Here is a 72,089-nt window from a genome sequence, read left to right on the forward strand (position 1 = left end):
TCTATGTTAGTGGTGTAGTTCTGGAGTTTAGATTATTTACCCAACTCGATGCTTAATACTACTTTCAAAATATACAATAATACTCAAAAATAGAATTACTTTCGCAATGCCCTAATAATTCAACATATTGATTAGTCAATACCTAAAATTTTCAAAAGATGATAGGAAGAGAAGTGCAATGGACAAAGTTTGGATGTTCCATTATGATGGACAAATGAATGACACGAAATGGTAAAATGATCAATATTTTGGTGAATTCTATAATCGATTGTGTATTTCTTGATTCTGTTGATGCTAGCAATGAATCTACCAATTCTATCAAAATGTACAACTTATTCGATAACACTATTAAAAGAATCAGATCAAAAAAAATTGGACAAGTTGTCACCGATAACTCTAGTGAGAATATTAAAGCAGGAAGCATGATGATAGGTCCCACACATTTATTTGACTCTATGTGCTGCTCATTGCATCAATTTGATGTTTGGTGACATATTCAAGATTAACACATATGTTTCAGGTAATGTCACTCTCTTATCCTCTAACTTTATTTATAGTTAATATTTAATACTTATTAGATACTAATTACTATAATATTGCTTTAACAGTTTTTAAGAAGGTCATCAAGATCCATTCTTATAGTAGTTAAATATTGTTGTTGTTAAACTTGATGAGAAAAATCACCAATGAAACAATTTTGGTGAAACCGGCCAAAACAAGATTTGTAATGTCCTACTTGACTTTCAAATCTCTGTATAATCAAAAAAAAACTTGGGAATTCTAATCCTATCAACCAATTGGACTTCAAGTAAATTTGCAAAGGAAACTTTAGGAAAAGAAGTTGCCAACCTTCTTATTTCTTTCCACTTTTGGAATGATGTTGTTCGGCACTTAAAGTTTGTGATCCTTTGATAACAGTGCTTTGTTTGGTGGATGGGGAGAAAACAATCACCAATGGACTATATTTATGAAGCAATAGATAGAGCTAAGGAAACTATTGAACAGACTTTTGGTGGAGTTAAGAAGCAATATGAGAAAATGTTTAAAATTATTGATATAAGGTGCATGACCTACTCCATTGGTCTTTGCATGTTTTAGGCCACATTTTGAACCCAGGATTGTTTTATAAAGCTCAGCAAGATGGTGATTATTTTATAAATCTCAACAAGATGGTACTATACATGTTCATATGTGGATAGATTATCATGCATGTGTTAAGAAGATGAACCCCGATATAACAACAAAAAATTTACTAGTCACAGAGCTTTCTAGGTACAAAAATGTTGATGGACTATTTGGTTGTGATTAGAGTCAAAGACACAAGGTCACCAAGTAAGTGAGTTGATTTAGTTCTTTATACTATAGTTTTACTTAAGTTATTTGACTTATTTATACTTATTATTAACCTTTAAATTTATTTTTTTATATAGTTGAATGGTGATCACTATTTGGTAATCAAACTTCAACCTTGCAAAAGTTTGTCATGAAAGTGGTAAGACTAAATTGTAGTTCATCCGAATGTGAGAAAAAATGGAGTGTGTTTGAACACTTAAGAAGAATATGTTATATCCGAATATCCAAATTATATTATTATTAGTATCGATTAGTTAATATCTATAACTTATGTACAGATTCATTCTAAAAGAAGAAATAGGCTTGTACTATTATGTCTCAATGATCTAGTGTACATTAAATACAATGGAACATTAAAACGTCATTATGATGCTTGTGATACCATCAACGCAATTGTCTTGAATTATATTGATGAGTCAAATGAATGGTTGGTTGGATGCCCCGAAGATCAAGAAGTATATGAGGAACGTGATCTTACTTGGGATTCTGTTGCTATGGCAATTGGAGCTGACGAGAGTATCTATTGTCTTAGGGGAATTCCTTCAAGATCAAGGGCATTTGACAAGGGCAAAGGAGTAAAAACTACATCTACAAGTTCAAGTAGGACTCGAACACTAATTGACGAAGAATTTGAGGAGGAAGAAGATGAGGAGCAATATAATCATAATGAAATGGATGTTGATCTTCAAGATTTTGATAATCATGAAGAAGAACAGATTTTTAGAGTTCTAGTATTGCTTGTCAATTGTCTTATGAATTATTGAGTTATTCAAGTTCTTACTAACTGAAATTATAGATGTAAGGTGTGAAAAGAACTTAATTCCTCATTAGGAATGCCTTATATATCTAGAAGAACAAGAGTTCCGAAAAAGATCTTGATTAGGAAGCTTAAAATCCTAGTTCATGCTCTTTTGAGTTTGCTTTAAGTTTGGGGAAATTAAAAGTGGTAGAATGAGAGAAAATTTGAAGAACTATTGATATATTCCACAAATAAAAGCGAAAACATCAAGGTTTTGACTTAGGAATTAAGAAAAAGATATAAATAGCATCAAAAAACTTCTATTGAATTGAGATCAGAAAGACTAGAGAGATCCATGACCCATGAACTTCCTCCGTGGAACTCTAACAGACTTGTCAACTCACTGTTTCCCATTCATGACCCCATTCCACGGACTGTGGATTGATCTACGAGTGATAGAGTGCTTTTATGAAAATTTGACGGTTTTATCGACTCTTTCTTCTCATCCACGAGCCCATTTCATGAGTTGTGAATTGATCCACGAGTCGTGGAGTGCTTTATGGAAATCTGTCAGAGAAATTTCAGGCTAGAGCTTCTTTGATAAATTGATTATAACTTTTTATTCTGAACTCAAATTTACAAATAATTGGTGGCGTTGCAAAGAAGATTTAATGACCGTTAATTTATATGTAATAGGACACATAACTTTTCATATTCTAAGAGATATGGTTGTTTGAAGTTGACTATTGCATGATCTCATACAAAAAAACTTAATCGGTAGGAAAGCTTTTAACTCGACTTAGTGTTAGAGGTTTTTTATGACCCTAATTCACATTCAATACCCTTCCCACACTTAGGAATTAACCTTAAAACTCATGCATAATTAGGACATCACCTAGTCTGAGCTTATACACATATGAAGAAAGGTTCATATCTTTAGCGTAGAATTTGTGAAGTGTTACACATATAAATTAGTATACAATAATCATAAGTACACTTGCAACACAAAAAATTTAATGATTTCATCAATCGATAACTTATACATTCTTAAGCATCCACAACCACGTCATTAATTACAAACATGTCTGAAGACCAATCAATAAACATTCAACTTAAGAGCATAAATGAATTTAAATCAAGTCTAAACTTTAATTAAATCATAACCTACCTCGATCAAAGAACTCAACTGCAAGCTATTTCATGATAGCCTTGGCTTTTCTCGAAGCTTTAGATCTTCACAATATAAAAGAACAATACAATATTCAATCACTTATTCAATAATAATAGGCCTTAGGGACTAAAATTCACTGCTTTTATTTTTGTTGTTAGCCTAAACCATGAAGGTAGGATTTTTCACCTAACAATTTTCCCCAACTCCCCATAATTCACGTTCAAGGATAGAATTTCTACACTAGGAAGTAAAATCTAATAACCTAGAATCATTATAATATCAATTTAGAACTACCCAAAGGTATTCCTTAGCAATGTATGAACTTAGGGCCTAAACCCAAGAATTCCACCATAAACCTTCATTCTAATGATTCTATGAATTAATCGATGTTAGAAAGGAGTAATGATCTTACCTCAACAATGGAAAAATCTCTAATCAATAGAAAATCATCTCTCTCTAATCTAAGGAAGAACTTTTGGATGTTAGGGGAGAAAGTAAGGTCAAAAATAAATAAATGAGGCATTAAACACTGTCGATGACCATTGTAACAGTCAACTAGCCGCTACCGCCATAGCGATCGGTTGTTCCGCTACAGCGATAAAGGGCTTGCTGTAGCGATCCTAGGCAGTAACTCGGGGGAAGTTTTCAAATTTCCCCATTCACAATACACACTTGAATTTTCGACAACAAAAACATATCTCATCGCGACAATCACTATAACCGGAGTTCTACAAATCTATTTCTCATTCTAGAAGTTTCTATGGATCACCAAGTTCCTCGACAAACTTAATCTAAACTCAAAATCATTAAACGTTACACCACGGAACACAGTCGATATCTAAACCCCACAACACCAGGTTTTCGTCTGAAACATACCTATTATGACTTTATTCAGGTGCTTACATCGCAACAAAAGCTATAACGAAGAGATGGATCATTACAGTATTGTGTAATTTTTAGAAATTAAGATATCAAATTACTTCTCTTTTTTCTTGATTGATTGATGATTGGAAACATCAACTTGTTCCATAACATCTTAGTTTTGCTTGGAAAAGCATATTAAGATTTGGTAGAAGTAGTTTGTATGAATTCAAGGTGTTAACCCTTGTTTAACATATTCTCTTAGGAATAAGTTGAATTTACATGGCATATAATTAGCCGTTCTTATCTAAATAACTTTTACACATTTGAAAAAATCATATTCAAATAAATCATTTAACTCTTGAGAAAGATTAAGGGATGGTTTAGAGACTGGGTGCATTTCTAGAAATCCACTTATCTGTAATTGCATGAAAATCTAGAATGATGCATTTCATTATGGGGATACAACCTTAGTTCTTATATCGTATATTTCAAACTCAAAGTTAGTACCTTAATTTTAGTCTTTAGTTAAAAATAAATCTTTTCTACTTTTACGGAATAGAAACTAGACTGTCAATGTAGTATTTGTCCAATTTATTGTATTTTTCCCTATTTTCTATAGGACTCGACCCTAATCTTGTTTATGTTATTATATTTGCATATGATAGTGTTAAATCATCTTAAAACATAATTTTGAGTGTATCAACAAGGTGGTGGTTTAATATAAAAGGATAATATTCAAGGTTATACTAGTTTTTCCTTAAAAGGGATTAATTTTCTTGCTTTTAAACTAAAATTAAGATTATATGTGAAGCCGCCAAAAGGAGCTTTCGCGGAAGGGAGGAAGAAGCATTGGCAGTAGAATGTAAGTAATGTTCAGACAATTCCCTTCAAACCAAGAAATTAGAAAGTATTTAGCATAAATAATTAATTATTTGGGATGTTTGACACAGGTTACTTTACTCCAGAATAAATAATTAGTATATAGGATTAAGGATCCATAAGGAATTTAATAAGTGATGGAAGAATTTGTTATTCCTTGAATCATCAATATGATGACATGCCACCTCTTAAGTAGTAGAGTTCCATTTCCATCCCACCACATAAGTAGTAATTAATTATTGTGATGATCATGATTAGTTATTTAGGTAACCCTACAAATCAAGGTCTTCTTTATTGGTCTAAAAATTTCCTCTTGGTCAACTACTAGCCAAGTATATTATCTTCTATATATAAATGGTGCTCCAAGGCATATTAATTATGGAGTTAGGTTCAATTACATGAATACTAATTTATTCTCTCTCCTCCCCAAAATTAATCAAAGCATAATATTGTAAAATGATTTGTTAATGTATATTTCCCTACTCATTTCACAAACAGAAATTCCAGAATTATTCAACCAACCTAGAATATATACTAATGTCAATTATATAGGTTTGGCCATTTCAATCATTGAATTGAAAATGAAGGTTTGTTTCATTTTTACAGGAAATGAAGAATATAGTACTTGTGTATACTACTTTTGAGGGAAAATACAAAATTGCCCTTTTAATTTCTTTGGTCTAACATAGCTTGAACGAACTTTGGTGATTAAAATCTCCATTCAACCATGTATTTATTTTATTCGGCTGTCATGTTTACTAAAAATAATTATTATTTTATAATGTTTATTCTTTTAAAAAATCAAAAAAGAATAATCTTTTAAAAAAAGAATAATAAAATAATCCTTAGTGGTGCCGATCTATGGTAAAAAAAAAAATAAGAGGCACATAAGAGTTCACTTAATTTATTGAAAATAGATGAATTGGTAAAAAATAAATAAAGAATTAATAAAATAAATTAGTTAAATTAATGTTCTTGTTAGTAGTATTTTTTAAAGGGCGTGTATGTAAAACCTTACATCTACAAATAAATAGGAACAAGGGGAATAAATTGAAATAAACGTAATTGAATAATTATATATAATTAATCCGTGATTAAGTAGTATAGTTGAAACTTAATGTAGAGATTAGTGAGGTGAGAGGGAATATTAAGATTCACTTTCTCCATCTAAAATCCTGTGATTGGTTCCATTGAAAAAGGTGGATCACATGGCACCATGAGAATTGAGAAATTTATTAGAAGAATAATTAGAGAAATAATGAAAATAGAAAATGTAGAAGAAATCTTAGCAAATCTATATAGGAAAAATTAAAAGTTAAGAAAGATTTAGAGAATCCTCTTTATGGAAACGTTTTCTTCTTCATATATATATTGTTACTCACTAAATCCTTCATTTGTCGACTTGCTCTTAATTATCTTCATGGAATATTTGCTTCCATATTGTCTTTTGTTTTTTTATTCTCTCGATATACATATCACAATAACAATTATTAGCACCATAATCTGTCGAATTTGTCTTTCGTCAAAGTGTAATCCATCTACTAGGTACCAATATATTTCTCCACTACCTCTTTTTGAAGTAGTTAAAATGGACACACATAACTTCTAGGTTGTGTTTGGTACGAACGAAAGTATTCTTCACGAAATTTTATAAAATAATTTTTTAAAATATAAGTGATTTTCTTTACTTATTTTATGTTGTTTGATTAGTAAGAAGAAAATATTGTCCCAAAATCATTTAGATATAATTTGAGCAAATACTATGACACCAAACTTAGGTCCAAACCTTTAATATATAGGGACCCAATCCTGATCTGAGACTTGATCTAACCCCAAAATCGATTCGAGACACGATGCTGACCTCGATTTGGGACCCGGCCCAACCTTTACCCCTTTTCAGAATTTGATCCTTGACTCAATCTTGCTCTAACCCTAACCTAAGTCCCGACAATCGATCCCAACCACGACCTTGGACCAATGTTGACTTGATATCTAACGCAGAACATGATCTTGAATCGAGATCAGAGATATGACTCTGAGGCAGGACTTGAGCTTGATTCCGAGTTAAGGTTGGGATCGGGTCAGGTTGAGTTGGGTTGAGTTTTAAGTCATGATTGGAGTTGCGTTGGTGTGAGCTTTTAGTCGTGATTGGGGTCTCGATTGGGTTAGGTCGAGTTGAGCTCTGAATCGTGATTGGGGTCGGGTCAGGGTCACATCTTAGGTTGGGAGTCAGGCCATCAAGGTTAATTAAGAGTTAGTCTCGATCTCGAGAGGTGAGTCTTGGGAGTCGAGTCTCGAGTCCCATGTTAGGGCCGGGGTCTCGTGAATCGTATTTCAGATGGGGGTTGGAATTCGGGTACCATGTTAGGATTGGGGTTGAGAGTCGGATCGCAAGATCAAGATTGGGGTCAGGAGTCGAATCGTGAATTTTTAAAAAAAAAATTCCTTCCTACCAAGTACACTCTTAGTATTCATTTATTCTTCCTCTTTTGCCTTTTTTAATTTAAAACCAATGAAGATAACACTCTTTTTATTTAATTTCACGAAAACACTATTATTCCAACAAACTAAAATCGCAAGGAAAAAATCGGGTTGAGGGGGCTAATGAAACACTATGAGTCGATTGTTATATGCTCAAGTCAATAATTTAATATTTAATTTAGGGTTAATTATATGAAAACCCTTGTAATATGATTTAATTTCGAATACACTCCTTGTATTTTAAAACAAATACTAAAAAGAAGAAAAAGAAATTAAAGTAGGAGCAGAAGTTTATTGTAAACTTGGTGGAGATATTAATGTAATTTTGAAGATCTCATTTTTAGGTTTATCACATGGAAGAGAACGTGAACAAATACTCTACTAACAAGGAATAAGAATAGCTAGCTATTATGAAGGATCAATAATATATGCTTCCTCTGTTCTCTTTTACTTTTCAAAAAAATTCTAATTTAATTTTTTTTACTTATTAAATTTCAAAATATAATTATTTTTTTTATCTATTATACTCTTAATTTATTAGAAAGTTAATAATTTTGAAATATGTAGAATTTCTTGAAATCTTAAATGATCAATCTATCTATAGACTTAGAGTACCAAAATGTTTTGAAATTTAGATTATAGCTTTAGTGATTAATAAAGATAAAATGATAAATTCACTATATCAATTATTTCTTAATAGATGTATCAAGTAAAAATTTGACAATTAAAAAAAAACTAAAATATTAGTCATATCAATCATTATTTCTTTTAATAAATGTGTCAAAGTCCAAATATCAAAATAAAAATGACCTGAGGAATATATGATTTCCAGTTGAACTAGCATAATTATTTATTAAAGCTCTAAAACCGAGGTGCCGCCCCCCTTTATTCATTTCACGGTTTTAGCAGTTAAAGCGTTGCAATAATTTTAGTTTCCCAATTAGTATTAGTAGTACTATGCTTTTTGGATGGAGAGAAACAGTTGAACAATTTTAAAACTTTCAAAACTAACAAGTGCATCCCCTAACAACACTCTCACCATTTCTATTTAGTTGTCAAATTTTTTTTAATTTTTTTTATTTATCAATTTTGAACAGATTAAAAATGGATAATTTTTTCTTTCTATTATACCTTTAATCTATTAATATTGAGTTAATATTTTTTTAAAATATAGTAAGTAAATATATTTAAAAATCTAGCAATTAATAGAGATAAAATGATATACTCACCATATCAATTATTATTTTCTTAATACGTATTTTAAATCAAAATTTGACAAATAAAAAGAATGAAGAGAGCATAACTTGCAAAAACAACAAGCCATTAATGTCAAATCAAAAGGCATATTTATGTATTACACAAAAAATTAAAAACGAATAATAAAATTGAAAAGACAAATAATATGGATAGATGTAGCACTATTTAAACCATCAATGTCACGCTATATATGAATAACAATTATAACAATCTTAGTGGATATTGTATTACTCCCTCCATTTCATATTAGTTATTATATCTATTAAAAATATTTGTCCCAAAATACTTCCTGCATCTTATATTAAGTGAATTTGCGAGGTAATGCGCACATATTAAAAAAACATTCAAGGACATAATTTGAATCATATTTTTCACTATTGTCCTTTGTAAAATCATAAATATAACTTTGCAAGTAATGTGATTTATCTACTAGAAAATATAAAACTTCAATAAATGAAAGGTCAAATATAGAAAAAGATTCAAACATCTATCTTGAACTTTGAACAATGAAAAATTCCTCAAAAATTCACTTAATATGAAATGAAGGGAGTAGTTGTTAATTTAAACAATCAAGAGAAAATTAATTATATTTTTTTCAACTTTATCCTTAATATTAATTATTCTAGAATTAAGAGGCACGTAAATAAATAAAGATTAAAGATTCAATAAGAGATATATTAATCAAATAATACTCATAATTAATGTTTTTTTAAGAATTGTGCAAAATCTTATCATGACAACTAAAAATAGATGGAGGAAGCATTAATTAATTAAGTGTAAGCATCGTCATTATTAAGTTCAAAAGGGCAGAAAGAAAATGAATATGTTAATAAGAGAAGGGTGATAAGAACAAAAGGGGTCGTTATCCTTAACATTAGTATATATATTGTTGCCAAGTTGCACAACATTTTACGTGGAATCTGAAAGGATACATGCATGCTCTTCAATTTTATCCCATCAAGATGGTATAACATTAAATGCAACCATAACTTATACTCTTTAAAAATATTGTTTTAGTTATACAACGCAGAAATCGAAAATGTTAGGTTCATTGTTAACTCTACTTACAAGAAAATTATAACTAATTAATAATGTACTTATAGGGAGTTGGTTTAAGAGCAAAGTGAGCACATGCAATATATATATATATATATAATGAATTAATCGTCTCGTTTAATTATATATGCGTGGTTAGCTTTAATGTGGCCGATCATAGCGTTGCTTAAATAATTATAATTCAAATACGACTTTTAATTTTGTGCTTAATATATGGTTCCGACCGTCCATAAGTTTTAATTTCCAGTGGTTGATTTCAATTTTTCCTTTCATAACAAGTAAATTAGGGTTTGTTTATCCATGTGATGTGAACCCTTACAAATGGGATCCATCACATCCTAAATTTAGAAAGTCAAAATCCTTGTTTAATTACTCTTTTCATTTATGACACCTCCTGAAAATTATGAAATCAACGTGAAATGAATAAAAATGATATTCGTTAATAGTTTAGTTTAAAATTATCTTTGTCATTAATATTTTAGTTTTAAAATATCTTTATTGTTACTTAATGGGTCAAAATATCTTTTTTTTCAAATAAATATATTATTTATTTTCTTTTTAAAAGCATTTTTTTCGAAAAACTATTTTTTTATTAGCAAATATTTATTCTACTTTAATTCAAAAAAAAAATCTCATTTCATACTCCCTCTATTCCATAGTATTTGAATTTCTAAGATAATGCACACATATAAGAAAATTATTTAAGGATAAAATTTGATCAATATTTTCCTCTTTTACCCTTTTGTTTATTCCTAAGCCATTACTCAAAAAGATTTGCATTTTACCTATAATAATTACTACTACTAACAGAAGTTAAGAAGTTCATTTGATTTCCAATGTCAGATTTTCATGAGGAGTATCTTGCTTCACTTTTCAATTTGTTTTAAAAGAGTAGATATGAAGATGGACGAGTTAAAAAATGAATTTTATCAAGTAGAGTACTAGTAATACAAGTAGTTTTTTATTGGAAATTTCAGCATCATAAAAATGATTAAATGTGAAATCATAAATATTCTTTAAGTAGTGTAAACATTAACTCCTAGAAAAACAAAACTTCATTAAAGCAAAGGGTAAACATGGAAAAAATTTCAAACATTTCTCTAAAACTTTGAACAATTAACTATTTTGAATAGTGAAAAAAGTTTTAGAAATTCAGATAATATGGAATAGAGGGAGTAATAATGATTTTTTATCGCTATCTAAATAAAAACCAATAATGTGTTTACTATGATCATATATATATATATATATATATATATATATATATATATATATATATATGACATATATTATTTGTTAAAAGGATACATGAAATTATTTTATTTTAATTGATAAAATGAGATTAAGAAGAAAAAACTTATTTCATACATTTTTATTAGTTAAAGTGGCTTTAAAGAAAGAAAATAAGAATAGAGTTCTTTAAAAGTAATATTTTTATTCGGAATAAGATGTGTTTAAAAAGAAAAGAAATAATACATTTATTTGAAAAGGGCATTATTGACCCATTTAGTAACAAGGGCATTTGTGAACCAAAGTATTGACGGTAAGGATATTTTTGAATCAAAGTATTGACTGCAAGCACATTTTTGAACTAAATTATAATCAAAGGATATTTTTATTCATTTCACACCGTTTAAGACATTTTTACCCTTTTTGGTAAGTAAAAATTAAAAATGGTCAAATAGTTCCTCTTAATCTGTTAATTTGTTACTCCCTCTCATGTGATCAGTGGGCACGAAAAATGTTTTTCATGGAAATATTTTTTTTAAAAAAAAATAAATTTCTTACTTATTTTTTTATATTTGGTATGTAAGTAAAAAAATATTATTCTAAAAATATTTATACATAACCTAAACAAATATTATACATATGAGAATTGAAGATGGGGATGGAGTAGGGGTGTGGGGTAGTGGAGATGCGGCAATGGGGTGGGGTGAAGATGAGTCGTATTGGAGGATGAGAAAGACAATCAATGTGAAATGTCATTTGTGGAGTTTGTTATTCTTGCTTTCATTAGGAAAGTCATTTTTCTCAATTTTAAGGAACTTATTTTCTTGTAGAAAATATTGACCAACCGAACATGAGAATTGAAAAATATTTTTCAGAATATATTTTCCTCCATATCGAACACACTCTTTGTCTCAAATCATTTATCATTTTTTTAAAATAGCTATCCCAAATCATTTGTCATTTTAGAAGTTAAAAGATAAAATTAATTACTTTTTCTTATTTTAATTGAAGACTACAAATCTCTCAATTATAGAATACGTAAATATTTAATGAAAAGAGATTATATCTTAAGATAAAATAAATAAGGGTAAAATAGTCAAGAAAATAATCTCTCCAAATTAATGTTTTATTAAGAGGCGTGTAAAAGAGAAGCAAGACTAAAATTTGAGACGGATGAAACATATATATATACACACACACTCGAGAAGAAAAAAGAAGACTATATAAAGGGCTAGCTGACTACATTATTTTGAAGATTCCGAAGCTAAAAGGACTATTTTTTTCTATAAAAATGCGTAAAAGGACACTCCTTTTTGGAAAAAACCAAAAGGGATAAATCGCTCCACTAGGAGCGATTTCGTAAAAAAATTAATGCCGTCAATTTTTTTTAATATATCGCTGCTAGTGCAGCGATTTTACAACATTGTTTTTTAAGTGCATCACTGCACTTACAGTAATTTTGGATTAATTTTTTTTTCAAAAATATAATCATTGCTACAGCAGCGATTTTTGACCAAATTTTTTTTTTAACTACACCGCTGCTACAACAGCGTTTTAAAATATATTGTTTATATACAAAGGCACGATAAAGCCTAAAAGTATATTCTTTTTTTATAATCTGACATAAAAAAATTAAAATAAAAACTCAAAGATAAAGCCTAAAAGTATAATGAGATCAAATAGAGTACAGAAGCAACAAAAGATTAAGAAGAACATGAAAAAACTAAAGAAACAATTAAAATGTGATGGAGGGAGTAGCAGTGGACTACAAAAAAAATAACAGAAATAGCTATACATTGCTTCGTTAATCCATCTCTTAATTGCTCATATATTGAACAATTTAGCGATGAATTTTCTCGTTTTGCTGCAAAATTTAATCGTCGTTCATTCTTCATTTTTTTTATAACGATCCCTATATATTTTGGAGATGGAACTTGGAAGTAGTGTTAACTTTTGAGTATGGAAGTTGGTAAATATTGTGAACAACGTCCATTTAGAGTTAAATATTTTTCAACAACTTAAGGAAATAAATCAGTAGAAAAATGATTTCATCAAACAAATATTTTATATTACTTTGTTGCATCTGCTTTTTGTTTTTAATTTTTAGATCCGTGGCAACATTATATATCTAGTTAAAATCAAAAACTTTAAATTAAACATGTAATATATACTCTTTAAGTTTTTTTTTTAATTAGTTTGAATGTATGGATCCGCATTTGGGTTTCAAAATCATCAATTGATTTGACCAAAAGTTAACTATTTTCTTTTCTTTTATTTAATTCGAATCTCTAGATCCTCATTAATTTGGGTTAATCAAAATTAGAAGAACTGATTAATCCTAATCTTGTTACCTAATATGGGTCTATGAGATTCCAAATCATTTAATGCAGTCAAAGATAATTTGTTTCTCACATGAGAGGACTGCCATTCTAAACCAACAAAAAAGAAGGATAAAAAAAGAACATAACTAACAATAACTGTAATAACCGTAAGCACATAAATAATATAATGCCAAAATGCTTACTTATTTTAGAACATGAAGAGAAGTTGACTAAAATTAACATGAAGATTAAGGGAATTAAAAAAAAAAAAACGAAACAACACATGAGACCACATGGAAATTACATTAAGACTTCATAACGACTATTAGCAAGAAAATAGTCAAACTAATTATATGGTTTATGATAACATGTGCTACTTCACATAATCATCTTACCTTCTTTAATTAATTACTAATTCTACTTGTAATTCAAACTAATTATAGATGTTCTCTTCACCAAACCTCTTTCATTTCTTTAATTCTCCACCAAGACTCATCATGTAATGATAAAAATAATTAATAACAATTGGGTATTATTATTATTTTTCCTCTAATTGATTTAGTGGGGAGGAAAAATTTAAGTTGTTTACCTGATATTTGACCAAGAAATGCTTTTGGACTGTTGCGCAGATACTGACAAAATAAATCCAATTTTAATATAATGACTATATGAGCTGTGACTGGACTTAATTTTGAAATCAATTGACAAAAGTCTATACCAACTACAAATAACTATGACTTGGAACCGGGTATGGAGAAATTAATCCTTTTTGACAGAGTTACCCTCGAATCTACATTTAGTCGAGTTTCGATATGGATATCAAACATTAGGTGGGAACAAAAAAAACTATGACTCGGAATCATTGGTGGATTTAGGGGCTTATATGGAAATTACATTGCATATTATAGGGAACTCATGCTCCCTTTAATTCCTAGAGTCTATATAGTAGTGTTACATATATTTAGTGTGTGATGATTGATGATTGGGGTATATTTTTTTAGGTGGAGTTAGAGATTTAAATATTACATTATTTTGTTTTAAAATTGGATAATATCTTTCTAAGTGATTATTAATAGCACTTTAGTACTGTAATTAAACTAAATATGTATATTAAAACTAGTAGTAGTGAATGATATAACTTAGCATGAATTGAGTAAGAAATCAACAATATGTAAGAGAGGAAATAAATTGGGATTTCTAACGTTGACAGTAGAAGGCCATTCAAAGTGACAACTGTTGATAATTCACTCATCATCTCTTTCTAACTAAGTCAAGATTTAAGCCTAATGCAAATTAATGAGGTACGGATCTAATATCAATGGGCTCACATACACACTGACTGTATGGACATTTTTCAAGTGTGACTAGAAAATGAGATGGATAATTCACACTTTTGGTTATCATTTGTTTCATTGTGTGGTCCACATCAATCTTTTGAGGAAAATACCTACTTAACCCATAATTTCGATTAATTACTAAACATAACTACAGTTTGATTAATGTATATATTTATCCTGTTTGTATATTGGAATGAAATTCTAAAAAATTCTTAAATGTAGATATACAAAATTTGAATACACTACCCTGTTTGTATATTGGTAAGTGAAGTATACAAACAGAAATACCCATAGAAAATGAAAATATTGCTATGGAGCGTAATTAAGCAAATTATAAATAAGGAGCATAATTAAAACACTTATAATAGCTATTATACGATGAGTACGAATGTATGTATGATAAATATAGGTGAGTTATGTGCAACAACCACTCTTGCCATTAATTGGAGAGTGACAAACTTTTCATTGGGATTTGTATCATTTTTCAACGCTCAAAAGCCATCAACGATTATGTTAAAACTTGAGAAAGAAGCACCATCAAATGTCAATACAAGGGGAAGAGATCTAATTATATATAGCGGTCCATAGATGTGAGATGTATATATGAAGAATATCAGTGAGCTAAAAGAACAAGTAAATAAGCAAGTAGCGGGTATGAATAGCATCAAATTCGATTTCTTTTTCCTTTTTTTTATTTTTTTTTGTGGTCCAAATAAAGGAATAAATATTAAGGTCCCAAAACCCCTTAATAAGTGAGGTGAAGGCATGGAGGGTTTGTGGTTAATTCTTTGTAGGTATTTAAGAAAAGCATGTGAAACATCTTGATGGGGTCCCAAAAAACACCAATTCTGCAAAATGTAATGTCTACTTTCTTGATTTTCAGATATATGTCTATTGGAAGTTCAACTACAAACTTGTCCTATCCACCCAATGATTATGTATCTTCTTTTTGGCTAGACCCATAACATCTTAATCATTTCTCCCCTGACTTGCATGTGTTAAAAGCATGTTGTCTTCGTTATCCTTTCAAAAATACACTATCCAACACAATACTTGGCACATTAGCAATTTTTTACTTTGTAAACCGTATTTATATACCCCTAAACATTATTATATGAACAATGTATCTATCTAGTACAAAAATTTGAATTGCAAATTCTTGTTCAAAAAACCTATCTAAATTTCCACAACTGACTTGAAATTTTGTAAAAAAGCTCCATAGATTTTTTTCAAATTTCTCACAAAGATCATATTTGATGTTCACACTCACTTATTCAACCTTGTTCAATAATTTACTTATAATTTTTCAGTGCAATCTTCCGTACTCTTCAAAGACAATAGAAAACTTCTAGCAGGAAACATTTTCCCCTTCAATGAATTTTACATTCAGAACGACAATTTGAGTCATAATGGCTAGAGAATAACACTTGAACAAATCAATGTACAAAATCAACCTTGTTATGTTTCTGTTTCATTACATAATGAAATGTGGACAGAATACAAAAACTTTTACACCCATCACTATTACCAACTCTATTTTCCTGATAAAAAGAATGTTGTTGTTGCTGCTCTTTGCACCAAAACAAATACAAAATTTGACTACTTGCTGACTTGAACCTTAGGCTATTGGAATTACAATTATAAACACAAAAGAAAAAAAAATATTATTTTACATCAATCTATATTGGGTATTAAAAAAATTGAAAAGGAATAAGAAGAATGAATATACAACAAATTGAATATATCCACCTAGGACATTTTTCAACAAATCTGTAACTATAATGCAAGAAAACCTCGAGGTTCCTAGGCCTCACTCGTGTAAAAATGGGAAGGCTGGATTCTCGATAAGTTCTGTTGCAGGTTTGACATCTGCAAAATCCTTCACTTGAAGTGATTCTGAGACTTCATCAATAGAGAACGGGATGCTGCATTAAAAAGATAGTTGTATCAGTTATACCTAAGGTTTTCACCTAGTTCAAAAGATTGCACTTGAGGATGTATAGTTGTATCAGTTCAAAATCTAACCTTCAGGTTTAAGTGTTGAGATTTTAGCTTTTATCAAACATGTGAATCCTTGTTAGGATAAAGGTCAAAGCAAAAAATTTACAAATAATTCCTTTTTTCCACTCATCTTTTACAGACTTCAATATTATTTGAGTAATTACCTCTGAGGAGCCAGAGAGAATTTCAAACAAAGTTAATACATTTGTTCCAGTATCAGTTAAAATATGTCTAAAAGAATGAATAAAATGACCAAGGAGGAAATTCAAATAAAACTGGACCTCTATCATATCAGCCGATCAAAACATATAAATTCATAAAAAGAAGACAACTAACAAAGTCTGTGAGCTTTTGAAATCTTTCCTTCCAACTAGTTACAACTTACACATCATTTATAGATTTGAGTTTAACTGAATAGAGAATATAGTTTCCTAAAGAACAGAAGAAAGTTAAAAGTAACTTGATACTTTGTTTTAGAGGCACAAACAACAAGAAACTAGCTTGTTTACTTAGAGCCTGTTTGGATTGGCTTTTGGCTTATGACTTATCAGCCAAAAGCCATAAGTTAGAATTTCTAACTTGTGACTTTTGGCTTATTTTTGTTACTTTGGCTTAAAAATAAGTGTTTATAAGCATTTTTAACTTTACCCAAACACTTCAAAACTGCTTAAAAGCACCTAAAATAAGCCAATCCAAACGGGCACTTAATACTACTATATAAGGGGGGCGGGGGGGAGGGGGGGGGGGAAGGCAGAGGTACCCTTTATATTTTGACCTACTTCATCCTTTGACTTCTCATTTCTAGCAGTATTTTTTTTATAACTTAATAATTTCAGGCATAGTTTTAAGACCATATCAGAAAGAACTGAAATTTAAGCTTATCCCCACCCCTAATGTCCATTAAACACATTCAATATCGAAAAACACTTCCATCTGCTCAAACTCAATAGTTCGCGAAAAATAGCCATGAATCTTATTCTTTTTTAGTCAACCAATGGATGAAGGGTAAAGAACTAACACTTGACATTTTTCAAATTTCCAGTCTGCTATAATTATTATACAAGGAATAAAACAAGAAACTAGAGCATCATATGCAAAAGAAAGAAAAAAACAGAAGAAACTAATATTCTTGCTGTAAAAAGAAAAAGCTAGACGTATATAGAAGCATTGAAAGATGTCCTCTATTTGTTTGAAGTTGAAAGATATCCTATTTGTAATAAGCAGAAAGAGAAAGGCAAGGACTTGTTTATGCCTCAACCAAGGATAGGTACTAACATAACAGTGAATCTGGCAAATTTCAATGACAGAAAGTTGTCATTGATGATTTGAAGATAAGTTTAAAGAAGAAAATAGAAAAGTCCCAGATAGTTTCCCTTCAAAAGTGTAAAAAAGCTGTGTAAAGCACAATTTGTAAGTCAAATAAGTGGAGCAAGTTGGTGAAATTTTCAACAAACAAAGAAGACTTTGACCATACATGTGATGGTAGTGGAGGTAGAGGATATAATGGTCATCACTGGAGTTCACTTTCAGAGATCTATTTGTCGGGGAAGCAAATATTTTATTTTGAAACTGAATAATTATATACTTCTGCTTTTAATTACACAGGGAATTTGAATGACTGAAACAGGCTAATTATCAAAACAATATCACTAGCCAAAGAAGTTTTCAACTAGGGATGATAAAAAGGAGAAAAAGACTTGATTGAACTAATGGAGAATAAAAATAATTACCACCCCAAGAGACCAAAAACCAGATTTATGTTGGGCAATGTAACTCTAAATACTGCCACCCGTTTTTCCACGTCAGAAGACTTAAATCTTTTTTTTTTTGATAAAGGTCGGAAGATGATTAATTCTATCAGAAGACTTGAATCATCTTCATCATTATCTCTTTTAACATTAACAAAGGACCTAAAATCATTTTATTAAGTTTTTGATTTGATGATTTCTGCAGATTGAGTTCGGTCTCACTCACAAATTCTATACAGTAAAGGAAGTGGCATTTTCTTGAAGGGACTCTGATCACACAACCTGAGGGAGTTGGAGCTGAACTGGGTATGGATAGCTGTAAGAAGAAGAATGACATTTGCCCAACTCTTGTTAGGATAATATCGCTTTTGATTGAAAAATATGGTGTTTGACAAATATGGTGTATTCTGTCCATAAGCTGTATTACCGGCATTGTTTTTCACTCACGCGGATTGAGTTAATACTTTCTGTCCCACATCAGCAAATAAGGGGGAAAAGATTCCAGTTCACACAAGCTTAGGGAGGTCATAGGCAGGGGCGGAGTTACCCTTACCCGAGGAGTGTCAAGAGACGCCCCTTCACGGGAAAATTACATTGTATATATAGGTCAAATTTTGGTTTAATAAATATATATACAAGTGTCAACACCTCTAGACACAAGCTGAAGGTTTAGCGAAGTGGTTAAGGGGCTGCAAAACTTCCCTGAGGTCATGTGTTCCACCCCTGCTAGCACCATAATAGTACTTTTTAACTGCAGTCATTTTTGTATCCTTTTTTAAACAACTAAAATGACACGCACTTTAGTTTATTATTATGTATTCTGTCGAATTACAATGTAACTATCTTCTGCTTTCATTAGTAAAATTTATTTTGTTGGCTTTATCATGTGTTCACTTCTTTATATTTTGGCACCCCTTAATGAAAATCCTGGCTCCGCCATCGGTCATAGGACCCCTACAAACTTAAGGTGTGCAGTTGGACAAAGACGGCAAGTTGAGGTGAGTAATTCTTAAAAATCAAGTGTTTGTATGATGTATGCCGTACCTCTGGGGATACCAAGTTCTTAAGGAGATGGGAAGGTAAAAGAACAGGGTACGGCGAGCAAAGAAAGAATAGCGGAGATTAGATGAGCATGTTTCTTGTCCAATGTTTGACTCGGAGGATGACAAATATTCACAACACAGATGAAAGTTTCTCACCTTGAATTATCATCCAATAGAAATGAGTTGCCCTCGTCATTGTTTGAGTCCTCTGTCATTAACACCCTCATGCTTGATATGACCTGTAACAAGAGAGAGGGAAATTTCAAAAGAAATTCAACTATGCTCGAGTGAAAATGTACCGTAGGACTGGTTATCAAAAAAAAATTGTGCTGTAGGACTTCAATAAGACAAGCCCTCAGTATGCACATCTTACATCTGGGGAAACACTTCGGGTATTGTAGTTGTCATCCCAATAGAGCGTACAGATTCTGTAAAGTTGCTGGACACTAAGAATCTGCAGAAGAAAGAAATTTAGAGAGAGTATATACAGAGTTGTATGTTAAACTCAAGTGAATAATAAGAGAAGAATTTGACAAAGAACTCTTCCAATCAAAATGGCTTGATGGCAACAGAAAAGAAGAGTATTTACAAAACAAATGCTGAAGAGGAAAAGAGACTTACAGGACACAAGTCATTGGTGATCTCATCATAAGATATTCTATACTTCTGATGTATAACCTGCAGACAAGGAACAGGAAAGGGAAATTACATCAGTTATTGCAATACATAAAAACAAACCCAAAAAATGCTAGCATCAATTCTTAGTTGCAGTTTACATCTAAAAATGTAGACATGAACAAATTCTAAAAGGAAAAATGAGCAACAATTATCTGGCAACAACTAAGTCTGTAACAGCTGCAATACTACGGAAGAAAATAAGAACCAGTGATAAGATAAAAGGCTTGAGAGAATTTCAATAGCTTAGTCCAGCAGTAGACATTCAACTCTATATCAATTGTCAAGGGACTTTTGTTACAGAATTAACCATGCCGACTTGCTGGAAACTTTCATGGAAATACTTGTATGCTGGGATCTTTCCCATCACAATAATAAATTATGTGCATCATCGAAAGAATTTCACATGAAACTTGAAAAACCAATCGACAATAATTCAAAGATCAAGGCAAAACCGCACATGGCGTGTCCAGATAAAAGAAAGAAGTCAAAAAGTGATATCCAAATAAAATAATAAATGAGGGCACATACATAGGAAGGGCAACCATTTAAGACAACTCAGACCCTTCAACACTACCAAGACCTTCACAGTGTGTGGCAAGTTATGCAGATATATTTCTAAGCTACGATGAAAGAAATTAACATACCAAGAACCCAACAGCTTGTCTAATATGTTTAAGTTCATCCCAAGAGGAACCTGCATACTGCAATTAAAGAACAAAAAGGAAATGAATTCAATTTTTTCAATAAAGCTGGCAATAATGAGAAATGAGTAACAATGTGTAAATTACAGACATGCTGAACTTACCTCTTCTTTTGCTTGGCAGCACCATAGCTCTAACTCAGCTAACCCAGCTTTAACATATTCCCCATTACTGAATGTACAACACTCCCTTCGGAGAAGAAGACTGCAAAATGCAATATTTAGCTGAATGAGCATTTGACAACTGCCATATAATAAGAACACAATTTAGAATAACAAAATTCACTCACCTGTTAAACAGTTGTACATTGATGTATGAGAAGGTCTGAGTAAATATCTTTTGAACAAGAATTGGAGGCACCTAAGAGAATCAAAAATAGTTTTTTAACTTTTACTCCATGCATCCATAGATCTATATAAACTACAAGCATTAGCTTATATTGGAAATTTGGTAAAAGAAAAAAATTATGAGATCCATACAAAATTTTCTTTCAATGTACAGAGAAGAGAGTTGAGGCATTCAATAATCCGCTGCCAATGATTGGTCGAAGAGTCTTTGCCAAAGGATCGCCCAGTTCTCAAACTTCCTTTGGAAGTCCTTGGTGCCTGAATTTCAACATATTACTATTGTTATGTAGAAGGAAGGCTACAATTGACAAATTTAGTCCAACTCAGACCACAAAGCTACACTAAAAAACTGAAAGGGAAAAGGAAAATCTAGTGTTAAATTCGAACAATCTCAAGAAACAGCCACAAAAGAGAAGCAGCAGATGTTTTACCTATTACATGTCAATGGAAAAGAATAGCTACTAGTCCAAAAAGCTTCTCTAAAAGAGTAAGAAATATATATATATATATATCACATTTACGTTCTAGGCAACAAAATTTCAGTTGTTCGCTCAAATATGTAATCAGAAGCAGCTTAAAGTAAATAAGCTTAGATACTCTTCAAATGTTCAACAGCAGGGCTATCGTGATTGTGAGAGAAAAGAAGGGATGGCGCCTTCCTTTGTCACAACCCTGATGGTTAGTACCTCTTCACAAGGGGAGGAGTTCCCGGAGATAGCTTTGGTTGGTGCACCTTAGAAGACATGAGTGCCTGCCTTAGTGTGCACCAAAGTGACTCACGTAGTTGATGCTAAGGGAGGTGAGATTTTGAGCCCAATTAAAGCAGCTCATAAGTGGGTGCGGTATCTGATCTTTTTATGTTAACATTCATCTCACCTTCAGAAGCTTGCAACAGCCCTAGCGACACCTATTCATTGATAGCATCCTGTTGTTTTCTTATTTGCTAAGCACAATGGTTTAGCCTTAAAGGACCATTGACACGTTATGCAATTCTGCTCTAACACCCCACAAACATCAACAGAATGTTTGTTACCTTATCACCAAAAACAATGCAAGGCTGCTCCAGCTTGTTTAGTTCCTTAATCTTTACAAAATGTTAATCACTATAACTTGCAGATAATAATTGTTTTCTTTGGTGAGTTACAAATATTATTGTACCAAATAACCTAAATGTTATAAATACACATCTCATTTCAGATGAGCTATATTTCTCAACTCTTGGATCATCAAGCAATAAAAGCACAAGTACATAGTTTTATAGGGATATATTGATCTTTTATATTGACTTGAGAGATGGATAACATTCTTTATTGAATCAGAGCTATACTCAATAACCTAAAAAATCAGAAAGCATGTCCCAATATTTGTGAAAAATTTCAATTTGTATGGCTAGAACAAACGATCCTTCTTTGTCTGGGTACACCATTAGGAGTAATATTGAAAAAAAGGGAGAAACAGTATGCATCAAAAAAGAATTTTACCACATGAGCTGGTTTACCATGACCAAATTCAAAGGGAATACTAACTCAATGCTTACAGGACTTGATATACTGCATGAAATCATTTCTTCATGAATATGAGTGATGTGATAAAGAAGGAAATAGGCATTATAATATGTTCCCTTTTCCTCAAGAGGATGACCCTACTGAGTTATTCATTTGACAAGGGAAACAAAAATGAAAAAAGAACTTTCAGAATGTCGAGCATTCTCCTAAAAAAACAATAAAAAGAAAATTAACAGAATTTACTGTATAAACTCCGACCTAATACTCCCCCCCCCCCTGACTCACAGTCTCAAATATTTATTAGCCAGGAAGCTCTGCTTACAAACAAAAACTGATGATAATCTGAAAAGTTTTAGATAAGAGTAAAATTTAGTGGAAAAGGATTAGCAATTAAGCAACACCCTCTAAGATCATCCTGAACTTGGGGAAGTGGTAAGCCAAAAAGGAAAAGCAGAAAGCTCTTCCAAATGCAGTAGTGGATTGCTGAGAGAATATTTCGACAAACCTGGATGCATAAGGAAATGAGTGATCCCAACTCCTTCTTCAAGTTATCCCTAATAATTCCATAAATCTTTTCAACATATGCTGTAAGCTGCTGCTTGAAAAGCAGAGCAGGGTATTTTGCTTCAACTTGGCGCACTACCAACGCAGCTGCAGCTGCAGCAAGATTGACCGAAGAAGGCGACGAACGAAATCCCTGAAAACAACACAGCATAATCAGAAAGAACATACATGAGAGTCAAACTACTATTGCTACTACTCTTGACAGGACTACAATCACACATAAACAAGAATGAAGGAAAATTCAAAAGCTTCAATACCATTGTCATTCTCCCAAATAGAGATGTCGGAGGTTGTGGTTTGCGGGTAGGAGTCGCACCAACTGCACCACCTGGTTTCAGACTTTTTTGGATTAAGAACAACAACGTTGAGGTATTTGACAGCCAATATGCCATGTGGTCGTTGCTTTCTTGATTCTGCAATCAGTAGATACTTTTTTATGCTTCAAGTTAATCACAATGATTCTAAATGTGGTATCAACCTTCAAAAATTTGACAAAAGAAGGTTGCACTCCTGTTTCCCCTGTATTCATTGTCTCATGGATGATGATTTAAATCATTCAGCAGAAACTGCAAACTGACAGATAATTTTCCTATTCCACGCTTTAGTAATGATGTAAGTTAGTTGAAGTTTACTAGACAATGATATTCCAATTCCATGTTTTATTGATGATTGAAGTTGCCTCTAAATCGAAATGTTAAGTTAAACCTTATATGTGGTGTATCAAGTTCATGTCATATGGAAAGATATCAATTCATAATTCTGGTCGGGTTTGAATTTAAAATCTGGAAACTTCTACTTTGGTATAAACTATTAAACAATTCTCCAGCAAACTTAAACATAAGGACTTCCTACATCAAGAAAGTATTTCACGTTAAAATGTAACGTCCTATAGTTGTTGATGATGGTTGGACAGGACAATATAAAGCAGATAACTGAATTATACAAATGTAGGTGAAAATATAATATTCGAAAGCTGCAGCTAATACTTTATGCAATTCTCACGTTGAGATGCAGTCCCCATCTGCTTCAATACACTAGGATTTATAACTTTCTTTTTCAACCGTCAAACCTTTATTGCCGTCTACAGTTCTCTAATTGCCAGTTTCATCTCTAACACTTCCAAATAACTTCAAAATGGAAAGCTCATTCCCAGACAAGAATCAGAAACCTAAGGTATCCTGTTAAAATGTGGAACTCATGAACTTGTTCAAGAGAAAATATTGAGATATAGCTAGTGACTCCACCAAAATCTGTTTTATGTTACTGTTGCTTGGGCACACTAATTCAACCAACACTTAAAACCCTCCCTCTCCCACTGACAGCTTCAAAAATCAGGAATTGGTATTTTCCGAGGGTTCAGTTAAGCAAGACTGATTTGGTATGCCATACATGAAATCATAAATTCCTAATAGGAAAGAGTACATTGTTGACATCCCCAAAAGAGAACGATATAGGTAAATATGTTGATTTATATCATATTGACTTCCGCCTCCACAATAGTTTAAAATTTAAATAGGAATGCTATGAGCAGGGTTTTTTCCCCCTTTCCTAATCAATGCTGGTAGCGACTGTAAAATTAATTTCTCTGTAACAAAATTTTTTGATAAGGGATGTTTATCTCTAATTTTTTTACTTAAATGGATGTTTAGCTCCTGGCCTGTACAGAAGCAGGTAATACTTTTTACTGCAGTCAGGCAATTATTGTTGACCTTTTCAGGTTCCTTGGTCCAAGCCTTCAGTTCTTAAATATCCATGAAACATGTCCATGACAATGTAAATAATCAGCATCCACAAGAACATACCTCAATAGCTGAACCAATCATCTGAATCAAACGATCGAACACACTAGTCCTCTCAGCTTCAAAAGATTTCCAATGGAGAAGGCATTTGTAGATGGTAAAAGCTGCAACAGGCTTTCCTTGGCTGAACCCCACATCCTTCATCACACAGTCAATGAGTGCGTCAACATCCTCCTGTAGCAAGGTCAACAAGGGTTTTATTTAACGAAACTCTCTATCAGGTATTAAGAAATAAATAATCCAAACTATCCATAGAATCACATACATGCTGTCGATCAATAGGAGGTCTCCTCAACTTGCTGTCGGGGGTTTCATAATTTTTAGAAGGTGTGGAACTCAGTGCATCCTGCCAAAATTAGTCCTCTCATAAGCAGTAATTAAAGCTTGACAGCATCCTACAAGTGATGTAGCTTAATGACTATAAAATTATGTCTTACATTAGTGTGCTTTTCATCATCGAGATGGTGTCCATTTTCAACTATCTGGAAATACAAAACAGTGTCTCAAGTTTGTTAACGGTAATGGTCAAGGGAAAGAGAAAAATGAAAATGATGACTTTTCCCTGGTAAGTACCTTGGAAACCAGATTAGGTGAATCATCTGAAACCCGCTTGGCAGGGGTTAACAGGCCCTGCTGTCGAAGAATCTTGTTCTCAGATTCCATGTCAAAAATTTTCTCCTCGAGCCTAATAGCCAAAAGACCCAGTGATGAGTAAAGTGTCTGTATGACAAACAACACTTTTGCACATTTATCAATTTAAGCTACATATTCCTATTAAGTTCATTCAACCTTTGCATAGTAGTCTTCAACTGAACAATCTTAGACTCTGCCTCCGTCGCTTGCTTCAACCGCTCCTCACTAAGTTTATTTGTCTCTTCATATTTTCTTTCTGTTTCACCAATCTTCTTTTCTAGAGAGCTTACCATAGTCTATATTCAAAAAATAATTATCAAAACTTGCACACCAAGTAGCTTCAGTTGATAAACGTATAAAGCAACAATAGAAACCTGACTTTAAAGTTTCAGTCGACTCACCTTTAGGTTCTCATTTTCAATGCTAAGTTTGTTCATCAATTCATGGTCAATAACAGGGACTTCCTGTACAATAGGGATCCGCTCGGCTGCGCTTTTTGCATTTTCACGTTCTTTGACAAGCATTTCCTTGGTTTCCTTGAACTGAACTTGCATCTCCTGCAAAGCAGATTGTAGTTTTGCATTTTCTTGTGTTTTTGCTTCTTCAACATCCGCCTACAAAAACACAATTTGAATAATGAGCTCACAGGAAGAAACAAAATGATCATGTAAGGAAATAACAGCTGAGATGGGACAAGCTTATTTATGTTCTCACTATCATTATCTCATACTTCTTAGGAAAAAAAATAAGGCAAGGTATAGCATTATCTCATACTTCTATTCAGCAAGCACAAAAGTTGTTGAAAGTTTTTGGCCCATTTGTAAAGCATGCATTCTTTTCTAGCTAAGTATATTTCACAACCAGTGGGATGCTACCGACCCCCAATCTTTCAAGGAGCTGAAGCAGTCCATTACTTAAACCGAGTGCCTCTATTCTGGTGCTTTAGTGTTCCCTTCACCAAATAAAATTATAGGCTCCATATATCTGTTCTAGTTCTAGAAACTACCCTCAAAATCCTTAACCTAGATTAACAGAATTTTTGGTATTCCATATTTTTTTAAGTCAATCTTTGGTGCTTCCTTCCCCTTTTTCAAATGGATCAACAATGGTACATATGAAGATTGAAGAAGACTGTTCTAGAACTTGCTTTAGAGAAAGCATTGATCAAGGATATTGTGTGTCATGAAAGAACTACCAAAATGTGGGTGAACAATTATGTATATAATTTTATCTACTGACCCTCATGCGTTTCTCCAGCTGCAATCTCCAAGTTAATTCTTCAACTTGCTTCTCTAATTTATTCTTTGCAGCTTGCAGAGCCCCAGTCTCCCGAGCAGCCTGAAAAAAGGATGAGTAAGAGCAGAACTCAGATAAAAAGCAGTTGATGAGACCAAACAATGATAAATAAAAACAAGAGTCATATTTGCAAGCATTTTCGCATGCTTAATTTCTTTCAGTTGAAGTGCACAAACTTAAGCTGTTAGAGACAGTACGCTTTTATTTATTTATTTATTTATTTATAACTTCAACACGCCCCCTCACGTGCGAGACTGATTTTTTTCATGAGCCAAGCACGTGGAAATTCTTTTTGATAATGGGTGGCAATGAAACTTGAACCTAAGACCTCATACTATGTTGAAGTGTGTAACGATCGCATCTAAAAGCTTAAGTGTTAGAGAGTACATTTTTATTTATTTTATGTATTAAACATGGAATAAGATCACTTCAGTCAGATGTATAAAATAGAAAAATACTGATTATAATAATGTCATTACTCTTTCATTGAGCTTAACAATTTTAGGAACTTAGAAAAGCCAGTCAACTCAGCAGTAGGGCAAAATTTTTCTACAATGCAACTTGAGTAGCTGCGTGTGAATAATTTTTGCAGTCCAAGACTCAAAAGTGAACAAGACTAAGGCCTTGTTTGTAGTCTTTGATTCAGTACTATGGCTTGCAAGTTCATGGAGGTAGATGTAAAGAATTTTTTTATAGTGGTGGTGTCAGGGCAGCTTGCATGAACCTCGACAAATCCATTGAGAGTACCTACTACCTCCCACCAGCACAGGTACCGTCAACTCCATCTACCAAGACTTTGGCATATAGGAAGAATTCACCAAGTGTCGCCTTTATTTGAATTTGAATCCATTTCTCAAGGTTGTTACTCCAACTATTTGATCCCTAGTCCACTCCATTCAGGGCCTTTTAAATACTTATTTCAAAAGTTGACCACGAATTCCCTTTAAAGCAGTCACCCCCACTTCCTTGGTCAACATCATGAAAGCAACTTTCCAATTCAAGAATCTAATATCAGAACAAGAACTTTTCCAAATCAGTTTTTACAGAGTTCAAGCCTACAATAATATTATATATCTGAAAATTCTCAGGCAGCATATATCACCAAAATAGGACAGTTTCAGAGAGTGAAAATTTTGTCCAACAAAGATGATAAAGAGAGATGTGGAGTGAGAATTACCATCTTAAGCCTCTTCAGTTCGTTACGAGCAACTTTAGCTCTCCAAGCACATTGAGTGGCAATTGTAGCTTTCTTGAGCTTCTTGAATTTCGAACATGCCAAGAACTTGCGACAATGGCTCTGAACATATAGTATGAGGGTCCATGAAAATTCAGCAGTAGCTTCTGAGATATGTTATTCAGTTGCTATGAAGAAAAATAGACTAACTACTACATCTACTAAAGTAGGAATCGATCTCAAATTTTTGAAATGATTATCCTTCATTTAACCCCAAGGGTTGGCTCAACCATAAACCTGAAGGTCATGAAATTGAACCCCACTTATGCAGATCCTTAGGCTTACCATTCTGCAGGAAAAAGAAACAAAAAAGACAGATTTATCCTACAGATATTGAATGCTTACCTGAATAATAATTGTTGCTTTTGTCTGCCTTCTGAATCGAAGCTCATTGCGTGCAGCCATCCCACGCAATCCTGTCTGAATTGAAACAGCAGAGGACCACAACTCTTTGTAAGCCTTCCTAGCAATATGCATGCGCACATTTGTCTGGATTCTAAGAGAAGCTGCTTCCCTCCGCAAGCTCTCATATACTCGCCGAGCAAGTTCCCCTACAATGACCAAATGGAAAAAATCAAATGAGTATCACGATTCCTAAAGTGCATTCTAAAACAGGAACCCACATATGGAGCAAATTCATTACCTCGGCACAGAGATTGTATCTGTATTGTTGACCGACGTAACAATGTAAAACTTCTCTGAGCCAAGTAAGAACGAACTTTTCTCTGGATGATGCCAGCAGATCTCCCCAATACCTCTGTCCTTCGAGCATCCAGTTCCGCCATTTGACCAGCTCTCAGAAACACCTTTGTTTTACCAATCTGCAAGACCAAATAGAGACCAATGAATGGCTTTCAAAGCCTAAACATGGAAGAAGTCTCACATATGAAACTAGGATCAAAATTTGATATTGAGACCATATTAAGTATGCTTATAAACAAGAACCAGAATTACTCTGTGAAGACAATTAGTACGGCATATTAGACTTTTCACTGAAGTTTGCAGCATCATGAGCATAAAAAAACAGTAAAAACTAGGAGAATAAACATGAGAAGGTGCATTTTAGAACTTAATGGCCAATAAGAGGAAAATGGACTAAAGCGAGGAGCCAATTTGAGATCAACAAATCTAGAAAGAGGTCAAACAAAGATTTTGTTCTTGTTATTTATTTGCTTATTTACTTTTCAATCATTAGGTCAAACAAGAAATTTGCAAACCTAAAGAAGTTCAAAGCACATCCATGAGGAGTCAACCAACAAAAGAGACAAGAAAGAAGACCAATATGAAACTATTTGTCTTATTACACAACTAGTAATGCTCATATGAAAGCAAGAATGAGATAATGACATAGAAGAGATGGGGGACAAGCCAGAAAGGTAAATGCAGTCAACAGACTCGTGATCCTCCAAACATTTGTTTTCTACTCTCTTCTTAAAATGTCGAAAATCTGAACAATTAAGCATAACTAATACAAAATGGGGCAAAACTTGCTTGATATATCTTAATGAACAAGAAATGTCTCCATGTGTACAAGTAAAAGGTTCAGAAAGCTAACAAATATTGCCAGTAATTTTAACAAATATTGCCAGTAATTTAAATGATTTTTTGATGATACTTTAAAATAATACAAAAGATAGAAAAGTACATCAAAAGTTTGAAAGTATTTCATATCCCTACAGAGTAATTTCAAAATATTACCTGGTAGCCTTGAAGTCCAACTTTCTCCAAGAGCCTTTTGCATGCAGCAACCTCGTCCGTGCTGTCATGAATTAGTCAACACATAAAAACAGAATCAATAATAATTTGAATTATACAAGCTAATAGCATACCTTCCATCTAAAACTTCAGGCGAAAGGATGCCAAAACGATCTAGAAATTCATAGAATGGTCTCCGAGTAGGATATCCAGCCATGCTTATTCTAATCGCTTCCATCACTCCCTAGAATTAGAATAAGAGTGAGTGTAATCCAACTCCCATGTACATTAACAGCAACAAAATTCAAAATGTTTACTTACCCCACAACGCAGCTGCTGCAGAACGTTGTGATTCTCAAAGATAGCTGGCTTTAGCAGATTATTAGGCTTTACACATCGAATGTAGTGGGGTTCTGTTGCATTCAGTGTTTCAAGCAAAGATTGCAATTGTTGCTGCAAAAATACGACGACACAAATCATGGTTCAACATGCTCCAAGCCATAGCAACGATAAGAGGGAAAAGCAAATATGAAAGAAAAAGGTGCATTCTACATGCCTTAAACCTTGAGCCAATTGATGAGAACTTCGATTGTTTTGAGGATTCCTCATTTGATGTTGGAAACAGCCCAGATACAAACGAACACTTTGAAGCATTCAGGAGTGCCTGGTGCTCAGCAATAACATAATCTTTGTTTTTCTCCAGAAACAATTCGGTTTGATACGTGACCTGGAAAATATAGCAGGTATATAATATCCACGCTTTGACGTTAACTACAAATTCTAAACGTAATATTACAAATGGTGTATATATCAAAAGAAACAAAAACATACATCACCGGCATAATGGCATATAGTGAAATCAGAACGAGCCAACTTGGGCTTGCAGAAACGTTTATGGTTTTTGAAAGTTTGATAGAGCTTTTGAGCAAACGTTTCATGAGTAGATCTAGGAAACATGCTACAAAAACAAAATGAAAGCATTGTAAGCATCCTAAGCAACCAAATATGAGCATAAGTAGCACAATAAGTGTGGCAATTAAAAGAGAGAGTGGATGATAAGGTTACTGGAAGAACCTCAGCAAGCTACTTACCAAGCTTCATCAAGAAGTGCTATAATACCGCCTGGTTTCTGAGCAAAGGGAAAAATTAAGATATTATTAAAATAAGAGAAGAGCAAGTGACCTAAGTGCTGGTGCAAATGGTAATAAGAAAAGAAATCAACTGAATGAGAAAATGGAGGGCAAACGAGATTATCCATGATCTATTATTTAAAAGATCAATGGTACGGAAGAAAAAAGAAGATATTAGCCAATTAGCTCATTAGATTTATCTGACCTAGACAACATGATTTTTGGTCTTCTACTACTAGAACATCTCTGTGGATTTTTTATTCTTGCTGACACTATCTCTGCATAAGCTTTTTGCTACCTCTTATTACTGTTTATCAAAGGAAAAATCATCTCTGAAGCTATTTAACCCTAAACCTGCAGTACAAAAATCCTTAACCCTACAGGTTCCATGATCAAAACATGTTAGCAGCATGAGGTTGAAAAATTGAGCTGCATCAATAAATCTGACGAATGTCTGCAAAGAGAACAACATATTCCTACCAAAGGGCAAGTGATTGCCAAGAAGACCTGCAGAGATTTTACAAAGAGGGAAGGGAGGAAAATAGTAAAATGACTTTACTGGGGGGTCATTGCATCAGAGTGGGGAAGCAACAACTTTCCTTTACTGACTCAACCAACAAATATATTCTAAGACATTTGCAAGTAAGCAATGGCAAGACTTTAAGCATCCAGAATCTCAGCACAAACCTTTTCTACCAGATCTAGAATATCTTGATTATCAATGAACTCAATGTAGCTCCAGTTAATTTCTTCTTTTGTATACTCTTCTTGTTCCATTTTGAAAACATGCTGTAAAAACATTGGTAGGACATCATAAAAGCTGTGCAGTAGACTAAAAGATAGCACAAAAAAGATAAGGAGATAGCCAGAACCTGATTGAAGTGCTGCTGAAGCTTCTCATTTGTTAAATTGATACAGAATTGTTCAAAGCTGCAGATATAACCCACAAAAATGATACATTATACAAAAGAATCAGCTTTGAGATGCGAAAAACTTCAGACACTCGGAGTTACCAAAATGTAACAAAATTCTAAAGTGTGCTTCTTTAAACTTCCATAAATATCAGATGTAGAAAGAAAGGAAGACTTTTGAAATTTGTGGTCTAAAATAAATCTTAAACATTTGTGTGGTTATAAATCATTTCATTAAGGGTAAAAGAAGAATTTTAAAGTTAAGTTGTTTCAAATTATAGAAAGGTGACATTCTTTTTGGGACAAACTAACAAGCAAAGTGTGTCACATAAATTGGAACAGAGGAAGTAACTAACAATGAGGTCTTCAGTCCACATTAAATTTGATTGCAAAAGTGTACAGATAAAAACAATACGATTATCAATATCACAAATGTGACCCTTGACACAATGTGAAGTACTATGACATTTGCTTGCTTGTGGAGATGTTAAAGGAATTTTTTAATAGTTCACTCCAAGAGACAATTCACGTGCAATCCAACCAAAACGCAACAAATAATCACCTATTAGTCTTGAAACTCTCAAATCCATAGATATCCAGCACGCCAATCAAAGATTTAGAATTTGGATCTTGACCAATTGAACTATTAATCTTATCTACCAGCCTGCAAAAAAAATGTTGGAGGGTCTGAGAAAACTGATAATTGTTTGTAGAAATAAAGAATACTACAAACAAAGAAGATAATTGAACATGTCATTTACTTCCTGTCCAGACACAAAACTACAGCTTACCAGTCAAACAATCTTGAGTACACAATTTTTGCAAGAGCATCTCTACTGGTAAGTGCAGCTTCTGGATCCAGCCATTTGGTGATGGTTTCATCACGAGTAACAATAACGCGTTTGCAAAGGGAATCCTCTAGAGACTTTACATCACACCTATGAGTAATATAAAAGTTTAATGGCTAGTAACACAAAAGTTAAATGGCTAAAAGAAATGCTTCAAACCAGTAAAAAAGCATAATGTGCTTTGATTCAATATTTCCTTATATACCACTTACATGAATAGCTCTGCAGCAGTTCTCAGATGAAACCAAGACTTCTCATCTTTGGGCACTGACGAGTCTATCTCCTTCCCCTTTGCAAATTCTACGTTTCCAAGATGGAGAATTGCAGCCACTACTCGAAATATTGCATCCTGGGAGCATTCACAAGGTAACCAAGAAAGTATAAGGAGAATCTAAAGTTGAACATGTTTTACTGTCACTTGTAACTTCCCAAAAGATACCTGCTCTTCAGAGCTTATTCCAACAACGTCCATTGCCCTTCTTGTAGCTAAGTATTCTTTGGCATCATCAAGCCCATCTAACTCATAGCAATTCGTCTGATTGAGATAATGAAAAGTCCTAGGATTGTCCAATTTGAACCTTTGAATGTCCTGAGAGTGGAAAGATAAAATAAGAAGCTTGGAAAACAAGTCCATATGACAGATTATTCCTCAATATGAACTAAGATATCAAAGAGAAGGAAAAGGAGTTAAGCATCCCAGGCAAAGACACTGCAGCATCTGCTGCAGGACAATCATGGTAGCTGTACAGGTTGTTATAGGATGATCCCTGAACCAATTTATGTTACTGCAGCAGAGTATTGTTCTCTCCTTTTTTATAATAGCAGCGTCTTGACCAGCCTGTGTGCACATCGACTATTCCATCGGGTACCTGCTACCTCCCACAACACAGAACTAAATCGGAGTATTGTATCAATCTTTTTCTAAATGAATAGTAGGAATGCAAAGATGGTTTCCCTATATGAGCTATCCAAACAAAAGTATGGTACTACTAAGGGCAAAGCATTCTCAGAAGGGTCAAAAATAACGAATATGGAAGTTGTTGGGATACATATCCAAAAGAAAATCATAAGCCATGCAGATTACATATCCTTTACCCCTTCATCCATGGGACATTTACACTCTAGAGAAGATTTGGTGTTAAATTGGATTACACGTACTGGACAAAACCTATCGTCCCAGTGCAATAATCTCTAGGCACTGCCACCATCAGAATACTGATAGTCACATGTGAGCTAGGCAAAAACACAGATGACTTGAGGGCATGAAGGTCCTATAATCTAAAAGCAGGTTGCATCTGGAGTATTATTAAACTTCTGAAGCTAATCACAAATTATAAAATCAGCCAACAACATTATAAGCAGTCAGAGGCGAGGACAAGATAAGATGTTTCAGATACCAATAGAAATAACGACATTTGCAAGTTGCAACCTCTAAAAGATTAACATTGCGAGAGTACAACACTAATGGGAAAAATTGGTTGATTTTCCAACACAGAAGAGGAGTAAACCAAATATTCAAGGGGGTAAACAGTATAAAATACTGTGGATTCATAATGCTTCTTCATAGAAATCCATCTAATGAAGTAAATAGTGGTGCATTACCTCCGGTGGTGCAGCACAAAGCATGTAGAAACAATGATAATTTCTCTCAGGATCAGACAACTGGCAAACACGAGATCTTTCGAGTAAATATGTTCTGACAGCAGCTCCTGAAATCCTTCCCTTTTGGTCAAACTGGATCTCCACAAACTTACCAAAACGACTGCAATCTCCATGGGAGAGATATTACAACAATGTAGCAATTTTTCCAGAAAAAAAAATAAAAAGATGCCCTCTGAACACTTAGAAAACGGACAAAATTCTATCCAACCTTGAGTTATTGTTTCTGACAGTTTTTGCGTTACCAAATGCCTCCAGAACAGGATTAGACTGCAAAATGCAAAAGCGTAGTCACCACGTAAGAGTAGATAAAGGTACAACTGCAACAGATGATCTTTAGTTTTACATCCATACAAATAATTATCAGCAGCCAGTAGTCACCACGAGAGGTTGGCTATGGACGGTTTCAGGAGGGGCAAAGGGAGGCCGAAGAAGTATTGGGAAGAGGTGATTAGACAAGATATGGCACAGTTGCAGCTCACCGAGGACATGACCTTAGATAGGAGGTTGTGGAGGACTCAGACTAAGATAGTAGGCTAGGTGGCTTATCTTTTCTCCATATTAGTCATAGTTTTGCTCATTTGTCTATTATCGTTTGATTTCTGCATTTGATTACTACTTACATTTGTTGGTCCGGTTTACTTTGGGTATCCTATTTATCTATAGTAGTTAATGCTCCTTTCTTTCCGGTCTTTCCTGCCCTGACTTTCTCGCTCTCATTATTCATATTTTTATATTGTTTTCGATATGCTTGGCTCTATTGACCTATGTCTTGTTTTCCTTTTTTTTCTTCTCTTGTTCTTCTCTCTTAAGCCGAGGGTCTTTCGGAAACAGCCGCCCTACCTTTCAAGGGGGGTTAGGTCTGCGTACACTCTACCCTCCCCAGGCCCCACATGGTGGGATTATACTGGGCTTGTTGTTGTTGTTGTTGTAACCAGTTGTCACGCTCTAGATACAATACCATATAACAGTGTAAAACTTATTACCTCCAGGACTTGCTGCTCAACTGATCTACTACCTTCAGCTGCAGCTCTCCCTCCCATGTAAGCAAGATAGCGCATGAGTTGCTTGGTGCTTTCTGTTTTACCAGCCCCACTCTCCCCACTAACCAATATTGACTGACTTACTCCATCATTGATCATAAGTCTGCATCCATAGTAAATATATTTAAAATGGCAATTCAAAATAGAGTTATTGGTTCATATAAACAGAGAAGCACAAACCTGTATGCAGCATCTGCAACAGCATAAGGGTGTGGACTCAGTTCCCCAAAAGCTGCACCTTTATATTGGGCCATCATATGGGTATCATATAAGTGTGGTAGCCTTCTAAAAGGATTGACAGCGATTAATATGTTCCCTGTATATGTCTGAAATCATCATTTATTAGGTTACTTGACCTAAAAGGAAAATGAACAGATCTTATAAAATGACAAGAAACTCACATATATTTCATTGATATCATATCTAGCTTTTAAATTATGTAGGACTCCTGGTTCATGCAAATAAGCCAGCTTCGTCATATCATCCACGCCAGACGGCGGAGCTTCAGCATCTTTGGCATAGACATTAGAAGACTTAACAACAACCTGTAACCATAGATTTCAGCAAGTAAATGAACAAGGTTCAGCATTTCCCAAAACTCTGCTTAGTTAGAAATGGGTTTGAAAGAGTATGGTGGATACAACTCAATGCCCTGGCTTGTTTCTGCCGTTAGTTGAATGAACAAACTAATTACTTCTTTCCTACAATAAAATGCCATGTGCTCACTTACCGTTTTACCAGAAGTGCAAAGAACCTTTATGTCTGAACCATTAACCTCCAAAACTTCCCCATCTATCCAGGCTACATCAGGATCCTCCACCCAAACAAGAGAACCAACCGGTAAGCTAATGGAAGCAGCCTGCAAATACAAGGATTTGGGGGTTGCCCATTCAGAAATACGTATTATAGACCATACCAATAGTTTGTACTCTTTTGTGCCTTTACACGTATAAGCAAAATGAATATGACTCAGATTGAGGCTGCCAGTCCATATAAAGAATCAAAGCCTATCGACCGGTTAAGAGGCCAGGCAATGAGGAGAAAACAATGCCCTCGAAACCAGAGAAATTGTGCCACATTGCATTGAATGTTATCAAATGCATCGTTAATGCAGCAAGTCTCGGCAGATGGAATTAGAAAAAAAACACTTATTCAACACAAAAGGCCATGATGTGTTACACTGCAGCTTGGCTTACTACTTACTCTGGGCAATCACTAAAAAGTTGCAGAAAATACATGAAAGTGCTCCGAGGAAGTTAATTTAGTTTACCAACTTTACTTAGAAAAGCATGACAGTGGGAGAAATTATACAGTAATTTCTTTGAGATTCTTATTATAATGCTCATGCCGGAAACGGAGCATATATCGTGATCCCACCCCTGCTCTGCTAAAACAAAAAGTCAATAAACTACAGAAATTAACCTTCAGAATTAATAAACTCATAGACATCTAAGATTTCCTAACGAAAGATGAAGCTTTAACAGCATTTTAGCCAGCAATAGGAAAGGTATAAAGGGTCTAATCAGCATAACCAACTTGACCTGAAATTAACTATTCAATCAAAAAGAAAACAACATAGTCCCTGCAACGTCTATAGACTCATAGCAATCTATGGTTTTCCTCTTTTACAACACTTAGTTAGCAAAATAAAATGTCATAAACAAGTCTTAATCTCCATAACCAAATTGATCCAATGGCATAAAGTATCCTCATTGGTCAAAAAAACATCACACAATCTGATAACAATGAGGAATACCCTTTAAATCAAATTTCAGACACATCAAACAACCCCTTCAAAACAAACAAAATACATCAAGAAATGTGCAGATCAAACAATGCTGTAGTGGAATAACAAAAAAAGAAGGAATAATCCAATAGTACCATTTATTAAATAACTCCAATCAGATCAAATCAGCTTCTGAATCATCAATGTCAATAAAATGACACAGATCAAGAAACCGCTGATTTTCCACAAGTAGATAAACTCAATCTCCTCAAAATGACAAATATAAAAGCAACAGTTCACTTTCACTTTTCTTCAATTGCTCTCTGACTTCAATTTGACTCAAAAAAATTTCAACTTTTCAAACAAAGAAAGAAGCAAGATCTGGTGAGCAAATGAACTGAAAACCCCCCCTTTATCCTCTACTAATTACCAGTCTGATTTCTCGTGGAAAATTAAAGAAGAATCGGAGAGGTTTAAAGATTCAAGAAATGCTCTAATGAAGAGCAAAAGAATCGCGTCTTTTTTTTTTCTTTTCTTCTTCTTCTTCTATCTCAACTCAAAAGCCCACGTAGTTTTTTTTTTTTTTTGGGGGGGGTGGGGGGCAGGGGGGTTTGGTCTAAGTTATATTAATATGTAATTTAATGACTAATTGTAATTAAAGAGGATTAATAGAGTATCTGTTAAATGAATTGAATACCGAGTCTACCCTTCCTAGATTCGCGTTATTACAAAAGGAGGTCATTAACGCGGACAAGATATTGTCCGTGGTCCCTACCGTTCAAAACGGCGCACCGGGTAAAACACAACCAGGATATAGCTGTTTTTAATACGGCGTCGTTTATAGCCATCAATTTATGATTGTCAAACTAGGGTAAAAGTGGGTGGGTTCCATTGGGTAATTAAGCAACAGTAAGACTTGTAGTCAACAGTTAGGTGAAAAAAACAAAAAGAACCCAACAAGTTTAAGGACCTATTGTAATCACAAGTGGTCAACACTGTCTTTTCCTTCTTTCTTTAAATATTATTGGATATAAAATTTAAATAAAATACTATTTTTAGTAATTTTTGTCTTTTAAACTCTTTTTTAATTTTGAAAATATTTTTTGAGCACTTTTTTTGGGCAAAAAAAGTACTCAAAAACGTCAAACATTGATTATTTCCAACTTATGACTTTTAGCTTTTAATTTGTAAGTTATTTTAGAAAAGTCAATCCAAACACCCCTTAGTGATGTGTGATAGTGATAGTTGTAGCAGAGTGTTGTGAGTGGTGATAGTTTATACTAGGGATGTCAAATGGACGAATTGGATTGAAATTGGAGAGATTAAAATGGATTGAATTAAAAATTAGGTTGGTCATGACCCATTCAAATTTACTTTGGGCTCAAATGAACTAAAAATTGAGTTGCGTCATCACCCACCCAATTTGATCCACTTAATCTCAAGAATTTTTAACATAAAGTAAATATATCAAAAAATTTATGAATTTGGCCGCAAAACTTACTTTAACACTTCAACTACACGGGCGTTTAAATACCTCCTTAACAAGTTTGAAGTTAATTAAATATCACTCTGAGAGTATAACACCACTCTCACCCACCACATCACTGTCATATAAGCATCATGTCATTAATTTTTATGTCTTTTTTATTTATTCACCATTTTTTCTTACACACTTTTTATAATTAATAATTAATTAAAAAAATATATTTTCAAGAATCAAAATTTAAAATATGGGCCATTTTCATTAATTTTAATTTATTAATTTTTTTTTGGTGGCTGATTTTCTTATAAATGGGCAATGGAACATCGATATGCTAAATCAGTTGGCACCAGTGCAACTCGTCCCTCTCATTACTTCTTCCACATTTCAGATGCAAGGAAACACACCCGATCAGGCCATTTGGAAGCCTAACACCAATGGGAACTTCACATGTTCCTCGGCATGGCAGGTTGTCAGGGAACACCGGACCAAGACATTTTCCGACTATTACACTTGGCACAAAAACATCCCCTTTAAATGCTCTTTTTTGTTGTGGAGGGCTTTTAGAGGCAAGCTGCCAACGGAGGAAAAGCTAACTGCATTCGGCTATGATTCCACTCCATGTTGTTGCTGCCATATTCCAGGTCCGGATACCATAGAGCACATTTTCAGCACTGGCCAATTCGCTAGGAATATTTGGCGCTATTTCTCAGATTCCCTAGGCATAAGGCATGAAGCCACACCCCTCAAACCTCTTGTTATGAGTTGGTGGCTTCGCAATTACCGCACAGAAGCCCACAAACTTATCCTTCACTCCACCCCAATATTTATATGTTGGAATTTGTGGAATAATAGGTGCGCGAGCAAATACGGGGGGAAGAGTTCTAGTTTGGCGAGAGTGAAATTTGCAATTTTCAAGGACATCTCAAATCTCCTTAGAGTCGCGTACCCCTATATCCATTGGCCCTCGAACTGGATCCACACCATCTCCTGTATAGATAAGTGTACTCATGAGATTAAGATCACCCAAGTCTCGTGGATTAAGCCACAACTAGGTTTCGTCAAGCTGAACACTGACGGCAGTGCGTTGGGTAATCCGGGGCCAACTGGGGGGGGTGGAATCTTAAGAGATCACATGAGTAAATTCATCTTCGCCTATGCCATACCGTTAGGGGAGGGAACCAACAATCAAGCCGAACTAGAGGCGGCAGTTTATGGGCTTAAATGGTGCATTCAAAAAGGCTTTCAGCACGTTATCCTAGAAGTTGACTCGGAGTTGCTCACTAAATGGATCAATCATCAAACGAAACCTCCGTGGAGCCTTCACCAGGTAACTCATGACCTTGTTGTTATTTCCAAATTATTTGCTTTCTTTTCTTGCAGGCATGTATACAGGGAGGCAAACTTCACTGCGGATGCTCTTTCCAAGCACAGTCACATTCTTACCACTCCAGGCCACTACACCACCCTCCAGCAGCTACCTCCTGGTACTCGAGGATACTACATGCTAGATAGAGTCGGCCTGCCCAGCTTCAGACGGAGGAAGACCAAACGGATTAAAAAGCCTCCATGATTTACTATTTCATTTTGCACTCTTGAATTGAGCACCCAATTACAGTGTTCCCCCCTTATTTATGCTTTCCTAGTTTCTTTGTGTCGAGAGGAGTCCTCTCCTTTAGGTGCATAGTTTCTAGGTTTTCTTTTCATGTGCATGTATCGGGAATGAGTTGGCTGACCTTAGTAGGATGGCCGGCTTATGAACCACCATAGGATTGGAGGTTAGGTTTATGCCCCCTCTTTGTATTTTTTCTGTTTTATGTATAATACAGCTTGGGGGTGAGCGGCTTAACCCCTGGCCGCGCACGAGAGGTGGGAGCCTCGTGTAGGGTCTATTCCCCCCCCAAAAAAAAAAAAAAAAAAAAAAAAATTATTAATTTAAAATGTTTTTACTAACCCCGACCCCTCTTTTTCTTCTTCCTTGTTCTTTACCATTTTAATCTTTAGTGGTTTTTTTCTTCTTTACCACCATTCAATAATTCTTTTTTAAAAAAAATAACTGAAACTTCCTCTTCTTCCCCTTCCCTTTTTCCTTTCCCTCCATACTTCAAAACCTTTAAACTTTGCAAGTATTTTAAAATTCAAAATCCTAGAAAATCAATTTCACTTTTTACATAATATAGAGTGAAATCAATGTCAATAATATAGTATTGATGTTGAATTTTATATATTATTAAAGGGCCAGTGGAATAAAAATAATTGATAGAGGTGGATAAAGATCAAGGAAAAAGTGCTTTAATGGAGAAAGAGGTGTAGTGGAGAAGACAACAAAATAAAGAGAAAAAGAATTTAATTTTTTTAAAAAAAAAGACCTACATATTTCATTTACCTCTAATTAAGAAAATTTACATATTTTTTAAAGAATCAATATATCAAGAAAAAATATTTAAAATGATAGTTATATATTAGCCAATAAAAAAAGGTCATTTGTATGATTTTAAATTCAATTTTTTTTTATTTTTTTCACGCGCTTTTAGAAAATACTCACTTTGCCCTGTCACCCATTAGGGAGATATTTAAATCACTTCAGAATTATTAAGGGGGTATTTAAACGTCCGTGTAGTTAAAGTGTTAAAGTAAGTTTTGATGCCAAGTTCAGGGGATTTTGATGTATTTACTCTTTAACATATTGTATTTACCTTTTGTAATCACAATTTAAATTTTAACTCAATAAAATACAAAAATAAGGTCTTGATTTTGAAGTCGAGAGTCCCCAGGACATTATACCAATCAAATAAACATATAGTTAAGATGGCTCACTCAACATGTATTCTATGGGAATACAGTTTAGTTTTGCAATAATTTTGATCCTAGAAAAGCAAAATTGTGATTTACAGATAGAAAGGTAGTAGCTTTCTACTTCTGGTGATTGGGCCGAGCTTCTCAACACGTGAGAGGTAGCAGCTTGTCTTCTTCGGCAGAATTTCGTTACCCATTTACTTTATGCTTTGTTTTACTTGAGGACTGAGACATATAGACTTGTACTTTTTTCATGTTTGTTGGAATAGTGGCTTATACATGTGATACCAAGTCTTGGGTGGGTTAGAATTTATTTTTTCCGCTTATCCTTATTTATATCATATTAGACTCTACATTTCCGCTTTTATTGCCATTTATTTTGAAGTGTTCAGATTCTTAGACTAACTCGCCTTGGTGGGTTTGGAGAGTGTCATCACACCCAATTTCGGATCATGAAAAATTGGTATCAGAGCCCAGGTTCATAGGTCTCACATGTGTGCAAGCCCAGCCTAATAGAGCCTTGAGGATCAGTGCGGAGACGTGTGTTACTTATCTTCGAGAGGCTATGAATACTGTTAGAAACTCCTCTTTTTACTTCTTTCAATTCTATCGTGCCTGGGTTCTTATATAAGTGCTAAGTTATTGTGTATTCTTTAAATAGATGGGTAGGACTCGGGAATCAGCTTCTACTGGATGAGGGAGCCAGCCCTCAAGATTGCCACTAAGACCCCAGCCTGGGGTAGAGGTAGAGGCAGAGTCAGAGGACAGGTAGGGGCCGAAGCCGAGGAGCGGCACCAGCCAGGGATCATGAGAGAGATTTTCCCCCGAGCCGACGACAGAGGCTAGAGGAGAGTAGGCTCCTCCCGAGTATGCGGCAACGCCTTTACTACAGGATACTTTACTGAGGTTTTTAAGCTTGCTCGAGACTATGGCACAAACTAGTAGTACAACAGGCATACTCGATACATCACAAACCCGAGTCTAGGTCCCAGGCCAGCAGCAGGCTCCTGAGGTTTAAAGACGGGAGGGACAGTCGATAGTAGTCCCAATAGATGAGATTCCTCTAGCACTATGAGTTTAGAGTCAGGATGCACAGACAATTGCGATGACATAGGATAAGAAGCGTCGTTATGAGAAGTTTAGAAAGATGGATCCACCTCAGTTCCAGGGTGGGAAGACCGAGGATGCATATGATTTCTTGACCACTTGTAAGGAGTTGCTTGAGACAGTTGGGTTGGCTGAGTCCCATGGTGTTCGATATGTGACTTTTCAGCTTTATGGACCGGTTAGAAAGTGGTAGAGGGCATACTCTGGGTCTCTACCAATTGGGTCTCCTCTAGTGACTTGGGAGGCATTCAACAATGCTTTTTATGATCATTTCATCCCTTGGAGTGTGAGAGAGGAGAGTCGCATCAAGTTTGAGAGCATGAGGCAGGATAGGATATCCGTTTCTGAGTATGAGGTTCACTTTTGTCAACTAGCCAGACATAACACTCATATCATCTACGATGAGACCAAGAGGGTTTGCTGTTTTGTGAGAGGTTTGACTTATTCTATCAGGCAATCGATATTCTGGGTATCTAGAGATAGAGCCTCCTTTCAGTCGGTGGTTAGTGCCACTAAGGAAGCGGATTGATGGAGAAGGTGGAGTTCGGGGACCTTAAGAGGACCTGTGCTTCTAAGAAGTTTTCGGGAACCTCATTTGGAGGTAGAGGTTCTTATAGAGGAGTTGGTTCTTTTCAGCGCAGAGGGCGGATTCATGCCTCTATTCCAGCATCTAAGGGGGTACAAGGGTATCGTGGTTCATATAGTTTGGGTCAAAGTTTGTACGGGTCACAACAGAGGCCTGTGGGCTAGGGTGGTTACAGTATCCCTCCTATTATTTCTTTGCATCAGCCGTCTGTCTCAAGTTTGAATTTTGGGTGTGGATTCCTAGAACACATGGTTCGACAGTGCCCCATAAAGACTCATTCTGGTCCACACCGTACTTACAGAGTAGCGATAGTCAGGGATCCGGCGCCACTAGCCAGAGGTTCAGCCCCACTGACCCAAGGTTATGGTAGGGGTCAATTCGATAGAAGTGGTCATATCGAAGGTAGGGGAGCGGGTGTTACCCTAGCACAGTAGGGTGGTAGAGGAGTTACCCAGGCAGATGGCGGACAGGGAGCTCATTGTTATGCTTTTCCAGGTAGACCTAAGGCTGAGGCCTTCGATGTAGTCATCACAGGTATTATTTCGATTTATCATCGCCCTGCATCTGTGTTATTTGACCCTGGATCCACTTATTCATATATGTCAACATATTTCTCTTTTGGGTTTGACTTGCTATGTGATCGTATATCCGTGCCCGTGCATGTTTCTACCCCAATAGGAGAGCCCTTTATAGTAGATCGGGTATACCAATCATATCTGGTGTCTTTGGCGAGTTATGAGACGTAGGTAGATATGATTATCCTTTATATGGTAGACTTCGACGTCATTTTGGGTATGGATTGGATATCTTTATATCGTGCTATTCTTGATTATTATACCAAGATGGGTGACCTTGCTATGCCTGGTAGGCCGCGGATAGAGTGGAAGGGTTTGAGTGGTTCCTATCCTAGTAAGGATATTTCTTATATTTGGTCCCAACAATCGATCGGTAGGGGTTGTTTGGCATATTTGGCATTTATTCATGATACTAATGTTGAGCCGCCTTCTATGGAGTCTATTCCTGTGGTTTGAGAGTTTATGGATGTATGTCCTACCAATCTTCCAAGGGTTCCACCTGATAAAGATATTGACTTTGTTATTGACCTCGAGCCGGGCACCAAGCCCATTTTCATTTCTCTTTATCATATGGCTCCAGCTGAATTGAAGGAGTTAAACACTAGACCATTTCTCCTTTCACCCTAGTGTTTCGCCTTGGGGGTGCTCTGGTGTTATTTGTGAAGAAGAAAGATGGGTTCATGAGGATGTCCATCGACTATAGACAATTTAACAAGGTGACTGTCAATATCAAGTATCCTCTTCCCCATATCGATATTTATTTGATCAGCTCCAAGGAGCGACCTTATTCTCTAAGATTGATTTGAGATTCAAGTATCATCAGTTGAGGATTCAACCTTCAGATATTTCTAAGATAGCCTTCCGAACCAAATATGACCACTATGAGTTTCTTGTTATGCCTTTCGGGCTAACTAACGCCCCAATAGCATTTATAGAATTAATGAATAGGGTGTTTCGTCCGTATTTAGATTCATTTGTGATTGTCTTCATTGATGATATTTTGGTTTACTCTAAGATTGAGGCAGATCATATGCAATACTTGAGGTTTGTGCTCCAGAAGCTTAGGGAGAAGAAGCTTTATGTCAAGTTCTCTAAGTGTGAATTTTGGTTGAGTTTGGTGGCGTTCGTAGGGCATGTGGTGTCCAAGGAGGATATTAGAGTCGATCCGGCTAAGATTGAGGCGGTTCAAGATGGATTAGACCCACCTCAATTACCGAGATTCATAGTTTTGTGGGTTTGGCAGGGTATTATCGCCGTTTTGTTCAAGGCTTCTTAATGATATCAGCTCCGTTGACCAGGCTCACTCAAAAGAATATGATATTCTATTGATCGGATGAGTGTGAGGAGAGATTTCAAAAGCTCAAGGTATTATTAATTGTCGTGCTTGTATTGACCTTGCGTGAGGAGGGTGTTGACTTCACCGTGTATTGTGACACATCGGGAGTGGGCTTAGGTGGAGTGTTGATGCAAAAGGGGAAGGTGATTGTCTATGCATTAAGGCAATTGAAGACTCATGAAAGGAACTATCCCACCCATGATTTAGAGTTGGCGGCGCCTATATTTGTTTTGAAGTTATGGCGGCATTATCTGTATGAATTTTATTGTGAGATATTCATCGAACATCGGAGAGGGTTTAGGCGAGGTTTAAGGTGTTTTCATCATTTTAAACATTTCCAAGCTCGGTTTAGGCAATTTCTTTAAAGTTTTTCATGACAAAACTCTTGGGCAATGTATTTCTAATACTCTCCTTCAATTTCCATTGAATATTTTGAATTTTAACTTCAAATTGTAAATTTCAAATTGGAGATTTTGAGTTTTCTTGAACATGAACTTTTGAAGGAGAAATGGGGATTTTGAATTCATTTCAACCTCATTTTTGAAATGGTTTTCACTATTAGATTTCTAATTACTTGAGGAGTATTTTCATCTAAAAATAATCAAATTTCGAGTTTGATTTTCGATATGGAATTTTTGATCATTTTACCCTTTTCACCCGAATTATTTGATTTTAGTGTCAATAGCTTTGAAATGTGATTGTGAGTTTATACTTGATTAGATTATGGTGATTTGAAGTATCTTCAAAGAGGAAAAATGGTGATTTCGATTCGTTTGTGACTTTTAGCTAAGGCAAGTGGAATTATGACATTTGTTAAGTATGTTGAGCCTTGTATTTTTCTATTTGAGAGGATTAGGGTGTGTTGGGTCATTAGATTGAGTTGAATTATATGATTTGAATGTGATAGTGGAATTCGAATAGGGGTAATTGTCTAAATATTGTGAATTATGAGACGTTAACTTATTGTGTGATTATGGACTATATGACATCATACGTGAATATTTATTTCTGTTTCACTTATTACTTGTGCATATACTTATTTGTGATGGCTGAGAAATGATATGAGTGAGATATTGAATATTGGGATCAAAGTTTTTACTTGTCGAGGTGATTTGCCGAGGCCTCTTCCAGCAATCGAGGTCTTTTTCGACAGATATTATGGCCGAGGTCTTTTTCGACAGATAATATGGCCGAGGTCCCTTTCGGCAGATATTGGCCGAGGTCTTTTTTGGAGGATATTGTTGCCGAAGTCTCTTTCGATAAATATTGGCTGAGGTCTTTTTTGGCGATATTATAGTTGAGGTCTCTTCCAGCGGATACATGGTCTTTGTGAAGCCCTCATAGGTTCGATCAGCGGATGTGTATCGTAATTATTTGGCATTGCGTTTACATCTATTTTATCCTGTAATTGATTATAATTGAGAATTCTTGTGTATGCCTTATGGTGGTGAGAACGTATATGTACTTTCTACTTGTGGAATATCTAGTATTCTAGTATAATTGTGATATAAATTGTATAGATTGGGATTCTGAGTGCAGGTGTGTATTTGTGGAGGATTGTGGTTGGGATGTCAGGAGTATCTATGTTTCACATTGCTTTACTTAGGGTTTAGTTTCCATTTTGCTGAGTACAGTATTGTGATATAAACTGTATAAATTGGGTTGTCTGAGTGTAGATGTGTAGTTGTGGAGGATCGTGGTTGGGATGTCAGGAGTACCTGTGTTCCACATTGCTTTACTTAGGGTTTAGTTTTCATTTTGGTGCTCACCCCTTACTTCTACATCTATATAGGATTTGATCCGGGCATGTCCTGTGCTTAGTACTTCTTTTATTGGGCCGAACTTTTGGACACGTGAGAGATAGCAACTTGTCTTCTTCAGCAGACTCTCGCCGCCCATTTATTTTATATTTTGTTCTACTTGAGGACTGAGACATATAAACGTGTACTTTTTTTCATTTCTGTTGGAATAGTGGCCTGTACATGTGACACCAAGTGTTTGATGGTTTATAATCTATTTTTTTCGCTTATCCTTATCTTTATCATATTAGACTTTATATTTCTGCTTTTATTGCCATTTATTTTGAAGTGTTCAGACTCTTAGACTGACTTTCCTTGGTGGGTTAGGCGAATGCCATCACACTTGATTTCGGATCGTGAAATTAGAATTGATGGTTTTTGATTCCTCCAATCTCAAATTACTAGGTCTTTTCCTAGAGGGTTTTGAAAGCTCCCCATTTTCCATGGTCTTTGCCTTTTTTGAGGTGTTCTCACTTATGAAATCAAAGTCAGACTCTGAATTGAAAGAATCAGATGAATTAAAATCTGATGATTGAGACTCCGACATCTTTTCTTTTCTTTTTCCCCCTTTTTTGTCATTGGTATTTTCTTCACTTGGGTTTATTTCTTTTGGGGCGTAATCTTGGGAGGAGTTGAATTCTTCTTGTGTATAATTGTATTCTTCTTTTTACACGAGAGTGGTTAGATTCTTCTTCGCCGGTATGATATTCGTTTTGATGGGTGATTGTGTTAAAATGTTGAATGTTGGTGGCTCGATTTCGACTGTTTGTTGATGTTCATCAAACCTTGGACTTTTTCTTGGTGTCTGACGATGTATTTAATTTTTGTTCATCTTGTAAAACAGTTGAAATCATGTTGAACGGAGATTGAAATCGCACGAACAGAGAGGTTTTGAAATATAGTGGAAAGTATTTTGAATTAAGTTGAAAAGAAAAGGTGAAGTAGAAAGAGAAAAAAAACTGGAAGCACACGAAAAGGGTGGAAAATGGTTTAGGCGTGTGAGTGTGGTAACCGAGATTACAGTTATTTGATTTTTCTCCCATTAATGCGGCGTTAGATTTTATTCATCTCTCTCCACTTAATTATTTTTCATTAATTATGTGGAGAGAGATAAAAAAATATAAAGAATTTAATTTAAATTGATTTTAAATAAATAGAGATATGTTAAGATCTGAGAATAAAATGTTATAAGTTGTAAATACTTAAAACTACATTTTAAACTTATAATATTGACTCTTAAATACATGTATGGTGTGATTTTTTCTATTTTTATCTAGATAAAAATGATTACTAGTGTTTTATAAAATTTTGGATTAATTTGATTTTTAGTGAGGTCTGTCAAATTTGCTACATAGAGACCTAATTATTGCAATATTGTTAAGTAATTGATGTTTATATATATATAAACTAATACAATTGTCCACTTCGTTTTATCATTTTCAATCATAAATTAATGTTCGACATTATCAAAGTAAATTTCTCTCATTCATGATTTTATTAATCTCTATAAACGCCAATGGTTCATATGAACTTGTTTTAGATGAACTAAATTTTGAAATTTCTTTTTGTATCAAGATGTAAGAATATGTATATATTATTATATATTTATCTAATTATGTTCAAAGTTTTTATGATTTCAACCTAGTAGTAGTGAAAATCGAGCTTACTTCACCTTGAATTAAAAGATGTGATTCGTTTAAGGTAATCATCAACACATATGATTTAATCGAAAAAATTAATGTTGATAGTTTAGTGATACCAACTGGTCATTGATACACGTTGAACTCTTAAACTAACATTAGATATATAATGAATCTCAACAGTAGATTTTTATGGCTCTCATTTTCTACATTAATTAAGACTCATAAAGTATACATAACCTAGATAATACACAAAAAATTTAAGGGTGAAAATCATTTATATCTATAATTTTGGTTAACAATTAAACTCCCTCCTCAATTTAAAAAACAATCACCCCCTTCTTTTGTCATTTTTATTCTTTATCTATATAAGATCTTTTTATATTATATATAATATTTTATTTTAAGTTTATTAGCATTTTAAGTAGAATACTCATTTTATAAGTTTGTGGCAAACTCTAATGTTATTTTTTATGATTGTTATTTTAATATTATAATACATTAAGTATTAGGGGCATGCATATTTAAGTTTCACTTATCTCTTAGGCATGATACATTAATATACTTTTTAACTTGACACCAACAAACATTAATACTATTCAATTTTAGATGTGCATAAATAAACAGTTAAAACTTATATAAAGTTGAATAAATAAACTCACATGTATATTATTAAATATAAAAATATATTAGTATTTTGTTGAAACACTACAAAAAAAAGTGAATTAAATAAATTGAAACCAAAGAATAGGTACTTAACGTATTGCAGTATATACCTTTGAACGCGACAAGCAAGGAAAATTTTAGAAAGTAGGCGTTTGGACATGTGATTTTATATCGCGATATGAAATCATGAGATGAAATCAGCATTTGGACATATAATTTTATGTCGGTTTCATATCATGAGATGAAATCTCAAATTCTTCAAAAAACAAGATTTGAGATTTTTCAAATACAAAAATTGACCCAAATTTTTTTATTTTGTAAAAAGAAACTCACATTTATATCTACTAACTATTTATTTCATGTGCAAATAAAATTTATAATTCATATCATTACTTTTTACTTTTTTAAATCATTTATATTTCATATAACGATTATTCTCACTGACATAAAATTTATTATTACTTCAAATCAATTCTTACTTTAATGTTTATATTTACTAATTCATTATTTTTGATCAATTTGTTTACCAACCAATTTATTAATACTTCATCCAAATCAACTTTAATAAAAAATAATTTTTCATCGTTATATTGAGTGGAAAAGACTGATCATTATGGCGTAATTGAAAAATAATTTTTTTAGCTGCTAAAAAATTTAACATTTATTTCACAATTGTCAATTTATTATATGAGTGGATTATATTAAACACTAGTAAACTATAATTAATTTTAATTTTATTTTTATTAAATTATAGTTTGATCAATAAATATTATATTTTTTACAATATTTTTGTGATTATTATGGGATTTTATAAAATTTTACTTATTTGGAAAGATTGTATTATAACTTATTAAGACAATTTTTAATAATTTTACAACTTAGGAAATTTTTATGTTTATGAAAAAATATATGATATAAAAAATTTGAATTGTATGTCCAATAAAATTTCAACTTCATCTCATTATTTTGTAGGCTGAATCCATCGGTAGCCCCTTAAAGTTGGCATCAATTTTCATTTAAACACTTCAATTAAGCTTTGTTCATTTTAGACACCTTATGTTAGGTCCTACTTTGTCATTTTGACACTTTTTTGACAATTAACAAAAATTATAAAATGTGTGTATTACACTTGCTGATGATGTGACATAATGACTAATTAAAGATGACATGTGGCATTTGGGTATAAAATAATAAAACAACAACAACAACAACGATCCAGTGAAATCCCACAAAGTGGGGTCTGGGGGGTATAAAATGATAATTAAAAATATATTATTAAAAAATCTAAAGAAAAAACTATTTTTCATTAAAAACAGAAAAAACTATTTTCTAAACCCCACCCCACCAACCTGCCCAACCTCTCCTTCCCCAAGAATTGCCCCGCCATAGCCATTAGAGCTCCATCACCAGTGACCATCATCCACTCCACCTTTTTACCTTTTTTTAATTTTTTTTTAATTCATTTAAGGTTAATGGATAGAATTCAAGAACAAGTAGCTACATAATTATTATACACCAAAATGCTAATAGTTGTTAACCAAAAGAATTGCAATGAAAAAAATACAAAATGAATGGTAAAATCTAAAATTAATGAACTAAAATGGTAGCTTTTTACTATTGCAAATGAAATGCACCGAGCATTAGATTAACAAATTTGTATAATCATTGACAAAAAAAATGAAGTATTAGTAAAAAATATCTTGAAACCCAGATTTTATTTCTTCTCTTGATGAACTTTTTCTTTTTTCTTTTGTTTCTGTCAACTTTGATTAATATGCCAAATCTATAATTACATTGATATAGTAACATGGTGGGATAAAATCTTGAAAAGAAATGAATTTTCATGAATATATTTTTTGGGCTGATTTTTTAAGAATTTAAAATTTATTTTTGATTTCATACAAAAAGAAAATGTCACATATTCTTAGATAATGATGGTGGTCTTCATTTTTTTTTGATGAATAAGATAATAATTATGAAAGATTCGTTAATGGTAGAATATTAAATAAAGAAGATAGAAAAAAGAATGAAGAAGAAGAAAGAAGAAGGAGAAAATAATAAAAAATAAAAAGAAAACAAAAAATATGACTTTTTAGGCTCTTCACGCGCTTATTTTGAGTGAAAATTACACAAGTTATCAAGTCAGTAAAAAGTGTTAAAATGACACAGTTCGACCTTACCTTAGTGTTCAAAATGTAAGAGATTTACTTAAGATGCCTAAATGAAAAATCATGTCAACTTTAAAAGGCTGCGAATGAGTTCCATATATTTTATAGTAAACTTTACCTAAATCTCATAGTGAAAAAGCTCAATTACAACTTATCCCTCATTTTTTTTAAATTACCTGATTTCTCTAATTTTTCTCAAATTTCTGATACATTATAGGTTCTTCTGATACATCACGTTTTGGGTGTAGAATAATTAATGATGTTGAGGTATTTATGGATAGTAACGTACTTTCAGTTAGGATTCCTTGTTTCGATCAATTACTTTGCTAAATAAGGAAAATAATCCAAACAAATCGTAACAGTTATGAGTGACATAAAAAACTAAAAAACAGAGCATAACATCGAACATAAACTTCAATCCAAAATTCGAATTTCATAAGAATTTGATATATAAACTTTCATCTTAAATTCGAATCTGATACATGAGAATAGCTGATACATAACCATTCGACATATTCTTCCCATGCTACCTTCAACTTTGGTTGAATTATCTGGAAGCTCATCGATACATCGTGCTTAGATTTATCTGTATTGAGCTGCTGAACATTTTCTTCACTTATGTTAGTCATATTAGGAGCCTGAATTGATTCTTTTATGACTGAAATCTGTTCATCTGATACATTAACCTATATGACATGTATCAAGTTCATATTAAATTTTTTAATATTAAACGTATCTCAAAGTTACTTGTGGTTGATACATAACATAAGTAGTAAAATTTGATACATGAGAATCTGATACATAAACTTTTATCTTAAATTCGAATTTGATACATGAGAATAACTGATACAAAAACCATTCGACATATTCGACAGATTAAGCGTTGATACATTGAAGATTGTTGTATTCAACTGAATTGTGGTTGATACATAACATCTTGTATTGATATAAGTTGTAGATGTATCAGAAGCAATAAAGCTTGATACATGAGAATCTGATACATAAACTTTCATCTTAAATTTGAATCTGATACATGAGAATAACTGACACACAACCATTCGACATATTCTGCCCATGCTACCTTCGAATTTGGTTGAATTATCTGGAAGCTCATCGATACATCGTGCTTAGATTTATCTGTATTGAGCTGCTAAACATTTTCTTCACTTATGTTACTCATATCAGGAGCCTGAATTGATTCTTTCATGACTGAAATCTGTTCATCTGATACATTAACCTATATGACATGTATCAAGTTAATATTAAATTTTTTAATATTAAACGTATCTCAAAGTTTTTCTGATACATTATCTTTGATGTATTTGTAGCAGAAGGTTCTTCAATACCTTCAACAACATCTGTTTTCTTGAACATTGGTGATACATTCTGCATTTATTGTGGAATATTGGAAGTTTTTGATTTCTAAAAGTATACAATTAACAATTATTCCTTGAAGTTGGTTTAACTGAGTAAGGCTAAGACTAAAAGATGGAGCAGAATACATATGTATCAGTAATAGTACATGAAAAATTCTAAAAATTTGCAGTGAATTCGATGTAAAATTGAGATTGATGGAAAGAAAGGAAATTGAAATTGAAAGAGAATGGAGATATTTGATTACCTTTTTTAGAAGTTTGAATTTGAGAAGAAGATGGACTATGATTCAAAAAAAATCACTACTACGTTTGCTCGTAATTAGGCGTGAAATTAGAATAGTTGGAAAGAAGAAAAAGGAATGTATCGGTGAGTTGGAGAGAAAAATAAGAAAAGAATTTTTTTAAAATTTTTTACAAATAATAAAAAATATAGAAATATAAAACGTGTAGTTTGATAATTTTTCCTATTTTATATATGATGATGAAATCGCATGACCCGAGCGCTAAGAAAAATAGTTAATATGGAATGAATCACAGCTCTGTTGCACTACTGTTATAACACCCACTCAAAAAGTGCCACGTATACGTCCTAAATCATTTAGATTGCCCCTCGTTATCGGACGAATATTCCTTGTCGACGCGCTAACAACGCGGTACAAACAACTTCTTTCTTTCACTATGAAGAAGACGGATTTCAAAGTCGGAAAGTGAAGTTTCCGCGCGTGGGGTTCTCTGTTGACGGTGTTGGTAGTAACTTAGTTGCACGTTGTTGGGAGGAGGAGCTTTTAAGGACAACTACGCATTGGGGGACGTGCATAACAAGATGCTGTTTACTATTTATTTTATATCCTCATAATAATAATAACATAATGAGTAAATGGAATTTTTCGTGCTTAAATGTATTAATGCACGCTCATTTAATAACCTGTTTTTATCGAATCTAAGTTAGATAAAAACAATTATTATCTCTATTCATCTTTACTTGTTTATATTTAATTTGATATATTTTTAAAAATAAATAAATAAAAAAATAATTTTATTAAATCATCCTTATTAATTATAGGTCATTTAAGTATTAAAAAATAAATAATATTTAATAAAAAAGATAAAACAAACATAAAATGATAAATTATCTCTTAATTTTTCAAACTTGACAAATATTATTGGATATATTAAAATAATATAGTGGACAAGTAAAGATGGACGAAAGAAATACTTAGTAGTCGTATGATTATCAACTTAGAAAGTAGTTACTCCATTCATTTCAAAAATACGTACATTGTTTGGTCTTTTTTCATAGTTTAAAATAAGTGAATTGTTCAAAATTTGAGAGAGTTCCTGAAAATTTCTCTTATTTTTGCCTCTCATTTACATTTTCTAGGTGATAACTTCAAGTTTATATTTATGATTTTACTTTGAATTATTTCGATTTTTTTAATGATTGTGCATTGCCTCCGCAATTCACTTATTTTGAAATGAAGAAAGTATTTATGTATTAGAATTAACATTAATTTAAACTTTAATTCAATGGCGAAATCTGAATTTTTGTAAGGTAATTCAAAATATAAAAGAGTGAACACATAAGAAAATAATAATTTATGCAAGGTAGAAAATAAAATAAACAATTCTTATATAACTAATTCATATATTACTAATACATGTATAACTCTCTAAACAATAACTAAAATAATTTTAAAATATATTTTACAAGTTCTAAAATTTAAAATTTGATATATATTAAAATCTATACTATATTAAAAGTATGAAAGTCCTTATAAATATTATTTGAATTTTTTGTCCTTAATTAAAAATTTTCGTTTTAGACAAAATTTTCTTTTCACTATTTTTCTTCAATTATTATATCATTATTTTAATAATATTAAATATTGACTATAATAAACATAATAAAAATTAAATCCTTTCTTATTTGAAGGCTTAGAATTTGTTTAGGAGTAAAATTTGTATGATATTTTTCATTAGGTTTCCTTCCATATTTGAGGGTTAAAATTCTTAGTTTTACTTCCAAATTATAATTTGTTATTGGGTAGAATTCGTCAAGACGAAGGGAAAAAACTATGTCTACAATGTTTTGAGGATTAGGACCTTTACAGATGTATGGTCGCTATTGATGTATAGGTTTAGAAGTCCTTAAATAGATGGTAACATGGTGCAAATTTGAATTAGCCGAATTAGTGTGAACTCATTCTTGAATCTCCTGCTACTATTTTTGGAGATGTCAGTATAAGTCACACTGTTCAAATTGTAAAGTCTAATACCTCAAGAATTAGCCGTCTCAGAATTATAATGTTATTTTTATTTTACGTTAAAAGTAAAATTATAATCGTGAAATAACTAGTCTAAAAATAACGTGTTTCCAAACAAACGAATCCTATGGTCAGTCTCATACACTATTCTTCGCTATAGTTAAAAAATTGTAGTCTCTTCAATGATTTGGTGACTAGTGGGATCTTTGTCCTGCTGATTTTTGAGTTAGTTTCAAATTGTCATCAACCTTAGGAAATATGGAAATGCTCAATAGGATTGTTGGAAAAAAATGAGATGTGTTTCCCCTAAGTTGTTTGGACTTGAGTGTGGATAGAGACGGAGCTAGAATTTCAAATTTATGGATCCGAAATTCTAATTCTCTTAGGTTATTGTTTTAAAACTAAATAATTTGTACATATTTTCTGAAGAAAAATATAAAATTTGAACTAAAGCTATTGAGTTCGATCGAACCCGCACGCTCTACATTAGTTACGCTCCTGGATGTAGGTGTCTTATACAAGCGCGGATCTAGAGATCGGATCCTTCAGGATCTAAAATTTAAAATTCTGGAATATGGACCCAGATATGAATATGAATGCGGAGATTTGGCTAAAAATAATTTAAATTATGAAATATTATGTGAAAAATTTGAGGAGAAAATGTTGATCAAGAGGAGAATTTCGAAAAGAGATGAAAGAAAAAAGAATGATACGGAAATTTCTCTATACAAGATAGTCTATTTTATTCAATTTCATCTTACTTTTGTTTTAATTATAGAAATCATTAAATATATTTACTATGTTTACAAAATACACATATTAATTGATATATAATTTTAGATTTTAATAAAATAATTTAGCAAAAAAATAATTAATAATTATATACATAATTTATTGAATAATATGACACACACGTGAAAAATCACGTACACTGAACTAGTATTATTGTAAAATAAGGAAACACAAATGTGATGTGAGATGTTGATTATTACAACACTGAAAAGTGTGGACTAATGTAGAGCGATGTTTCCGTATCACCGCCATAACGCACGGAAGAAATGATCCTCACCTTAGACTTCACGTGTTGACCACTGCCTAATTGATCTCTTAGATTATTTGTCTTGTCATTTTTTTAAAAAGTCATTTCAAATTATTTATTATTTTTTAATTTTATTCGTAAAAGTAATTGATTTTAAAGATTATAAACACCTCAATATAACAATAACAATCCAGTAAAATCCCACAACGTGAGACCTGAATTATAAACATCTCAATGAAAATTGTGTAATCCTTAAAAAAAAAAAAATACAAGTAATAATTTGAAAGGGAGAAAATAAAACAGAAAGTAAAGTAAGTAAATACAAGTACAAAGTACAAAGATATGTCATTTGGAGGTCCTCTCTCAATTGAGTTGTCATTGTTCCTTTTCTTTTGGGCTTTACTTAAATAATGTCCGAGGAAGAAGTGTTTCAGGAGTTGTGGCCCATCGAGGTATTCATTTCTTGTATTTTTCTATCTTGTCGTCTTGGAAGATTATTTTCATGTCATGGAAACTACTTATTTTGTTTAGTTATGTTTTGTTTTAATTCATAGGATAGGAACACACATTCAAATGCATGTTATCGACTTTCATTTTGGGATATTCTCTCACCAATACGGAAATCTAGCTCAACAGTAGCAAGTAATTTTTTTTAAAAAAAATTATATAAGAGCCTGTTTAGATTGACTTCTAAGCCAAAAAGTCAAAAGTTAGAAATCATAACTTATGATTTTTGGTTTATTTTTATCATTGTAGCTTAATTTACCTAAACACTCCAAAAATACTTTAAAACACTTAAAATAAGCCAATCCAAACAGATTGTAAGTCACATTTAGAAAGAATCCCAGTGCCTGAAGATTGCCATAAATATATACTACGACGATTAGTGCATTACAAATTCAATGGAGAGGGGAAAAAAACTTTTTAGGATACAATATATAACTTTCATGCAACTCATCATAAAACCTTCATATAATTTTGATACATCTTCCAACACATGAGTTCATGTTTCATATAACTTTCATATCGTTTTTCATATAACATCGCACAACTCTTATGCAATTCATCATACAATTTTCACACTTCTAATAGATCTTCAAACATGTGGCAAGTTACAGTTTGCATGTGCATGCTTCATACAATTTTGGTGCAAATATGAACCTTCATTGTCACTTTTCAGTCACATTTTATCTAACAAGCTTCATCTTAAACCCATAAAAGGCAAGTTTTCAGACATTGTTACTCTAAAATGGGACATAATAAACGAAGAGATATGAACTTTATATGAAAAAATAAATCATAATCTCGATTTTATGTTTAGTTCTAGAGAGATGAAATCAATATCGATAATGAAAATTGAGATGATTTTAGAGAAGGAATTACATAAATTATATCACAAGAGAAAGGGTTTTTGAGAACGAAAAGAACATAATGTAATGTGATTAAAGGGGTGAAAGACGTAGGGATGGATGAGATGTGTGAGGGAATGGGTACAATTATTAGAAATTTTAAAAAAAAGGGCAGCCCGGTGCACTTAAGCTCCCGCTATGCGCAGGGTCCGGGGAAGGGCCCGACCACAAGGGTCTGTTGTACATAGCCTTACCTTGCATTTCTGCCAGAGGCTGTTTCCAAGGCTTGAACCCGTGACCTCCTGGTCACATGGCAGCAACTTTACCAGTTACTCCAATGCTCCCCTTCTTATTAGAAATTTAATAGGTTAGAATTAAGGGATCCTCCTTTTTCACTAATATTTTTTTTTTGGTAAATTTTACCTAAATCCCATAGTGATTCTTCCCAATTACATTCAATTCCTACTCTTTTAAAAATTACTAGAAATCTCTTCTTTTTGTTGGAATCCGGATACATCACATACGTCTTGATACATCACGTAAAGTGATATATCCGATCGATTTCATCTCGCAAAGTGATGTATCCGATATCCTGATACATCACATAAATGATGTATCTGACCAATACATCACGTAAAGTGATGTATCTGACGTCCTAATACATCATGTAAAGTAATGTATCCGATCGATACATCGCGTACAGTGATGTATCAAAGAATAGGAAAGAATAGAGATTTTTATAATTTCTTCAAATGATAGAGAATTTTATAGAATATGGTAAAATAAGTTGTATATTTAAGTAATTTTTTTGTTCTCTCTCTATTTTTTTTCTATTTTTTTAAAAATAAATGCACCAATCAGAAATGTATATTATACCTATATATACATTGATTATACAATTTATATGTACATTTTTATACAATATATAATATCTATTATATAAATTTTTATTAGTAGACTTTACATATATATATATTTTGTCGGTACACTTTTTATTTTACCAATCATCGAGTACACTTTTTACTTGGTGAAGGTTGCAATTCCCTTTCCCCTATAAATGCATAAACAAAAAAAGTAATTGCAACTTTGAATAGTAGAGAAGCTAAATGTCAAAGTCCAGTGTGAACTGTTGCTGCTGCTACTACTCAGTTTAACATTAGTAATAGCAGAACGACAAAAGTATTCAAAAAAAAAACCCCAGAAGGAATGAAGGGGGCTACCAATCTAGCTAGCTAGTAGGATGAAGATATTCCATTGGCGCTAAAATTGCATAAAGAGGAGGAGTTCATGAATCCTCCGAGACAAGAAATTCTGCTAACGAGCAGTACAAGAGCTCTCTTGCTTTAGCCCTGCAAATTTAAGGGTCATATAGGGGTAGAGAGCGAGAACAAGGTTGACATTTAAAGATTTCATTATACGAAAAATTACGCGGATTGACAAATATTACTACTATATTATGCGATAGGGGTATAGTTCCAATTAATTACACAAATTGGCTACAGTTTAATGAAATTTGCTATTATACAAATCTGGAGGCTCATATACAAATCTGAAAGTGAATATACAAATCTCTAAAGCAAATCTAGAAGTGAATATACAAATATGGAAGCGAATATATACAATCTCTTTGAAAGCCCATTTTGTATAAAGAATCAAGATATACAAACGAAAATTGACATAACAACTGAAACTATAGTTATGAAACGTAATTAAGCAAATTATAGCCAAGGAGCCTAATTATGTTTCAAATCTTTTCTATTTTTGAAAGTTTTCCTTTATTATAACTTGTCACTACTAAAGTATATTTAGTGACATATTGTAATGACCTCGAAGGTCATTTTTGAAATTTTTCATGAAATGGCCGTCTTACCCCCCTTATAGTTGTCCTGAATCGTTTATTATTTGTATCGAGTGTTGGATATGGAAAATTCTATGAGAAAGTTGAGTTTTTGGGAGTTTTGAGTTTTCAAAGGCTTCAAGTGTTCAAAAGTGGTATTTGGGACCAACTGGAGCTATGAGTTTTGAAATGGAATTCTGTCGATTCTAGCAGCTTCGGAATGTGGAATTTGGTCTAGGAGAGTTTAAGGAATCAGTTTTGGGATTGTAACGAAGATTTGAGGTCTTGAGTTAGAAATTTGAGGAATTTTAGGCCAACACTTGACTTTGGTCAACTTACGGAGTTTTGATGCTCGGAATGGGATTCTGATGACTCTGTTGGATTCAGAGGATGGTCTTAGGTCTAGCCGTGGCTTTGTTTGAATTTTTGGAGGTCTCGAGTTCATTTTGATATTTTGAAGGCCTTAGTTAGTTTAGTTGCGACATTTCGAGTTTTAGATCAAGGAGACCTCGAATTTGAATTTCAAAGGTTCCAATGAGTCAGAATTGTTGAAATTAGTGTGTTAGCATATAAAGTTTGTATGCTCAAGATTCCGAACAAATCGCACGGATTTATTCTGGGACTTGAGACTCATATGATTTCGCTGTGTTTGCTGATATCTGGTGCCTACATTTTTGTTCTTCGCGATCGCATAGGCCTAGTTGCGATTGCGAAGTGATAGTTTGGTTAGTCATCACGATTGCGAGGCCTTCTTCATGATCGTGATGGTCAATTAATGAGTTGACCCAATTTTCTTCTTCACGATCGCGAGGAGGAATGTCGCGATCACGAAAGGCAATGCCCGGGCAGACTTGACAGTTCCCAAAAGTTGGGACTTATCCCATTTCCATTATTTTTGAACTCTAGAAGCTCAACTTAGGAGATATTGGTATGGGTAAGTGTTTTTGACTTCAATCTTCATTACCTAGTGATTTTAGTGTAATTTTCACTTCAAATTCATGATTTTAGAGCTTCAAATTGAGGGTTTCACCAAGAACTTGTAAGTTTCTTAAATTGGTGCTTGAGGGTTGATTTCAGCTCCAAATTCAAATTGATTTTCTGCATTAGTTTTTAAATACTTCAAGGATGGTTTTCAAGTAATTTTTTTGAATTTTCAGTTCGTTTTTGAAATTGGGTATTTTGGGTTAAATTTGACATGATTTTCAAAAACATTGATTCGGGTATTATTAGACCCGTGTTTTTATTGGGTTTACTTATTTGAATAAATTATCTTGATTCAAAACGACGGCGTAAGGGTAAAGCTCAGATTTCGGAGTAGTTCGGGGTTGAATAGAGGCAAGTGGATTCCTAAACTTTTTTAAGCTTGTAGAATCATGTATTCGTGTCTTATGTGTTGGAAAGTAAGTGAAGTGATTTTGAGGATTATTTGCTATTCAATTGAACTTGATAATGAAAAATGTGGTTATAATTGGTAAATGAGATGATTTGGCATGTTATGTTCAATATGAATTGATCCTTGATTTATTGTGAACACTTAAATATGTTGTTGTGATATGAGTTGTGACTTGTTGATTATATCATTCCATTATTGTATTTTACATGGATATTGCCTATTTGCATTGGTTTTGATACTTTGAGATGAAATTTTATCCGATGATTATGCCGATGGAAAATAGTTCCGGCGAGAGATGATTATGTCGATGAAAAATGATTTTGGTGATAGATGATTATGCTGATGGGAAATAATTCCGACGAGAGATGATTATGCCGATGAAAAATGATTCTGAAGGATATATGGGCCATGTGTGGACCCTATGGGTTCCGGCCTGCTAGTCAGTGAATGTGTATCATTTAAGACATACATACATCACTATATGTGACATTGCATTTCATTTCTTTGCATCATACATCTTTTGTCATTGTGGACTATTTTACCCCCTATATGTCCCTGATCCATATTATTGACTGTTGTGATTTGACCGAGAACTGAGTTGTACTGTTGTAGAGATATCTGTACTTGCACTGTTAGAACTGTTAGATTTGGCTGATTTCTATGCATGTTGTAGTCTGAGGGTTTGGTTGGTATGATAGAAGTACGCTTATTTTACTAACTTAGATTAGACTTAGTTTTTTGCTTGCTGGGTACCGTGTCGGTGGTACTCACCCTTGCTATCTACGCTTGTGTAGGTTCTGATCTCGGACAAAGACCAAGTTCTCTTTATTTCAATCCGAGACTTTTTGAGGTGATTCGAGGGTAGCTGTTGATGCCGGTGATCTTTCCTGTTCCTTTTTACTTTTACTTTGTTCTATTCGAGAGACAGAGTTTTGAGACTTATATTTATTTCAGTATCTTTATATTTAGAGGGTTGCACATGTGACAACTAGTCTGTGGAAGATTTTGTAGATGACTAAGATTTCCACTTTTGCCTTTAAATTATCTATTTGAACTGTTTCCGCTTTTATTTCCACATTTGTTGGGTTTAGGTTGACTTTTTTGGTGAAAATAGATAAGTGACATCACACTCGAATTTAGAACCGTGACACATATTTAAATGGCTTAACTTTAAATTAAAGGGAAATTTTTATAAACATTAAACTTTAAGGCTTAAATAGGACCCCTTAGCTATACTTTCACTATTTGCAAAATATAGCTATACTTTTATTTGCTCTACAATAAATTTGTGTATTTTTTTTCTCATACAACAACAACAACCCAGTGAAATCCCACAATGTGGAGTCTAGGGAGGGTAAAGTGTACGCAGACTTTACTCCTACCAAGATAGGACGGTTATTTTCGAGAGACACTCAGCTCAATAGAAGCATAAATAGAGGTCAAATAAGAATAAAAAGTTCAAAGTGATATGGGAAATCAAATAAGGAAAGAGACACAGATAAAATAGATAATAACAGAAATCAGAGCACAAGAAATTATAGTGCGCTAATGTGCCTACTAATAAGAAAGAAAAATAAGACTATGTACTAGCCCTCTACCCTAATATGGGTCCTCCACACCCTCCTATCTAAGGTCATGTCCTCGGTAAGCTGTAACTGCGCCATGTCCTATCTAATCACCTCTCTCCAATATTTCTTCGGCCTACCCCTACCTCTTCTGAAACCATCCATGGCCAACCTCTCACACCTCCACACTAAGGCATCTGTGTATCTCCTCTTCACATGCCCAAACCATCTCAGTCGCATTTTCTACATTTTGTCTTCCACCAAGGCCACTCCTACCTTGTCCCGAATAGCCTCATTTCTAATCCTATCGCTCCTGGTAAGCCCACACATCCATCTCAATATTTTCATCTCGGCAACTTTCATCTTTTAAATGCGAGAGACCTTAACTGGCCAACACTCCGCTCCATAATAACATAGCCGATCTAACCACCACTTTGTAGAACTTGCCCTTAAGCTGGTATGGCACCTTCTTGTCACATAGCACACTAGAAATGAGCCTCCATTTCATCCACCCTGCCCCAATACGATGTGTGACATCATCGTCAATCTCTCCACTGCCTTATATGATAGACCCAAGGTACTCGAAACTACTTTTATTTTGGATGGCCTGGTCACCAAACCTAAATCCGCGCCAACCTCCTGAGGTGTTTCACTGAACTTGCACTCTAAGTACTCTGTCTTGGTCCTACTCAGCTTAAACCCTCTAGACTCTAAGTTATGTCTCCAATCCTCCAGCTTAACGTTAACTCCGCTACGAGTCTCATCGATCAGGACTATGACATCCGCGAAAAGCATACACCATGGCACCTCACCTTGAATTTTTCGGGTCAATCCATCCATCACTGAGGCAAATAAAAATGGACTAAGAGCTGATCCTTGGTGCAACCCCATTACAACTGGAAAGTGCTTTAAGTCTCATCCTGTTGTCCTTACCCTGATTTTGGCACCCTCATACATGTCCTTGATCACCCTAATGTACGCCACATGTACATCTTTAGCCTCCAAACATATCCATAGTATCTCTCGTGGAACTTTATTGTAAGCCTTTTCTAGGTAGATGAATACCATATGCAAGTCCATCTTCCTCTCCTTATACTGCTCCACCAGTCTCCTCATAAGATGGATGGCTTCTGTAGTTGAGCATTGTAACACCCTAATTTTCTTTTAAGAAGAAAAAAAATATTTTTTTAGCTACATTTTTGGGTGATCTGACTTCGAGAAGCCATAAACCCATTAACATTGGGAAATTTGGAAAAACTAATAAAATGAAAGGTTTATATAATTGAAATACCTTTCCAACCATAGGGAGTGGGCTTATATGTGACATCGGGATAAAAAGTTATTGAAATTTTAAGGAAGAAAGGTCAAGTTGGGTAGCGATTTTGGGCCAAACCCAAATCCAAGTCGGGTCAGGCCCATTTCCCCTAATATTTAAAAGATAAGTTCAGCCTTATCTTTTCATTTTCAAACCATAACTTTCTAGAATATTTTAGAGGGTGTGAGAGAGAGAGAACTCCTAGGCTAAGAAAAGCCATTTTGACCTAAATTCGAGTCTCGAATTCCGAAGCTCGTGTAGAGAAAGGTGTTGCACGTTGCGTTGCCTTCAATTTGAGCTACAAATCAGCTAAGAAGGAGTGTGTTGTTATTTTTGCTGCACATCTAAGGTAATATTGAGGTTCTTTTTCTTGTTAACAAGCTTGTTTAGAGATTTAACGTATTAAAACAGAGGAAGTAGCGTTGTAAACTTGGTTGTTGCTTTGTTGAGACTTATGAATTAGAGGTTGTTTTGGTTGGATTAAATGAGTGGAATTAGTTAATTTATGATGTATAATGATTGTTGATATTTTTGTTGATGTTGTTGATAAGTTGTTGTCGAAATTGGGGGAATAAACTTTGTTTTGCAAACCCCTTTGTGGATGGGACTGCTATTAGTAAAATTAGTAAAAATCCTTGTGTAAAGATTCATTTCGAGTGATTCAAGATGTTTTGGAAAGATATTTTATAGGGATATAACTTTTATTTAGGCTCTAAAACCCAATTTTGCATTTATCTACTCGAAAAAGGGTGATGAAGTATAGGGGATGTGCTGCCCAGATTTTGTTTTGAAAATCCTACATGGACCGCTGTTGATATTTTCAGCATATATTTTTGCACAGAATTTCTATAGGAGTGATTTGAAAGTATATGCGACCCTAAGACATATATCTATAACTTTTATTGAGTCCACAAAGCCTATTTTCCCCATTTAGCTCTTCGAAACTGAGCAACAATACAAGACAGTAGGCTGTCCAGAATTCCTATTTTGATAGTTTGGGCTGATTTTTATTGATTTCATGTTGAGTTTCGATATGCTAAAACTTTTAAACTTAAATAGATATTTGATTTTGTATTTAAGGTGTATATTCTCTTATACAAGCTAAGAAAAACTGTTTGATGAAGTGGATTTTGGTTGGTCTATGACGTAGATGAATTGAACTCCTCGAGTTGTGGTAGAACTTGTTATGTGCTAAAACGCCAAGGTTTGTGTATAAACTTAAACTTGGAATATTTTATTTTCTAAAATTTGAAGTATTTTGATGGGTTGTTTCCTTACTTCTTGTCTTGTATTATGGTATGACTATTATCTCAAGTATTGCAAAACTTTTGCTAAATCGCCCACTTGTACGAATTGCTTGATCATTTTGCATTCTTGTTGGGACTTTGTCCTTCTTGCTACGGCGACTTGTACTCGATATTGGCATGCATATCGATTTGAATCTTTCTCATCTTGACTTTGGATTTATACTTTGTCTTGACGATGGATTTTCGTCCATTGTCTTGACATGGTTCTTGATTTTCTTGATATTGGGTGACGACCCTTCTTGATATGGGCTTTGGTCCTTCTTGATTTTGGGGATTCAGTCCGTCTTGGTACTTATTGTGCTTAGTGTGAAGGCATGACGTATATATTAGGCAAAATTAATTATTTGACAATTCTTGTGAATTGAAATTTAAGCTTTCTTGATACTTGAGCCTTTGAATATTAATATTGATATTTTAAAACTCTTCAAGGTTTGTATTCGATACTTTGATATACTTGTTCACTTGGGCTTACTTTTACCTTATTGAGCCACCTGCGACGAACAAGGGAATTGAAGAATTTAACGGCTCCAAGCTTAAAGTTTATACACCACTAAGCTTTATGCTTAGCGATAGTTATTTTCTATCGTAGGTAATGTGCGAGACGAGATATGAAGATGGCCATTTGTAGTAGACCTTTTAGAGCCCTTGTGAAGATCACATCTACATATGCATCTAGTTTTTTAAATATTTTGGGGACTTGTACAGGATACAAGTGACACTCATGTATGAAATTTTGAAGGCTTGTGAAAACAAAACCATATGCTTGTAACTTGAACTGGGTTATTAGTTTTGCTATTTTTGGAGTGTGCTTTTAACTCAAGTCATGCCATGTATTGGGTTTATACTTTGACTTGTCATTATACTCAAAGGAAGATAATAGTTTTATGATAATTATTAGTTTGAGTTTTGTGTATTTTATGGACCCGCAATGATGTTGAATTGGAAATAGAATTTCAAACAAGTTTTCTAAATGTGTTGACTATTTGAGATTATAAAAAAAAACTATCTTTTGCTTCTTAAATGGCATCCTCCTAAAGGGGATGCTACAAGTGTTGGTATCAGAGCCTACATTTATGATTCTAAGACTTTTGTTGTGACTTGTTGGTATACTGTTTTTTTTGTCACATATTTTTTTTGTATATAGTGCATATGCATTATGTACATGTCCCTAATACAATGTGATATTTCGTTATAAAGGAATCAAGTTGTGGCGTCTTCTACTTCTAATAGATTTATGAAAGCTACTCTAAAGGTTTAAATACCTCTATTGCCCAACTTTACCTACAAGAAGAGGTTGGAGAAGAAGATCACCCAAGTCTCGTGGATTAAGCCACAACTCGGTTTCGTCAAGCTGAACACTGACGGCAGCGCGTTGGGTAATCCGGGGGCAATTGGGGGGGTGGCATCTTAAGAGATCACATGGGTAAATTCATCTTCGCCTACGCCATACCGTTAGGGGAGGGAACCAACAATCAAGCTGAACTAGAGGCGGCAGTTTATGGGCTTAAATGGTGCATTCAACAGGGTTTTCAGCACGTTATCCTAGAAGTTAACTAGGAGTTGCTCACTAAATGGATCAATCATCAGGCTAAACCTCCGTGGAGCCTTCACCAGGTAACTCAGGACCTTGTTGGTATTTCCAAATTATTTGTTCGCTTTTCTTGAAGGCATGTATACAAGGAGGCAAACTTCACTGCAGATGCTCTCTCCAAGCACAGTCACACTCTTACCACTCCAGGCCACTACACCACCCTCCAGAAGCTACCTCATGGTACTCGAGGTTACTACATGCTAGATAGAGTCGGCCTGCCCAGCTTCAGACGGAGGAAGACCAAACGGATTAAAAAGCCTCCATGATCTACTATTTTGTGTTGCATCCTTGGATTGATCACCCAATTGCAGTGTTTGTGATTTTCCATGTTATATCTTAGCCATGTTATTTGATGTTCATCGTCTACGCTACTTTTGTTGTATATATAGCATTTATGAGGATTCATCCCCAGTTTTATTTAGATTTTTTCTTTATTTTATGTAAAGGGAGAGTCTCCCTTATTTATGCTTTCCTAGTTTCTTTGTATCGAGAGGAGTCATTTCCTTTAGGTACATAGTTTCTAGGTTTTCTTTTCATGTGCTTGTATCGGGGATGAGTTGGCTGCCCTTAGTAGGATGGTCGGCTTATGAACCACCATAGGATTAGAGGTTAGGTTTATGTCCCCTTTCGTGTATTTTTCTGTTTTTATGTATAATACAGCTTGGGGGTGAGCGGCTCAACCCCTGGCCGCGCACGAGAGGTGGGAGCCTCGTGTAAGGTCTGTTCCCTTTTAAAAAAATAAATAAATAAAATAAAAAAGAAGAGGTTAGAGAATATTTTTCTGATTTTAATCCTCCTAGTACAAGTGGATCTGAAGCGGGAAGTAATCAGGGTACAAGAGTTAGGCCACACCCTCAAATGAGTCATTGTGCTCCTGCTATTGATCCCTTTTTTAAACAAATGACTGATTTCTTTCATCACATGGCTAGAAGAGTGTCTGACCCTGATGAAATGAACTTTGAGAAAATGAGAAAAATGGGTGGAGTTGAGTTTGAAGGCATTGTTGACCTTACTGATGCCGAGCAGTGGTTGGAATGGATTGAAAGAGTGTTCCAGTAGTTAGAGTGTTCAGACGCTGCCAAATTTAAGTATGTTGTCTCAGTGTTATAAACAAATGCCTATGATTGGTGGGTAAGTATACCGAATGCCAAGGCAAAACCTCATGTTCTTACTTGAAATGATTTTGTGAAAGAATTTCATAAGAAGCATGTCCCACCTGCTTACCATGATGTAAAGAAAAAAGAGTTCTTAAATTTAGAGCAAGAGAGTATGTCTATCGCTGAATATTAGCAGAAGTTTCTCAGGCTTTCCCGCTATGCTGGGGGTATTATTAATAACGAAAAAGATAAGTGTAGGCGATTCGAAGATGGTTTGAATGATTCTATCAGAAAATCTATAACGGTCCTACAACATGAAAACTTTTATAAATTAATTTCAGCTGCTCTTACTTGGGAAAGGATCGACAAAGAACAAGCTGGTAGAAATAAACACAAGTTCAGGAAAGCTTATGCAGATTCAGGAGGTCCATCATAAAAAGGGAGGTTTGATAGTTCCAAAGCTAACACTTTTCGCAAGTTAGCCCAATATAAGCAGAATAGATCAAGTTCCTTTACTTCCAGCACTCTAAGCTATGGCCAAGGCAAGACTCATATACCCACTTGTGCACAATGTGGAAAGAATCACTTTGGTACTTATAGAAAAGATTTTGGCTCTTGTTTTAATTGTGGGATCTTCGATCATAAAGTGAGGGATTGTCCTAATCCTAACCCCACTTCTTCTCCGCGTACGGAAGGCTCGGTTTAAAAACCTGTTACCACTCCCTCTCAAGGGAATAAAGGTTCAAAAACCTGTTACCACTCTCTCTCCACCACTCTTTTCCATACTTTCATAGTATGACGTAGAAGTTTGATACCTCTATAGTTGTTGCAGCTCTGGATATCCCCCTTATTTTGTATAGAGGGATCATTACTCTTGACCTCTATTCTACGAGAATCATTGCCATCTTAAAAATGACATTAAATAACCTAGTCAGTCACTCCAAACCTACCAAGCTCGCGCTCTTCCAAAATTCCCCAGAAATCTCGTCAGGTCTGATCTCTCTTCCCAGCGCATCCTATGCATAATACCCTTAACCTCTTCGATCGTAATACTCCTGCAACACCCAAAATTATGACGCCTCTTTGTATTTTCAAAATCTCCCGACACAATCTCTCTGTCCCCTTCTTCATTCAAGAGTTTATGGAAGTATGACTGCCATCTCTGTTTAATGAGAGTCTCCTCTACCAATACTTTTCTATGCTCATTTTTAATGCACTTCACTTGATCCACATCGCATTCCCTTCTCTCACGCACCCTGGCTAGCCTGAATATTTTCCTATTCTCGCCTTTCTCTTCTAGTTCAGCATAAAGGCGTTCAAAAGCTGCCATTTTTGCCATCGAAACTGCCGACTTTGCCTCCTTCCTCGCTATTTTTTAAAGTTCCCTATTCATCCACTTTTCTACCTCATCTTTGATTTCTATCAACTTTGCATACGTCATCTTCTTTGCTTCCACCTTTCCTTGCACTTCTCCATTCCACCACCAGTCTCCTCGATGCCAACTACGACTACCTATCGAGACTCCAAACACTTCCCTTACTACAACCCTAATACAACTAGCTGTCCTATCCCGCATACTATTCACATCTCCACTACTATCCGAGGCTCCCATATCCTTCAATTTCTCTCCCATCTCCAGGGCACTAGCCGTGGTCAAACTCCCCCATCTAATCCTAGGTCGGTCATCCCCGACTTTTTTCTTCCTCGTCATCTTGATCCTTAAATCCATCACCAAGAGCTTATATCGGGTGGTAAGGTTGTCGATCGGAATGACCTTATAGTATTTGCATAGAATTTTATCATCCTTTCTAAGGAGTAAAAAGTCTATCTGAGTCTTAGCCACCGAACTATAGAAGGTTACCAAGTTGTCCTCCTTCTTTGGGAAACTCTAATTGGCTATCACCAACCCAAAAGCTCTTGCGAAATCCAAAAGTGAAACTCCTCCTCCATTTCTGTTCCCGAAGCCAAAGCCTTCATGCATATCATCATACCCTTTTGAAATAGACTCGATATGCCCATTGAAATCCCCTCCACAAAAATCTTCTCAGTAGGCGGTATGCCTCCCACTAGCTCATCCAAATCCTCCCCAAAACGCCTCTTATCCTCCTCGCCTAAGCCCGCTTGTGGCGTGTAAACACTAATAATATTCAACGTGAACCCTTCAACGACCACCTTGATCGACATCATCCTATCCGTGACTTTCCTAACCTTCACCACCTGATCCTTAAATCACTGTCTATTAAAATGCCTACCCCATTCCTATACTTCGATCTACCAGAAGACCAAAACTTCTATCCGTCTATCTTTTTAGCTTTAGAACCTATCCATTTGGTCTTTAGGACATAAGCTATATTAATTTTCCTCTTCTTTAGAATCTTAACTACCTCTATAGATTTTTTCGTTAATATTCCAATGTTCCAAGAACCTACTCTCAGTCTAAACGCTCTTTTAACCCATTTACCCCTCCTTACGCTCGTCCCCATCCCTATCTTTGAGCAAGAACATGACACTAGTCTACCATCACTATCCAAAGCCTCGTCTGTAAAGTATGTAGGAAGAACGATGATGAACTTCTCCAATTTGCTTGTCAGATCCATCAAAGATCTTGAATTTTCTATATAAAAAAATGAAGGGAACTGATGGATCTTTTGGATTTCATGGAAGATGAGAGATGATGAACTAAATTCAAAGTGTTGTGTAACAGGAAGAATGAAAGAGTAATTTAAGTGATCTTACCAAAATATGAGAATATATCTTCCGTGATTTACTACAATCAGTTAGTTTGTATTTCATTTATATTGTATGCATTATGCGGAAAAAATGAGAACTCAAGTAGGGGCATTATGTTGGAATCTAAGCTAATGGCCCTACTTGAGTTCTTATTTTTTCCGCATAATGCATACAATAAAAATGAAATACAAACTAACCGATTGTAGTAAATCACGGAAGATATATTCTCATATTTTGGTAAGATCACTTAAATTACTCTTTCATTCTTCCTGTTACACACAACACTTTGAATTTAGTTCATCATCTCTCATCTTCCATGAAATCCAAAAGATCCATCAGTTCCCTTCATTTTTTATATAGAAAATTCAAGATCTTTGATGGATCTGACAAGCAAATTAGAGCAGTTCATCATCGTTCTTCCTCCATATATTCTCATATGTGTATGCTTTTATTGATTGTAGAACCTATATAGTTAAGTTTCAGTTTCCTAATAAGCCAGCCCGAGAATGGAAATGTATTCATTTTGTGTTTAAGGGTTAATCGATTTCATGCCTTAAAGCTCAAAAAATAATTTTTAGAGGTGCATTTATCATCTAGTACAGATTAGGGATACAAATTACGAAACTCCTACTCTTGAGTCAATTTCAGTTGTTAATGAGTTTCCAAAAGTATTTTTCGATGATCTTTCCGGTATCTCTCCCGAAAGGGAGATAGACTTTGGTATTGATATTTTTTTCGATATCCAACCTATCTCTATTCCTCCTTACTGAACAACTCCGATAGAATTTAAAGAGCTAAAAGATCAGTTGAAGGATTTGTTTGATAAGAGTTTCATTAGAGAGAGTGTGTCTCAATGGGGTGCTTTGATTCTCTTTATCCGAAAGAAGGATGGTTCTCTTCGCATGTATATTGATTTTTAGAAATTGAACAAGGTCACAATCAAAAATAAATATCCCATTCCAAGGATTGATGACTTGTTTGATCAACTTCAAGGAGCAAGTTATTTTTTATAGATCGATCTTCGATTGGGTTATCATCAATTTCGAGTAAGAGAATGTGACATTCCGAAAATGGTTTTCATAACTCAGTATGATCACTTTGAGTATTTGATTATGTATTTTAGACTAAAAAATGCTCCTACAACTTTTATGGATTTGATAAACAAGGTATTTAAGCAATATCTGGATATGTTAGTTATTGTGTTCAATGATAATTTATATGTCTATTTTCGGAGTGAGGAGGAGCATGTCGATTATTTGAGGATTATCTTGCAAGTTCTCAAAGATCATCAATTATTTGCTAAATTTAGCAAATATGAATTTTGGTTGAGGTCGGTTGCTTTCCTTGGCCATATTATTTTCAGTGAAGATATTATGGTTGATCCAAAGAAGCGTGATATGGTAAAAAATTGACCTATACCTTTGTCTTCTTCTGATATTCGAAGTTTCTTGGGCTTAATCGGAAGGACTAATGGTCCAAGGCATGTGAGAAAAGTTTTCAAGAGTTGAAAGATTGACTTGCTTCCACTCCGATGTTGACTTTACTGGAAGGGTCTGATGGTTTTTTGATATATTGTGATTCTTGAAGGGTTGATCTTGGTTGCATTTTAATGAAAAATAGTAAGGTGATAGCCTATGCTTTTAAGCAACTTAAGGTGCATGAAAAGAACTACCCAACTCATGTCGTAGGCCTAAAATTTATGGGTCTTTGGGGTATCCCCATCTATTTTACTCCTGAAGATGAGAAGGAAAATAAAACAAATTGTGTTTTCAGAAATCTTCCCCGCTGATCCTGCTATAATGGCCTCGCTATAGAGGGATCTCA

General features: G+C 34.0%; 1 protein-coding gene across 1 annotated transcript; it reads right to left on the reverse strand.

Moving 5' to 3' along the window:
• Positions 1-16,102: 16,102 nt before the first annotated feature.
• LOC129882691 (myosin-6-like) lies at positions 16,103-37,805 on the reverse strand. Its single transcript, XM_055957099.1, has 39 exons — positions 37,405-37,805; positions 36,254-36,382; positions 35,925-36,068; positions 35,704-35,849; positions 35,467-35,626; positions 34,692-34,750; positions 34,424-34,583; positions 33,261-33,410; positions 33,034-33,170; positions 32,765-32,911; positions 32,536-32,637; positions 31,935-31,992; positions 31,750-31,851; positions 31,024-31,061; positions 30,764-30,890; positions 30,489-30,659; positions 30,254-30,385; positions 30,067-30,176; positions 29,936-29,996; positions 28,881-29,058; positions 28,583-28,788; positions 28,181-28,300; positions 26,947-27,045; positions 26,109-26,321; positions 25,864-26,003; positions 25,648-25,759; positions 25,512-25,556; positions 25,340-25,420; positions 25,078-25,248; positions 23,533-23,688; positions 23,217-23,408; positions 21,339-21,464; positions 21,149-21,219; positions 20,964-21,063; positions 20,803-20,859; positions 20,102-20,158; positions 19,854-19,934; positions 19,637-19,719; positions 16,103-16,613 (listed from the first exon to the last, which is right to left on the reverse strand). The coding sequence occupies exons 1-39, from the start codon at positions 37,405-37,407 to the stop codon at positions 16,499-16,501; spliced, it is 4,539 nt and encodes a 1,512-aa protein (XP_055813074.1). The 5' UTR covers positions 37,408-37,805; the 3' UTR covers positions 16,103-16,498.
• Between the last annotated feature and the right edge of the window lie 34,284 nt (positions 37,806-72,089).

Source organism: Solanum dulcamara, chromosome 3 (assembly GCF_947179165.1).
Source record: "Solanum dulcamara chromosome 3, daSolDulc1.2, whole genome shotgun sequence".
NCBI lineage: Eukaryota > Viridiplantae > Streptophyta > Magnoliopsida > Solanales > Solanaceae > Solanum > Solanum dulcamara.

Excerpts from the sequence above, each read along its gene's own strand:
- LOC129882691 (XM_055957099.1), bottom strand. Across the intron at positions 26,004-26,108 it reads TTGAAAATGAGAACCTAAAG|ACTATGGTAAGCTCTCTAGA; the intron begins GTGAGTCGACTG and ends TTTTGAATATAG. Across the intron at positions 25,249-25,339 it reads CTCCTATTGATCGACAGCAT|GAGGATGTTGACGCACTCAT; the intron begins GTATGTGATTCT and ends ACCTTGCTACAG.